General features: G+C 39.2%; 1 protein-coding gene across 1 annotated transcript; it reads right to left on the reverse strand.

The window, feature by feature from the left end:
* Nucleotides 1–13,082: 13,082 nt before the first annotated feature.
* Nucleotides 13,083–47,705, reverse strand: LOC143890031 (PTI1-like tyrosine-protein kinase 3). Its single transcript, XM_077394538.1, has 8 exons — nucleotides 47,547–47,705; nucleotides 46,051–46,225; nucleotides 34,998–35,251; nucleotides 34,369–34,495; nucleotides 33,949–34,222; nucleotides 14,981–15,113; nucleotides 14,781–14,867; nucleotides 13,083–13,611 (listed from the first exon to the last, which is right to left on the reverse strand). The coding sequence occupies exons 2-8, from the start codon at nucleotides 46,136–46,138 to the stop codon at nucleotides 13,516–13,518; spliced, it is 1,059 nt and encodes a 352-aa protein (XP_077250653.1). The 5' UTR covers nucleotides 46,139–46,225; nucleotides 47,547–47,705; the 3' UTR covers nucleotides 13,083–13,515.
* Between the last annotated feature and the right edge of the window lie 24,384 nt (nucleotides 47,706–72,089).

Consider the following 72,089-nt stretch of genomic DNA (forward strand, 5'->3'; position numbering starts at 1 on the left):
CCGCAGAGAGGTCTTGATCGTCATGGATATCATAAAGAATGTACTTTTTTTTTGAAATGGCGTAAAGAATGTACTTATACGGATCCACGATGTATCGAGAACGGATACGCAGTGAAACATCATTTTCTCTCATTCGAACGGTATTACAAATTGCAGATAAAAATCCAGAGTATCAAACTCTGCGGTCTAAGACTACCGCCTTCACAGTACCCCCAATGTAATCAAACGATCCATCCTCCGTCAAACATCCATCATATTATACCATAAAAGTAACTGTACCCCCCTCCATCTTCTTAACCCAGATTGTCAAGATTCAATAAAACATAAGCAAGCAAAAACACAGAAATAACTGACAACAACAAATATGCCAGTGATGTGTAAAGAACTATGTGACTTAAACCCTTAATGTAAATGTTAAAAATAAAAGAGAGCTTAGACCTTCAACAGAGCTTCAAAGAGAACTTAAAATACCTTCTAACTCTCCGATATATCTTGTAACATTAACACCTTTATTTCTTTGCAGGAATGCAGTTTACCTCAGGTTGCAGACTATGTTGCACTTCAAATATCTTCAATGCTTCACCATTAACACCTCCCACATAATCTTCTAACTCTCTAGGATAGAGATTATCTTTGATAGCAGACAAACTTCAAATAGAGCTTCTTCAAATACCACTTTTACATAGTTTTCTCCATTACCACATTGCAAATATCTTGTTGTGGAAGACTTATAACTCTAGGGAGATGTGCTTTTGTTTGCCAGGCTTCACGTCAGTGTAAAAGAAGTCAAATTTGGCGCTCTGTACCCTTTCTAGACATGTTTTTCGTCACAAAACCGCCGGCGTACCGACAAAGACGCCGGCGTATTCAAAGATACGCCGGCGTCTTAGATAGGTACCTGGCGTCTAAGTTGATAACGCCACCGTTTTCAATAATACCGCCGGCGTCTTAAATACGGATGTCGGCGTTCACTTAAGTACGTCGGAGTCTATTCCAGTACGCCGGCGTCTATTTTAGTACGCTGGCGTTTTTCCTACTATTTTTTACTACGTGGATTGTGCAGCACGCCGTCGCGCCATGCATTAATGAGGACGAGATGTGCATTAAATGCAACGCCATTTTCTCCCCAAGAAGTGTGTTTTTTACTGAAAAAGCTACCTCCGAAGAGAATGATTGAGGTGTACCACCTGGCGCTAAATACGAAGACTACCTGATGGTGTCAGAAGGGTATCAGGGTCTTTTCCCCAGCCGATTTTGAAGATTAGCCCGTGTTTCATTCTTGTTTTAAAGGTACCGAAATCCGTAATTCCTCGAAACATGAGCCCGCATTCCGTACTTTCCTCCTGTTAGAATAGGTGTTGTTTAATCATTTATAATTCCTCACATCTTCTCATATGTGGGCCCCATTATTTTGGGCTGACCTTCCATGTGAATTTTACGATTCCTACAGCTCCAGCAACAAGAGTCGGTGTTAGTGATCATTTATACTTCAATACTCCCCTCACACGTGGCCCCACAGCACAATCCGAAAGCTAGAGCTGTAGAAGTGGTGTTATTTAATTATTTATACTTCTTCACTCCAAAAGCTAAAGCTATTAGAGTCGGTGTTGTGTAATCCTTTATAATTCAACACTCCTCACATGAGGGCCCACTTTTGGATTGGCAGTACATGTGGCTTTCAATGCATGGGAAAGCATGAGGTGTTAAGAACTTATGATGACATTAATTAACAACTTATACTTCAACACTCCCTCTCATATTTGGACCCCACTTTTGAGCTAGCCTTACATGTGGATATTTTTTAAGATGGTAAGGTATTAATTGAGGAGAGTGTAATTGTTCCCACTTCGGAAATTCTAAACGAGAGAGAGAGGGAGAGAGAGAGAGAGAGAGAGAGGAAGAGAATTGGAGAATTGGAGAATAAGGAAAAATATCATAGTGTGAAGTGGTCTTTGACTCATGTCTACTAGGGTAAGTGTTATTTAATCATTTTTGCTTCAACACTAGTTTCAAAGCCTAAATGGTTAGAGTTGATGTTATTTAATCATATTTGCTTCAAAGCTTAAACTCTATTAGAAATTTTAGGCTTAATTAACGGGGGTGAATTGGTCAATTAGAAATTTTAAGCTTAATTAAGGGAAGATTGAAAATTAATCCATTTAATTAAGCACTAATTAGTCTAACCGTTATTCAAATAGGTATATCAATAAAAGATAAGGATTAGGCATTCTAATCATGCACATTTGCGAACCCTTGTTTAAATATACATTATAATGCAATTAGGGTTTAAACATTCTAATCAAGTGCATTTACTAACCCTTGTTTAATTAAAGACACAAATACAAGTTAGGGTTAGAGTTTACCAAACACCACACGTGCAAGAGAAGGAGAGGAAGAGAGAAGGAGACAATGAAGATAAAAATTTATAGTAGTTCGGTCTATCACAAGACCTACTCCACTCTTTACGTCTACGCGCGAGTTCCACTATTTCGATCCTCCTTCTAGGCCGGATCAATGAGCCATATACAATGACCAACCTTTTTCTTTCTCAAGGGCCAAAGCGTAAGCCCATCTGCACGAAGCCTTTGACGAGGGGACACACCCTCATATGCCGGATTCACTATTCTTAACGGGCCGAATCGGAGACCCTCATTTTCACAATTATTAACGGGCCGAAGAGAAGTCCCTCAATGAAGAATAAAGAACTTGAAAAAAAATCAATGCCTCTTAATAGGTGGATTACAACATTATAAGCTCACAATCACTCCAAGAAAATATAAATATAAAACCCTGTGGAGTGCCTCTTGAAAGAATGTGGAAATGCAAATTCAAAGAGGTTTTGCTTTTGATTTTCAAGTTGAAGCTCAAAGAGAAATGGGATTTGATCTTTCTTAAATGTTCAAAAACTTGTTTAGATAGGTTTAGATGATGTATAAATAGTGTATTTGAAAATATGACTGTTTGAAGGTAAAACTGTAAAAAACTGGGTTGAAAAAGTCAACCTGTGAAAACCTCAATGGCTAGTTTGCCCCACCGTCGCGGTCGACCGAGCCACCGCGGTTGCCCGCCCTTATCAAGCGCCCTTTTTATTTTCAAATTTCTGACCGTCGAGGTCGACCGGCCCCATGGTGGTCGCCCTTCGAGGGCTACCTGTTTGCTCAAAAATTTGGCTTAAAAACCTATCTCGGTTGACCCTCCCCACAGAGGTCGCCCGCCCAAACTCATGACAGAATGGTTCTGTTGAAACAGAACCCATTCCGCGGTCGCCCAGATTGACCCGATCGATTGGCCCGCTATTTTTCCGCAAGTGCTGGAATTCCAGCAAGCTTGCCGCTGTCGCCCGGGAAACCCCTGGTCGATCGGCCCTGTATGAAATTCCATTTTTACTTTAAAGTTCAGGGGGTTATGGGCCATGGTCTTTGGGCTTAAGTCCTAGGTTTTCAAAACACATATTTGGGTGGGTTGATGGTTTTCAAAGATGTAAAATGTTAAGTATAAAAACCATTTAAAAACCTTTTGAAAGTGCATTTAACATAAAATCAAGAGGACTCCAGATACATTCTAAAAGTGTATACCATGATTCTTCTTGGAATGTCTTTGCTCCTTTGCACTTTCTTGGACTTCTTTGGCTTGAGAGAATATCTTGAACTCTGTCTTGGCTCTTGTGACTTCTCCTCCAATCTTCAATTGCAAGTTGAAAGGTACATGAGGTGTCACCATGGCATGTTCATCTCTAAGCTTCTTCTTGACACTTGATTGGCAACTTGTGGAATCTTCATGTTGAGCTTCTTGACTTGAACATCTTCAAATGAGGATGTCTCCAATGTAGGTGCAAGCTCTTGGTTCCTTTGCTTTCACAAGCCATGTGTTGAGAAGAGTTGTGTAATGGCGATTATGACATGAAAATCTTGTATACAACACAACACCTCAAAGCAACACATTAGTCCATAAATGCTAATCAATTTGGTTTGCTAGCATCAAAACAAGAAGGTAAGGTGAATGATTGACCCATGGAAACCCTTGGGCTTACACATACCTTCCATGTTAAATGACCAATCAATCCAAAAGCTTCGGATCTTAAAATTGGTATTATTTAACTATCTATACTTTAATATAGATTACAAGTAATAAGTGTAATCTCAAAATTTTTGTACTCTCTGCATGTTTTCAAAGAGCTTAAATGAGAGAGAAGGACAAAGAAAGTTGAAAATAATAATAATAAATAAAATAAGTTATTTAGGTTTGTTAATTGTATAATAATCCTACTTTGAATGGGGTTTAGGTGATCGGAAAAGTGGCAAAAAGAAAAGGGAAAAGAAGGGAAAGGAGAAAGTGTATTGAGTAACCTAGTATCTTCCCGTGTTACATTATCTTTTATGCAAACTAAATGCATAAAGACATGTTTGATAATGAATTGATTGAGATATAGTATATATACGTATATACATGTATATATGGGTGTACTTGTATGTGTGTGTGTGTGTGTGTGTGTGTGTGTGTGTGTGTGTGTGTGTATATATATATATATATATATATATATATATATATATATATATATATATATAGACTATTCTAATACTGTTTCCGTTTATGATTATCTATTTATCTAGCATATAAATAATATCAGTACACAAGGAATATATATCTTTCATGTGCATCATACCATTCAGCATCTGCACGCATAACCCTAACCAGTGGGGTACGTTAGTACACTGGACATGATTCCTCGCTCAAGAGTCTATGAGTTCTGTGCATTCTCACATACTTAGCTACACCAGCTAAATTCTGTAAAAGATACTGAAAAGATAAGGATTCTGAAAGCCTACATACGCCAATTCTATAAATGCCTGCGGGCTCTGTAAAACAAGTGTACTCTCCTGACTCTCTTGGGTTGTGAGATGATTTTGATTCTAATTCTGAGTATACATACATACATAAGCATTTGCATTTGCATCTGGTTCTGATTGTATTTCCAATTCTAGTTCAAATTCTGATAGTGCAGTATTATTGGCCCAGTTCTAATTTGATATATAACAATATGATACATATAGTATAGTATATATTAATGAAACTTATAGCATGTAGTGTTACACTGTTAGTATACTTTGATGCTTACAAGCTTTATGCTTATGCAAGATTGTTGCATTCTTTTCAAATACTGAGTAGCTGATCAGCTAGAAGAGTTGATTCCTGGTGTTGTTTCTTTTGAGATCTGTAGAGAGACCATACTATAGAGTGAGTATGGGTTGTATGTATTTTTGTTTTATTTTCTTAGATGTTCTAGACTCAAATGTCTATATGAGAGCATTCCCAAATTATTAGTAGCCAACAAAATATCATCTACATATAGGACTAAAAGATAAATTTACTCTTACTGACTGTAAGATATATGCATTGATCCCCAATGTTTTCAATGAATCCAAAAGAGGATATCACGTTATGAAACTTGAGGTACCACTGACGTGAGGCCTGCTTTAGTCCATTTATAGATATCTTTAATTTGCAAACTTTATAACTGCTAAATCCTTCAAGGTGAGTCATATAAACCTTTTCTTCTAAACTACCGGTGAGAAAAGCCATTTTCGCATCCATTTGATGAAACTCTATATCAAAATTAGCTACAAGGGCCATTATAATCCTTAGTGAGTCTTTTTTTAAAATTGGCAAAAAAGTCATATGATAATCTACGCCCTCCTTTTGAGTGAATCATTTAGCTACAAGTCTTGCTTTATATCTTTCGATATTGACGAGATAGTCTATTTTAATCTTATAGACCCACTTACAGCAAATGGCTTTAGTTCCTTTAGGCAATTCGACAAGATCCCATACTTAGTTCTTAGCCTTAGACTCTAATTCATCCTTCATGGCCTCTTGCCATAAATTAGAATCCTCACCACTCATAGCTTGTGACAACGTCAAAGAGTCTCCATCATTCCCACGCTCTTGGTCAACTTCTTGAAGATACACAATGTAATATGAAGAGATTGATGGTCTCCTTATTCTTAAAGATCTTCTTGATACCATTACATCTTCCACTTCTTGTGGATTCTAGTTGGCATTTTCAATGACAACATCCTCTTAGGTGGCAAACCATCTATTGGTTCGTCCTCCATAACTACATCCTGCAGATGGTCATGAATTCCGACCAATTGATCCTGAGGTGCAGAAATAATAACTGGAGTTCGCTCTTCCTTGAAATCTATGTTTCGAGGTGGTTCACTCCCACTGTTGTCACCTTCCTCAAGAAAGACAACATTCTTTCCTTCAACAAACTTAGTAGTATGATTATGACAGTAAAACTTATAACCTTTAGACCGTTCAGCGTAGCCAATAAGATCGCCACTAACGGTCTTTAGGTCCAATTTCCTCTCATGTGGATTGAACACTTTAACCTCAGTTGGACAGCCCCATATCCTTAACTGTTTTAAACGGGTTTCCAACCTTTCCACAACTCGAATAGAGTTTTAGGAACTGCTTTACTAGGAGCCCTATTTAAAACATATACGACTATCTTTAAGGCTTCACTCCACAAATTCAATGAGAGGGTTGAATGACTAATCATACTTCTAACCATATCCATTAGCGTGCGATTCCTCCTTTCAGCCACACCATTTGTTGTGGTGTTTCCGGCGTGGAATATTGAGCAATAATGTCCTCTTCCTTCAGGAATTCCACAAATAGACCTGGCCTTTGACCAATTTCAGTGTATCTTCCATAATATTCACCTCCTTTATCTGATCTAACGATCTTTATTTTCTTTCCAAATTATCTCTCTACATCTGTTTTGTAAACCTTAAAGGCACTCATTGCCTCACTCTTTTCAAAGAGAAAATAGAGATACATATATCTCGTATGATCGTCGATAAAAGAGATGAAATACTTTTAACCATTCACACAAGGAGTCGGAAACAACCCACAAATATCTGTATGTATGATTTCTAACTTTTTTGAACTCCTCTTGGCACCCTTCTGGGACTTGTTTGTCTGCTTTATCTTTATGCAATCCACACAAGTTCCAAAGTTAGCAAAATCAAGAGTCTCTAGGACTCCATCTTTTACTAACCTTTTAATACGCTTTATGGAGAAATGGCATAATCTCCTGTGCCATAATATAGAGGAATCCACGCTCTCATTATCACGTTTAATGCCAACACCATTTTGAACAACTAGGATATTATTAGAAAAAATGATCCAAATTCAAAAGATATAAACCATCAATCAAGCTACCATTGCCAATAATAACTGAATCTTTAACAATATTAAATGAAGAAGCACTAAAACTGAGGTTCATATCCAAAGTCAAAAGCTTAGAAACTGAAATAAGGTTCCTAGAAAAAGATGGAATATATAAGGTCTTTTCCAAAAGCAAAACATATCCAGTAGGTAGTCTAAGTTGGTAGGTTCCCACAGCCTCCACTCGTAAGCGTATCTTATTTCATGAGAAGATAAAGTGTTCATCGTCCATTGGGATTCGCTGGCTGACCATTCCCTGCAAGGTGTAGGCAACATGGAATGAAGAACTAGAGTCAATCCACCACGTGTCATTTTGAACAATAACCATATTTGATTCATAACGTACAAAAAAAATCAGATTAACTCGCTTTTCAAGCCATTTCTTGTACTTGATGCAGTCTTTCTTTACTTATCCCTTCTTTCTATAGAAGAAGCATTTCACCTGCGTAACTTCCTTAGCACCAGTTTGGTTAACTAACTACTTGCTTTCTTCTTCATAGGAACACTTCTGCCTATTGTTTCCTCGAACGACAAGATTGATTGTTTCCAACCTCTCTTGTCTTAACCTCCCTTCCTCATGTACGCACATGGTCAAAAGTTTGTTGATAGACCATTTGCACTTATGAATGTTGTAGTCAATCATAAATTGACTATATTCAATAGAGAGGGAGTTGAGGATAAAGAATACCAAGAATGACTCGGAGATTTCAACTTTCAGGGCTTGCAATTGCGCAACAATATTGTGCATTTCCATGATGTGCTCTCTCACTCCTTTATCTACAGCGTGCTTCAAAGATAGATGTCCTGATGCTTTCAGCAATGTGACTTTGAATAAGAAGTAAGATCAAGCAGTTTGATCTCTCCTATTCTTTATTACGGTCCCTCTCTTCTTGTGTACTCTCATCTGTAGGAGTGGGTGTTCCATCCACTCTGAGAGCAAGATCAAGGTCCATCCAGCCTATACTGAGCTTAACTCTATCTTTCTGCTCAGAAAAATTATCCCCAATAAGGAAAGGGATCCTAGTAGATTCAGAATTCATAAAAGCTGATTAATTTGCTGCAAAATATAAAACCCAAACACATACTTACTACGTGCTAAATTTCAATTAAGCCATATTATTAGAATGTCAACCCATATTGACATATCTGGTTGCAAATGCATTGCATCACTATAACCATCGTGTGGGCCGAGCTACAACACGCATTAGATTTATCCGAAAGGACTGAGTTTGGGTTTAACATTAACCCTAAGTGATTTAGAGAATAAGAGTGATTAAGTGATTATATGAGATTAGTGTTTATTATTCAATTTATTTAAGTATTTAAGCTAGAGGGGTATTTTGGTAATTTCACTGGTGGCACAACTGTAAATAATAAAAGGCCAAGACTAATAGTCAAGGCCATTTTGGGTATTAAATATTAGCATGGATGGGAGAGGGAGGAGAGTGACACTTAGAAATCGAAGTGCCATTTCTCTCTCATGCAAGATTATAAATCAATTTAAATTCATTTTAATTATCATAAAATCAAGAGATACATTAGAACAATTTAAGAAAAATTCGTGCAAAAATTGGAGAAAAAATATGTTATCTTATTTGTGATTTGGAAGTGTTTGAGAGCAAAGTTTGATTGCAAATAAGTAGAAAAGGAAAAGAAATTTCTGAAAAATTTCAAGTTTAATCTTGTCTTTCTTGTTCTATTGATTCGTAGGTGATTTACACTCATTTTTAGCAATTTAGATCAACTAAAAAGTTGTAGATATTTTTTGTCTAGTATGATTACATATAATGTTTTCCTTATTTGATTTTGATTTGAGAAAGTTATAGAAGTTTTACTAAACTGCAATTTTAAAGACACTAAATGGTGTTTTTTATGTTTTCTGGCCACATCCGGCAAGATTTGGTCAGAGGTGTAAACATGAACGTTATTGGAAATAATTTATAAAACAACTTTTGTGTTTTCTGAAAAGTCCAGTTCTAAGTGGATAAAAAGTTATTTCATCTTGAAGATTTCAGTTTTCATAAAAAAAACCTGAATTTCTATGTCTGATCAGAATTTGAACTTTTCCAACCATCTCTGATTAGATTTGGCCGGAGGTCTGGGCATGAAAGTTTTTGGAAATGATATTTTTAACAACTTTTATGTTTATATAAACTCTTGGTTTTTAGTATTGAAAACGTTATATTAGCTTAAATATTTCAGTTTTAATTGAAACCCTCTTTTAAGATCAGATCGGAAAAGTTACTTTTTCAACTATCTCTGGTGCGATTTGGCTGAAGTAACTAACTAGACAATTGTTCTCCTACTAATAGTGAACAACTTTTATGTTTAACCCTTTTCCTGATTCTAATCTTTTGTGGGAGAAAAATGAGGTGTAAATTTCAATTTTCATGATTTTCCTTAAGGCGATCATCGCCACCATTTAGGAAATGGAATTTCCACTTGATGTGTGTTTGTGTATGATGTAAAGTACATAAAAAGGTATTAATGTGGGTATTTCGGTCTCCAGAGTAGGATCCGCAGCTCAAATTAAAGCCATGAAACAGGTAGCTGGTAAATCAAAATTGGAACTGGCTCAATTCGCAGAGTTAGAAGCCTTTGCACAATTCGCTTCTGATCTCGATAAAGCCACTCAGAATCAGTTGGCAAGAGGTCAACGATTACGCGAGTTGCTCAAACAATCTCAATCAGCCCCTCTCACGGTGGAAGAACAAATACTTACTATTTATACTGGGGCGAATGGGTATCTTGATCCGTTAGATATTGGACAGGTAAAGAAATTTCTCGTTCAGTTACGTACCCACTTAAAAACAAACAAACCTCAGTTCCAAGAAATCATATCTTCTACCAAGACATTCACCGAACAAGCAGAAGCCCTTTTGAAGGAAGCTATTCCGGAACAGATGGAACTGTTTATACTTCAGGAACAAACATAAAGAAATTGATCACTCTGAGTACAAGAGGAAAGGAATCGTTGAGAAGTGTTTCCGGTTCGAATCATTCAAAATATCCCATTTTTCCCTCCACTGTTGCATGGGTTAGGATGATCCTATGGGGCTGATTTTTTGTGGACACCCTATCTAGGTAAGGGGCTTTCAAATGAATGGTTTGGATCACCCCAAAAATGTGAGCCCCCACTGTTTTTAACCCGACCGAGTAGATAAGCTTATCTACTCGACCGAGTACGCACACCTTTCCCAAAAAGGTATTGATTTTATGAACCCAATTTTATTTTTTATTAATTATGGCTTGCGTCAGTGACGCACACAGACGCATGCGGCGTCACTAAGTGTGTCACGAACGCGTCTTCTTCTTCCTCCGAAACCCTCACGAACGTGTCTTCTCCTTCTTCCGAAACCCACTTCATGTTTGTTTTCTGGAAAACTTTGGGATGTGATTAAAATTGATCCAACCGTCGGATCGACACGCCGCTGGTGGCGTTGGACCGGTAGGACAACCCACTATACAACTACACTATCTGATCACATGTTAGACCTGTAGATCGCCAGACTAAAAATTATAGAAACTTTAAACATGAAGATTTTAATGGTGATTTCGCCACGACATCAATTAGAAGGTATTAATTTATCCTGAATCATGTCCTTATTATTCAAATTGTCTTTCAATAGTCTACCCTTTAATTAAATAATAACAGAATACCAATTTTTAAAAAGGGCAGATTTTGAAAACTACATTTGAATGGGCTGTTTAGAATGGATTGATCTTTCCTTGATTAATCGACAAAGCACGCAGGGTGCTCTGATACCAACTATTAATCTTTATTTAATACAAATTAATGGAGAACTTACCTCCAGCCATGTCAATTAGAATAAAAGACAACGAATCCCTCTAGCTTTGGCGAGCGACGAACACGAACTACGATCTGCGCACGAACAAGAGAAGAGAGATCTTCTAATCTTGAGAAGACCTTAGGCTCGATGATGGATCGCAGGCACTCTTTTCGTCTCAGATTAGGGACCCTTTTTAGGATGGGCTTTAACTATACATGTTTGTTTGTTCCCATTAAACGCCCACATATTTACAGAGATTGGGAGTGCATTTGCATCCCACCACAACTCAAATACTCAAATGTTTCACAAATTAAAAACACTTGAGACTTATTTATAAGACTCTCTCTGTGAATAGGATACAAAGTAGAAAAGGAAAACTAAAATGTGGTCCACACATTAAAAACACCAACAGAGGTGACTCTCCACAAAAATTAAGGATGCCCCTTCAGTCACTCTGAGGTTTTTTTTTTTATTTTTATCCGAGGTCGCCCTCTTTGCTGCCAGCTTGAGCAAGGCCAACCTCGGCATTGCCGAGCAGACCAAGACTAATCTCGCCACCAACAAGCCGAGCGAGACTGATCTCGCCACCAATGAGTGAGACTAATCTCGTCATCAAAGGAGAGTCACCTAGCCCCGGTCGAAACTCCCTATGGAAGGCCTGGCCAAATCAGAGCCGCCGAACCTAGGAGAGAACCCCTCCATTACGAGTCGGTCTTGAGGCCGTGCCTGGAAGAACCGAGCAGGCACGTAGCTCGACTAGATCCAGCTGAGATGATCAATTGCAGAATCAAGCTAGACGGTGTCTCGAGAACGAATTCCGAAGACCAGCCTCAAACAAACCCAATCCGCTACGAAAGCGAACATCGACAAAGACCGATCAGCCAAGGTAAGAAATGTAACCTGAGAAATCCAGAGAAACTACTTCCTTGACCCGAAACGGTGATGAAGTTGGAGCATTATGTTAGGGTAGAAATCCAACCTCCATTTATAGCATGACATGTGGCGCCGAATCATTTGGAAACTCTGGGCGTTCAAAATGGTAACAGAGGGCAAGAATATCATTTAGCAATTTTCATGGAGACAAGGATAAGTATGGAAACTGAGCCTTTAGGAAAGAAGGCTAATGAGAAAGTTTCCGATCTAAGTGAGTTGTCTAAACTGCCTAGGTCTCTCAATCTATAAAAAGGACCCAAAACTCCAAGGTACATATAATCTTTCATGAACACTCTAAAACTTGGCTGCTTTTTTGCTCGGATCCTTCTGTTGGGTTGTGATGAGGGTCGGCGGGAGATGTACACATAAGGAAGGGAATTAGTGAGGAGAGGGCAAGAAAAACCCCAAAAACAAAAAAAAACTCCGCTCAAATAGGATCTACTATTTCCTATTTTTTAGCCACTTCTCATCCTCAACTCATTCATGCCTTCTGCAAGACATGGCCTTAAAAACAGGGACCATCCACGTTTGGATCAGAATAGGACAATAGGTGGTATCCTATTCTGATTCCTATTCCGATTACTTTAGAAATGGAATGGGATAGAAATTAAAATAAAAATTTCATTGCAACATGATCGAAATCTGAATTTAACCTCTTGCGGAAACAGATTACAGCAAATTTCCTCTTTTATTTCCGCCCAGGTGTCATTTCAGCCACATGTTGAGCCACTAGCTCAGTTGGTTGAGGATTAATTCTCCAACCTTGAGGCCTGATGTTCAATAAAGCTTACCTACCATAAAAAGGTGTCATTCCAGCCACTTGATTCCGTTCATTTTTTGAACCACACAACAGAATCAGAATAGGATATTTATTCCACCGCTAGATCCCGGCAATCCAAATGCACCTATACTCTTGTTCTCAAGTTCTTCAAGAACTAGAAAGATTTTTGTGATTCACATGAAGATTATATAGGTTTCATGAAGGATAACACAATCCAATGAAATACTTATGTGATTCACAGAAGATTATGTAGATTTCATAAAGGATAACAATCCAATGTCAGCATCTGTGTGTGTGTGTGACCCAGACCATTATTTTAGGAAAAAATATCTCATAAAAAAACCTTGAAAAAACAATGCTTGTCGAGTTTACCATATAGAAAAAAATATTTTCATCTACAAGAATTTTCCATTAAAAACTTCCAGCATAGCCCAAAATGCCACAAGTAGTTATAAGTCAATGCTTGTCAAGATTACCCAATGGAAAAGAATTTTGAGGCAGGGCCCATTTTGTAGAGAGCATGAATGGGCTTTTGCTGCCACTTGGCACCAACATATGGAGGAGAATTTTGGGGCAGAAAATTCAGAAATGAGAATGGCGCCCAACCCAAATCCCACATGTCAAATATCAACAAAGAGGAAATGCAAATCAACAGGCTAATCTGCAGGAAAAACCAAACCAAAACCACTCTGCGATGCGAGTTTTAGCACATAAGAGATTAAACACAGTGCTAATTTCACAGTTTAAACCTCAGCAGGAGCAGGTGCGAGGAGGCTTCTACGTTAAAAGAGTCTGAAGTGCCTTGACGACGATGCTCATGTTCGGCCGGAATTCTGACTCATATTGTACACATAATGCTGCCACAGCAGCCAGCTGCAGGAAAAAATGTCCCAATGTTAGGTTGAACAATGTTTAATTTAGCATAAAAACTCAAGACTTCAAACTCAGTTACATGTGTTTACTCAAAATAATTGAATACTTGATCAAATTGTTTTGGAGTTTTAAGTTGGGGCGCAACTTGGGTCGGGTTAGGTCGAGCTTTTGCTAAAAAATGAATTGGAATCAACCCAAACCTGACCCGATTGTATGGTAAAAGCTCAACCCGAATTCCCAAAAATCAACCAGACTAAAGTTGCAAACATGGTTATTTAAGTTAATGTTACTTGCAAATAGAACATTAATGCCTCTTTAGAAGCAATTAACTATATAAACTAAAAATTAATGCAAATACACTAATAACAGTAATTTCAAATAATTGTGAGGGTATCGAAAGAGGGCAAGTTAACTGTTCAACACGGGAGCTTTTCAAATACTCCAGCAAGAAAAATGTCTGGTAATAAAACTTGGCATGAAAAAGATATTTTTTATTTATATAGGCTGCTAAAGGCTGCGTACATCTAGCCCTCCCCAGACCCCGCAATGGCGGGAGCCTCCAGCAGTGGGCCGCCCGTTTTTTTTAAAGGCTGCATAATGTAGCAATCTATATAGAATTACAATATTATGGTTTATATCCAAAATATTGGCAGGAAATGATATCCACACTAACTCCCTTTGATAATGACACTTCTCTAATTTACTATTGATATTTTTTTGTGAAGGGATATTAGGACACCATTATTTTTTGGCCGCATGTCCCGATCGCTTTAATGAGCAGCTAATTCACATTTCACTCGGCTAGCCGGCTGTCAGTCAGCTGCTCATTAAAGCAACCAGAACACGTGACAGATATATTGCCCATCCACCGAGTGTGTCCTAATTTTGAGTCCCTTTATCAATTTTCTTTTGTAGATGGTAAGAGCCTTTGACTAATTAGAAAAGTGCAATAAAAAAAGTGTCAAAATTAAAACATGGGAGTGCAGATATATTTCCCTTGTCTGCATCTGTGACTTTATTTTAGAACAGGTAAGGTTATCACTAGTCATTTGTCACAATGACGATGGATGGGCTAATTGACCCATTTCCACACTTAACGGCTACTGGAAAGGGTCCATAGCATGTTAAATCACACACACTGTCATTTATGAGGGAGTCTAGATTGTAACCTTAGCGACTCCTTTTGGCGGATACTCTCCCTTTAACTTTGGATCTACACATTGTTTAACCTTATCCTCGGTCAGTCGTGGGGTTGCCTGGACAAAAAAATACACAAAATTACATCAACATTTGCCTTGGCCATAATTTTCACCCCTCTCAAAAATCAAGATAACTATTATAGAGCAAAATTTATGTGGTAGAAACTCACCCAAGTAACAAGACTCTGCTGCCCTCGAGGCATTGTATGATCCACGGGTTTCCTGCCAGTTAGAAGCTCAAGAAGAACGACACCGAAGCTATACACATCGCTTTTCTGTGTCAACTGACCAGTCATAGCATACCTGCATTAAGGTTTTACGTGTCAGATATCTTTTCCTCTCTGAAAAATTTCGTTTAGGCTTTCTTATGAATACAACTAAGAGCATGTTGCTGACAGCTTGACACAAGTTAAACAGGAAAAAATTATGTTTTAAAACTCTAGAATCTGCATATTTAATTATAGTGATTAGACTGGAAGGTTCACATTACAATTTACAGATTTTCCATTTCAAAGCCAAAAATGTTGCATTTACAGTATTCAAGATTCAACCGAGTCCCATAAAGTAAAAAAGTTTCTCAAATACAATAAGAGAAAGTACACCTTGAAAGCACTGATCCGGAGCCCATACATCAAGAAACAACTTGAATCCTGGGGGATTGGAAAAATGGCTTTGGAGATATGGAGAGGCGGCCCTTCGGCACACAATTGTAAGGGAAAAGTACAGTGGGGGATTGGAAAAATGGCTTCGGATATATGGAGAGGAGGAGGCCCTTTGGTACAAAATTGTAGGCGATAAGTATGGTTGGGGATTGGGGAAATTGGGAGAGTAGGAACCACGTCTAAGGTAAAAGGTTCGAATGCATGGTAGTCTCTGTGTGGGTCAAAGAGCTCATACGAGTCGTTGGTTAGATTTATTGTGGGGAGGGGGAAGGAAACCCGCTTTGGCTAAATTTATGGTTAGGGGAGTTCTTGAGGCGCATTTCTGAACCTATACCGTCTAGTGACCGATAGTGGGGCAAGAGTGTATGACTATTTAGAGAGGAAGGGAGGATGGTGGACTGGTATGAGCTGTTAGGCTTAGAAGAAACCTCAAGGAGATAGAGTCTATCCCAGTTGCCCGGCTATCATGAGTCCCAGTATTTTCTCCGTATTGCCCTGATACCCAGTCAGGACCTCTAAGTTCTCTAACCCTACTACTTTTTATGTTTGTTCCTTTTATTCACAGGCTGATTGGAAGTGTTGGGTCGATGACCAACTATTCTAATATATGGGAGTCCCCGGCCGAGGATGGTGGAGTGGTATGAGCTGTTAGCTTAGAAGAAACCATAAGGAGTTAGAGTCTTATCCCAGTTGCTCGGCTATCATGAGTCCCAGTATTTTCTCCGTCTTGCCCTGATACCCGAGTCAGGACCTCTAACCCCTACTACTTTTTCTGTTTGTTCCTTTTATTTACAGGCTGATTGGAAGCGTTGGGTCGATGACCAACTATTCTAATATTTGGCAGTCCCCGGCCAAGGATGGTCGAGTGGTACGAGCTGTTAGGCTTAGAAGAAACCTTTAGGAGTTCTATCCCAGTTGCTCGGCTATCATGAGTCCCAGTATTTTCTCCGTCTTGCCCTGATACCCGAGTCAGGACCTCTAACCCTACTACTTTTTATGTTTGTTCCTTTTTTTCACACGCTGATTGGAAGCGTTGGGTCGATGACTAACTATTCTAATATTTGGCAGTCCCCGGGCCTTCATCGGGTCGCCGCTTTTGCTAAGACGGAGGCGAACAAAAGTATCAATACCTATGATTGCCTCTAAAGAAGGAGAATTCCCCTAGCTAGCGGATGCATTTTTTGCAAGAAGAGCGAAGAGAACCCTTTGCGCTTCGGATGTAGCGCTCCACTAACATCTTCATTGGATCACCGCACCTTTTGGTAAATCTAGGTGGGTCTGTTGGAAACTAGTACCTTTTGCATTGATTTAGCACCTGCGGAAGGAGATGAACAACCATATGCTGGAAGACAAAAAGAGAAGTTTTAGGAGGATTGTAATGAAAATTAGAATTGATATTGTCTCATTGGGGAGAAATACCAATCTATTATTTCACTATAGCATAGAGGAGATTCTAAGAAATTGGAGCACGGTTGCTAATGAGAAATGGAGGAAGAATGTAATTGTATCAAGGTGGTGTCCCACCCCACCCCCGCAATGGGTGAAGTTTAGGGAGCATCGAGTACTAGTAGGCAATGGCGGTCTCTTTCACTATAATAGCAATTACAATATACTTTCCTTTTCTGGGCCAGCAGGGGTGTGCAATTCTACCAAGGTGGAAGCAAAAGCCCTCCTTTGGGGTTTGAGATGATATGCCAATGTGTCGTTGTGTGCATGTAAAAAATCCTGGCCCCTACATATCGAAAATTCCAGATCTATCCTCGAATGTTCGCCTGGACTTCATTCATATGAAGATGGGTCTGCAAATGATCCAGACTACACGCTTGCAAAAGAACAGATGTACAAGGAAAAGGTGGCGATGATCGATTCTAAGTAAAATTGGATTGAATACGACTTGGGTGGGCTGCAGGTGGTATGTAGTGCTGAAAGGGGTTGAGATGTACTCTTTGTGGTGGATGTCTCGCCCCCAATCTTTGTAATTCACTTTTTCTCCTCAATAAACTGTCACTTTTCAAAAAAAAAAAAACACAATAGGAATCCAAACATGAGTACCACACGGAAAGGTGTCCATGATTGTTACAGCATAGGACTCCAAGAAGCTCAAGACACAGCAGTCATATGAACATTTAGCCTTAGAAAGTATCTACGGTCCAGAATCCAGATCGTCCACCAAGCTTGTAAGTCTGAGAGACCATGGGAAAGAAAAATATCTAGATGACACTTCTACTTTAAATACTTTAAATTGATGAATATCAATCTCATAGAAATTCACGCAAGGTTGCCATTTAAAAAAAAAACAGAAATTCACGCAAGGCATCTAGCCATTCTTACGTGTCACGGAGTCCACTATAGCTTGTATGATCAAGGGTGGTGTTAGAAGAGAAATAGAAGACAAAGTGAGTTTGGGTGTTCTCCCCCTCACTAATGCATTTATATAAAAGGAGGAAGTACAATGACAACTATGCCCTTAGGCACATACACACACAAATACACTTCTAAAACTCCCTCTCAAGCTGGAATGTAAACATTGAGCATTCCAAGCTTGGTATAAATATCATTAAGTCTAGCTTTGCTTAGGGGCTTGGTGAGGACATTTGCAAGTTGGTCTGCCGACCTAGTGAAGGTGGTGCATATCTCTCTCTGCTGAATCCTGTGACGTATGAAGTGACAATCAACTTTTATGTGCTTTGTACACTCATGGAAGTCAGGATTGGTAGCAATCTGAATAGCGGCCTTGTTGTCACAGAATAGGTGAGCTGGGGACGATGGGGGAAATCCAATCTCAGACAGAAGTGATTGTAGCCAGATATGCTCACTGCCAGTATGGGACATGGCTCGATACTCGACCTCAGCACTAGACTTGGCTACAACATCTATTTCTTGCTCCGTCAGGACACTAAGGGGCCGTTTGGATTGGCGGATTTTAGAATCCAGGTTTTTAGTTTGAAAACAGTGTAAAAGAGGGTATGAATCAAGCTGATGGATGCTGTCCTAGCAGCGTTTCTTGGATTTTAAGCAAGAAAATCAGGTTTTAAAAATCTCTCCTACATCCTATGATTTCTAAAACCTGGAAATATGGGAGGATCTGCTACTCTATTGCTGATGGAAAGAAGGGAGAGAAGTAAAAAATGAGTCAAAAACGACGGCTGGCCCTCTTCTTCTCTTGTCTCTAACCCTCTTTTACACTGATTTCAAACTAAAAACCTGGATTCCTAAGTTACCTCCCACAAAGGTACAATAGCCAGTGGTAGAACGTCGATCGGCTGGAGAGCTAGCCCAGTCGGCATCACTGTATCCTTCCACCCTCTGGTGGCCATGTCGTTTGAAAAGCAGTCCCCTCCCTGGGGCGCCTTTCAAATAGCGAAGAATCTGAGTCACACCGGCCAAGTGAGATATATGAGGAGCACTCATGAACCGGCTAACAACGTCCATAGCATAAGAGATATCGGGCCTGGTCACCATGAGGTATATGAGCTTCCCCACAAGTCTTCTATATCTACCAGGGTCATGCAACAAGTCACCTTCTTCTGGGTGGAGCTTAGTATTGGGATCCATGGGAGTAGTGGCGGGTTTCACACCCGATGACCCTGTCCTTTCTAGAAGATCCAACACATACTTCCTCCGTGAGAGGGAGAGGCTAGTACCGGAGTAAGCTACCTCAATCCCTAGAAAATGTCGAAGGCGGCCAAGATCTTTTGTGGAGAACTCTTTTTGCAGAAACGTCTTCAACTGCTGAATGCCAACTGTGTCACTCCCTGTAATAATGACGTCATCCACATACACTATCAGAAGAACATGCACTGCACCTGACTGATGGCTGAAAACGGAATGGTCAACTGCACACCGTCTCATGCCATATCTCATGAGAGCCTCACTGAACCGACCAAACCATGCTCGAGGCAACTGTTTGAGGCCATATAATGATTTGCGCAGTCTACATACAGAAGAGGACATTTCCCCCTGAGCAACATAACCAGGAGGTTGCTCCATGTACACCTCAACTAAATCTCCATGAAGGAAGGCATTTTTGACGTCCAACTGGTACAAGGGCCAACCATATTTGACGGTAAGAGAAATAAAAACTCGCACTGATGGGATCTTGGCAACAGGAGAGGTCTCATGGTAGTCAATCCCATAGGTCTGTGTGTATCCTTTGGAAACTAAGCACGCCTTAAGGCGCTCAACCGTCCAATCTGGAAAGTACTTGATAGCATAGACCCATTGACAACCAACAGGGTGCGCACTAGGAGGAGGGGAGACAATATCCCAAGTGTGATTGGCTTGAAGAGCAGCCATCTCGCTGTCCATAGCAGCACGCCACCCAGGGTAATCAAGAGCCTCCTGCACAGACTTAGACAAAGAAAGAGGACAACGAAGAGACAAAAGTACGAAAGGAAGGGGTAAGACGATCATAAGAAACATAAGAAGAAATAGGGTGAGCAGTAGTGCATGAACGAGTGCATGAAGCAAAAGAAGCATCTACCACTAAATCAAGAGAAGAATGAGAAAATACCTGAGAAGTAGAGGCCGGGATCTCCGGCTGAAATAATGATGCCTCGTGAGGAGGTGGAGAAGGCTATGGTCGCGGACGTCGCTGATAAATTTTCTTAGTAGACGGCAGAGGAGGATTTGCCGAAACTGGTGGAAGAGGAGAGTCTGAGACAGGAGACGGAACATACACATCTAAGGAAGGACGGGGATGGGAGACCGGGGCAGGAAGACCCGGAGAAGAGGAAGGAGGGTCGTGTGCAGGAGTAAAAGAAAAGAGGGGAATAGACTCAAAAAGGTAACATTGGCAGAGACAAAGAGGTGACGAAGGCGGGGACTGTAACACTTGTACCCTTTCTGGGTACGAGAGTATCCCAGAAAGACAACATTCAGCTCGAGGGTCTAACTTATCCAAGCCCGAGGTAAGGTTGTGAACAAAGAAGACACAACCAAAGACTAGTGGGATAAGAGGAAAAGGTCGCCCTGGGGGTGGAGAACAGAAAAATGAGAGTGACCATCCAGAACGGAAGAGGGAAGACGGTTGGCTAAAAAGGAAGCTGTAAGGATGGCGTCGCTCCAATACAATTTAGGAACATGAATTTGAAAGAGCATGGTGCGAGCCATATCGAGGAGGTACTGTAACTTCCTCTCAGCTACACCGTTCTGTTGGGAGGTGTAGGCGCAGGAAGTCTGATGGAGAATACCATGAGATCCAAATAAATCCTGAAAGGCATGGGAGAGGTACCCCTGGGCATTATCTGTGCATAAATATTTAAGAGGACAAGAATATTGAGCACCAATCTCAGCATAAAAAGTGCAAAAAACAGTAAAGACTTCAGATCTATCTTTTAAGAAGTACAACCATGTCATTCTGGAATAATCATCCACAAAAACAACAAAGTATCTATAACCAGTAAGAGAGGTGGTCCTCGAGGGATCCCATACATCAGAATGAACTAACTCAAAAAGACTAAACACACGGTTAACAGCCCGAGGGGAAAACGACACATGATGATGTTTCCCGAGTTCACATGACTCGCACTGAAAGGGCTGAAGCGAGGAAGAGATAATGGAGGTTTGCTGAAGCAGCTGCAGAGAAGGATGACCAAGACGGCAATGCCACTGATAGGCATCCACAGAACTGTGCAAAATGATGGGCGGTGGCGTACACTGAAGGAGATAGAGGCCATCCACCTCACATCCCGAGCCAATAGCCCTCCCAGTCGAGAGATCCTGAAACATACAGTAAGAAGGGAAAAATGAGACGGAGCAATTTAGAGCTTCTGTAATTTGACTAACAGACATGAGATTAAAGGGGGACTTCGGAACGAGACTTGGGAACACATAGAACAGACGATAGTGTTAAGCCCTGATTTGGGGCAAAAGTCCCAATACCAAAAATTGGAGCCGTAGTCCCATCAGCAAGAGTAACTAACTTAGAAAAAGAGTGAAAATGACGAAAAGAACTAAGAGATGATGAATTACTAGTGAGGTGATTGGAGGCCCCAGAATCAATAATCCTGGGACTCGACTAAGAAACAAGAGTAGTAGGTGAGCTACCTAGATGTGCATAACCAGCTGTGGTGGACGGTTGCTAAGGCGTAGATGCTGGAGCTCCTCATAGTCTGCCCTGGAAATGGTCAGAGTATCAGGCTGGGTCGGCATTGGGACACTGCCAAGAACGGAGGGAGAAGCCGACGCATCAATAGAATCAGAGGTAGTAAGGTGGGCCTGTCGAGGAGGGCGAAGCTCTGGATGAAGGGTGTAGTAAAAGTCAACATGGTGACCCTGACGTCGACAATGAGTACAGTATGAGCGGCCGTGGCCACCAGAAAATCTACCAATAGCATAATCATGGCCGCCTCCACCACGACTGCCACTGCCTCAACCACGACCAACCTGGCCACCACCACGGCCAGAGCGGAAACCACTGTCATAGGCAGCTAGGGTGGAGCCCTCAGTAGGAAGAGCAGTAAGGGAGCCACGGGGGCACACTGCTGGGCTCGTGAATAGATCTCAGTAAGAGAGGGAAGCGATCCCGAGCCGAGTAACTGCTTGCAAAATGGTAAAAAGTGTCCTGCTCTAAGGAGTGAAGAAAATGAATAGCCCTGAGTTGGCCCCGCTGATGCTTGAGAACCATAAAATCCGAGGTAAGAGGCATAAAAGCATCCAATTGCTGACAAAGAGATGCGAAGTGGCTATAGTGGGTGGAGAGAGAGTCATCCCCACGCTCAAGACGAATCCACTGAGAATAAGTAGAAAAGATCCAGGTAAGGTTATCCATCCCAAAGTAAATGAGAGCCGTGTGATCCCAAATAGCCTTGGCCGAGGGCAAGCTCATCAGTGGCAGGGAAACAGCAGGGATCATACTCTACCATAGGAGCAAGCGGACCATAGCATCATCCTGGCGCCAACGATCATAAATCGGATTTGAAGAGAGAGGAGGATCACGCTCAATAAGGAATAGCCGACCTTTGGCCAGAAGAAAGGTCTCAACAGACTAGCACCAAGTGAGATAATTAGAGCCATCTAATTTCTCAGAGGTCATCTAAGGCATAGATTGCTCCAATAGGGAGACAAACCCTAGGGCTCTGATACCATGTTAGAAGAGAATGGAGAAGAGAAAGTGAGTTAGGGTATTCTCCCCCTCACTAATGAATTTATATAAAAAGAGGATGTACAATGGCAACTATGCCCTTAGGCACATACACACACAAATACACTTCTAACAGGTGGTACTGGCAACCTGTACTTTTGTTGTGCTCTACTGACTCTTATATTGTCTAACACGATTGTTTGATGCAATAATCTTGAAGGCAGACCATACATAGTCACACACTTGTATTTCAACTACAAGCAATTCAAAAAACCATTCCAAATAACTCCGTTGTACACTTCAAAACACATGAATCTACTAGACCATGTTTGTACACCTTGCAGAATCCTCTGCACACCTTAATCCTACATCGACAGAATCACAATTGAGAACGGCTCTGTTTGGTTGCACAAACCCTCGACAATCATTGGAATTTTAAATGCCAATGAATGTCGATTCCTGTTAGGTTGCCAATATTGCTTTGAAACTCAACTTGACTCCCCAACATATTTGGGATATCATCGTTGCTTTTTTTTCCCATGTGGCACTAATGTCCCCCTCTTCTGATCTTCCAATCAAATTCTACCAAAATGGTAAAATTTTGGTAGAAGAATAGTGGAAAAGGTCTGTCTTATTCTCTCTCTCTCTCTCTCTCTCTCTCTCTCTCTCTCTCTCTCTCTCTCTCTCTCTCATATCTCTATCTTCACTCTCTGTATTTGTCACGCCTCAAACCGCCTACCATGGCTTAGAACATAACAGCGCCACATACATGTAAAGTAATCTCCACAAGCATGCAAGGCTAGCACTATATAGAACCATGCTCATTAGATAAATCCATCCATCCACAATAAATTGTTTGATCAATTACATCAAATATCCATCTCCTCTCAACCAATACTAAAGAAATAATATAAGTCCATAGCTACTAATACTTACTAATAAACTAATTAAGGTAAACGATTGAGTCTTCAAGTGATCTCCCTCGCCACTCCAATCTCAAGCTGGAATCACGGCTCGGGATCTGAAATGATAAATAAGGGCGAGCTAACGCTCGTGTGATGTAATAAGCAGCTATGCTAACGGATATAGCATCAAAGGCTGAGGTAATCAATAATCAACAAGGCATTCAATTGGGAAATTAAATGGTAATTCAACATAGATACCAACATCAAAAGTGAGGCAAATATTCCATTTGGTGTTCGTCGTGGGTATCAATATCAATAATTTAGAAGTCTTTGGGTTCAATATTAGCTTTGTTTATTGTTTCGATCGATGTCTATAATCAACAGGTGGTTCAGTACTGGCCAGCAGGTAGATATCAACCAATATATTATGCATTCCCCAATGGTGAAGGGTCTAGAAATAAACTTAGATTTCCAAGAAAGAATTATTCAATAAATTCAAAGAGTACAATATTCAATAACATATGAATCAAAAGATTCAATACTGGGGTTGTAGTCTCAATCAATAGGAATCATCATGGTTTCAATAATCGATAGGGTTGCAATTATCAATAATCTGATATGGCTATAAAGCAATAAAGTATGTGAACAATTAAAAATGTCATAAAAAAGGGTTTGGAAATAACGCATCAGAATAGTCCCTTATTACTCACCTCGATTGAAGTTCAAAATCCTTTTCACAATACACCTTAATTACCTACAATCAATAGTATGAATATTTCTCATGAGTTCCATCATTTATATCAGTCCTATTAGGCATATATATCCTTTCACTGACAAAAGACACCCTTTGGTGCTCAATCGGAAAAGGATCGGTAACCCGTCCTAGAATTCTTTTTAGCATTTTGGAATTATCATCATTATAAAGTTTTCATAATTTTTTGAAACTATTTTTAACAGAAAGTACGCATTTCTGGCATGTTCGTAGAGTAGAGCGTTGAAAACGGATGAGAAATGAAGAAATTATGAATTTCTGAAGTTTAAGCTGCCACGCCGGAAGTCTGGGAACTTTGCCTGACGTCTAGGAACTTTGCAGTTTTCCTGATAGAACTCAGACCAACGGGAACGCCGGTCGACCGCCATTTTTGCCGGTCGTCCGCCCCTGCGCGGACCAAATTTTCCTGAAACACGATTTTTCACCCTTTTTTATACTAAAACGGCCATAACTCATTCGTTTGAACTCCAAATCGCGCATGGTCGGATCCATTGGACTCGTATCAACGAGAGAAATCCATCAAACCTAATTTCACGCCATGAAATACTTAGATTTATTTACAAAAATTAATCTAAACATTCTTGGGCATAATCTCAAGGCCTAAATCTTAGAGTTGTAGACCAACTTCTTAATCTCTTAGGGATCTGTGAATTCTTCCCCTAGATTACCACACAAAGATTCTAACACCTTAATCTTATTCACAACCCACTACTTCCAGGTTTTAAATTTTCTTTAACCACACAAACAGACTATAAATCTAGATCCTACTCGGATTTGCAGCCGAAAATTCTGCGGTCAATTCTCCAAGGTCGTTCGCACGAAAATCTCTTTCTCCCAGAGCTGCAGAAACAATTAGGGCTAGAATTATGTTCTGCAAAACTCTAACTTCATATTTATAGCTTTCAATTAGGCCTCCTAACCCTGATTGAATTCAAGAGACCAAAATACCCTCCCTATTAAGGGCTGAAGAAATTGTATTTTTGGTTAAAATTTCCGGGTATTACAATATTAGTAATGGGTGATAACACTCGTACCTTTTCCACTACCCTCCGAGAGGACTACCGCGCAACCAAACACTACTTACCACTATTCCAGTATTCTCCAAGTGGTAATTCTAGAAATCTTCTATGCTTGTGACCTCCCTTTTAACTTCTTATTCCATTACTTTCCGTGCCACCCCGAGCAACCAAACATAGCCTAAAGAACCTTACCGAACCCCCAAGGGCATGCCAAAGCAAAATAGCAACGAGATTCATAGTTGTAGGCCAATTACGATGAATATGAGCCTATTCATTTGCGAACAACATTGCTTCACTTTACAGCTGCATCAAACAATTAAAGCAAACATGATCCTAATTGGCCGGCCAACCATTGCACGATATTATAGCAAAGTGCAAACCGAAAGGTGGGACAACTCAAGATCAATACTGAATATTGATGTCTCCCTTCCTACAAAAGATGGTTGCTTAGGTGGATGGATGCCTTTGTATTCATACAATCAGCTCTTATGCGGCCTTTGCAAACCATACCGACTAATACTATATTAAGTTGGAACTCAAATCTATTTTATAAGCATCAAGATTACCTGTCAAAAAATGCTTTGATGGCATGCGGTTTGAACCCACTCTCTTCTATTGCTCCAAATCATAATGAAGAAATTAAATATCTAGGTATCATATCAGTACACTATTGAAGAAGTTTCACTCTCAGAGGGCATATCACTATGAAGAGAAGCAAATCATGGCGCTAATATCCTTTGAAATATGGAGTTTCAACTGAAGTAATGTACATAGATCCTTGTGATTTCCTTGGCAATCTTTTAAAAGTTATAGAGGAAGATGCCATAAGAAAGAGGGTACACGAATTCAATGCAAAACTTGTTCTCATTATAAACCAGGGCAGTCCCCAAACCCTAGCTTACATACTGAAAAAAGAGACTCGCACAATCAATATGAAAAAGATAGAAACAAGCATCCCAAAATCATTGACCTGGGGCAAGGTAAACCAGATTCAACTTTGGTCGAGTTCCATTAAACTTCCAGGGAGTTTCTTCCATTCACCTTGCTCGAGCAGGGTTTATTCTGGAACAAGCGTCTCTTGGACCTCCAGAAACCCAAAATGAAGACTCCATTTAAAATTCTAGACTCATTAAGAATCCATAGAACTATGAAACTGGACATCATCAGTTAATTTTGGGATTTTGTTCCTTGTAGAGTAGAGGAACAGCAGTGGCACAATCGACAAAGATTATGACAATAAGGGGGACAGAGGCCATATATATAGTCATTCTCCATTGCATCCAGTTTTTGGAATGTCAGGTATGATTTCTCAAAATCATTGTTAATGAAATAATACAATAAAAGAAAATTGATCTCTAGCAAATCATACCCGAATATTTTTACCAAAAATACCCCTAGTTACAATTTCGTCAGCCCTTAATAGGAAGGGTATTTAGGTCTCATGAATTCAATTAAGGTTAGGAGGCCCAATTGAAAGCTATAAATATGAAGTTAGAGTTCTGCAGAACATATTGCTAGCCCTAATCGTTTCTGCAGCTCTAAGAGAAAGAGATTTTCGTGCGAACGACCTTGGAGAATTGACCGCGGAATCTCCGTCTGCAAATTCAGGTAAGATCTAAATTTATAATCTGTTTGTGTGGTTAAAGAAAATTTAAAACAAGGAAGTGATTGGTTGTGAATAAGATTAAGGTGTCAGAATCTTTGTGTGGTAATCTAAGGGATGAACTCATAGATCCCTAAGAGATTAAGAAGTTGGGTTAGAACTCTAAGATTTGGGCTTTGAGATTATGCCTAAGAATGTTTAGAATAATTTTTGTAAATAAATCTGAGGATCTCAAAGCGTGAAATTGGGTTAGATGGATTCTTCTCGTCAATACGAGTCCAACGGATCTGACCACGCGTGATTTGAAGTTCAAACGAATGAGTTATGGCCGTTTTAGTGTCCAAAAGGGTGAAAAATCAGGTTTCGGAGAAACTGGGTCCGCGCAAGGGCAAACAGCCGGCAAAAATGGCAGTCGACCGATATTCCCGAGGGTCTGACTTCTGTCGGGCAAACTGCATAGTTCCCGGACGTCCGATGCGATAGTTTTTCCCCGGCAGCTTAAACTACTGAAATTCGTAACTTCTTCATTTGTCATCCGTTTTCGACGCTCTTGTACTCTACGGACATGCCCAAAACGTGTACTTTCCGTTAGAAATGGTTTCAAAAAGTTTTGGAAACTTTATAATGACGATAATTCCAAAATACTAAAAAGAACCCTAGGACGGGTTACCGATCCTTTCCCGATTGAGCACCAAAGGGTGTCTTGTGTCACTAGAAGAATATATATGCCTAATAGGACTGATATTAATAAAAGAACTCATGGGGAATATTCATACTATTGATTATAGGTAACAAAGGTGTACTGTGAAAATGATTTTGAACTTCAATCAAGGTGAGTAATAAGGGACTATTCTTATGGGTTATTTCCAAACCCTTTTTTATGACATTCTTACTTGTTCACATACTTTATTGCTTTATAGCCACATCAGAGTAATGATAATTGCAACCCTATCGATTATTGAAACCATGATGATTCCTATTGATTGAGACTACAACCCCAGTATTGAATCTTTTGATTCATACGCTATTGAATATTGAACTCTCTTTGAATTTATTGAATAAGCCTTTCTTGAGAAGCTAAGTTTTTCTGGACCCTTCGCCAATGGGGAATGCATACCACATTGGTTGATAGATACCTACTGGCCAGTACTAAACCACCTACTGATTATAGACAACGATCGAAACAATAAACAAAGCTAATATTGAATCCCAAGACTTTTGAATTATTGATATCGATAACCACATCGAACACCAAATTGAATGTTTGCCTCACTTTTGATTTTGATCTCTGTTGAATTACAATTTAATTTCCCAATTGAATGCCTTATTGATTATTGATCACCTCAGCCTTTGATGCCATATCTGTTAGCATAACTTTTTATTACATCACATGAGCACGTTAGCTCACTCTTATTTACCATTTTAGATCACGAGGCGTGATTCCAGCTTGAGATTGGAGCGGCGAGGGTGATCACTTGAAAACTTAGTCGTTTACCTTAATTAGTTTATTAGTAGCTATGGACTTTTATTATTTTTTAGTATTGGTTGAGAGGGACTTTTATTATTTTTTAGTATTGGTTGAGAGGAGATGGATATTTGATGTAATTGATCAAACAATTTATTGTGGTTGGATGGATTTATTTAGATTTATCTATTGAGCATGGTTCTGTATATTGCTAGTCTTGCATGCTTGTGGAGGTTACTTCACAGGTATGTTGCGCTGTTATGTTCCAAGCCATGGTAGGCAGTTTAGGGCGTGACAGAAAGGTAGTATCATAGCCTAGGCTTTAGGTCCTAGGTGAAATTGATTTAGACTATAAGAGTGAGATTGAGTAGTTATGCAGCAAACTAGGAAGCGCTTGATGAACTCGTGTGTACCAGGGATGCTTGGATAACACATGGGTTTGATGTGCAATGAGAACCCTGTTACGAACTTTGATGCACTTGGGGACTCCTAGGAGGCGTCAAAGTTTGTGACAAGATAAAGAAATAAAAGAATATAATAGAGCTCCACGGGAGGATTAGGTTCGTTTTATATATGCTATGAATTCTCGTCCCTGTTACGAACTTTGATGCGCTTGGGGACGCCTAGGAGGCGTCAGAGTTTGTGACAAGATAAAGAAAAAAAGAATAAAATAGAGCTCCACGAGAGGATTAGGTTTGTTTTATATATGATATGAATTGAACTTATAGGATATTTTTCTGAACAAAATTTGTCACCTTGGATTATAGGATAGCAATTCGAGTTGCTAGTGGATCTCGCAATGGTTCTAGGAGACACAGTGGCAGAGGGACCAGTGCTCGAGCTATGCAGTGGATGGCAGACCAAGTTGATAATGGGGCCCTGAATAACTCAATTCAGGAAGAACCTCAAAACCATCAGGGACATAACCCTCAGCAAAAAGTATTGCAGAATGTTCAGCATCACCAGCTAGAGAGTCGGGATCCAGGAGTTCAAAATCCGCAGTTGAACGTTCAACAAGAACCACAGGTCGAGCTTCAGAATCCAGTAGCTCAAAAATCAGCACGAAGCAGGAAATCAGGCTGCAAACCTTCTGGATGAAATCCTCAACATTGGACAAGGAGAAGTGCGTGATCTTATGCGTGCCGTGGTGGGATTAATAAACCGCCTAGGACAACAACAACAACCTCCTGTTCAACAACCTGTAGTAGAGCGCCCCCATCAATCGCATGGGATTTCTGAGTTCATGAGACTGGCACCTAGAATCTTTACGGGTGCCACTACGGTACAGGATGTTGAGGCTTGGCTTTCTGGAGTAGAGAAAGCCTTTAGAGCTATGAACTGTGTCAGAGATGCTGAGAATATCAGATATGCCGGGTATACATTGGAAGGCAATGCCCTTCATTGGTGGGAGGGGATCAAGCAAATGAATGAGGGGATAACAGAGCCCTATACTTGGCCGGATTTTCGAGTAGACTTCTTGGACAGGTATTTCCCTCACAGCACCCTCTATCAAATGCAGAGGGACTTCATCCAACTGGCACAGGGAGACAGAATAGTGGAAGAATATGAGATTGAGTTCGACAGACTGTCGAGGTATATTCATGAACTTGTCCCTACTGAGGATAGAAAGATAAACAAGTTTGAGCAGGGACTTGCTCTGCACATTCGGAAGGGGATTGCAGGACCCCGCTTTGTTGATTATAACGATTTGGTAAAAAGAGCAAGAAGAATAGAAATAATCAATAGAGAATCGAACGAAAATTATCTACAGAACAAGAACAAGAGAGGAAGAGAAAATGGCAACCAAAATGTTCAGAATGTTGGAACTGAAGCGAAGAATAGACCTTCTGGGAATCAAGTCGTGCCTTTTGGAGTAGGCACTAAGAATAAAACTTAGGGAAATTATGGTGCACGACGGACTAATTCAAAGATAGCTTCAAATGATAGACCGAAGTGCACTCGTTGTGGCGGTTTCCATGCAAATGCCCAATGTAGGTGGGACCTTGGGGCTTGTTTTAGATGTGGCGTGAGAGGCCACAAGATTGTGCAGTGTCCTATAACTGGTGAGGAGGCTCAGAAAGCACCATCTCTGTCAGCTCAAACCATTCAGAGCCGAGTCATGCCTGCACCTTCTACTGGACAATAGAGGACAGGTGGACCGCGAGCTCCAGCCCGTTTATTTGCTCTCACAGAGCAGGGTGCGCAGGCGGCTGGCACCATAGTTGCAAGTATTCTACTTGTTGCTTCTTCTATCGCACGTCTATTTGATTCCGGTGCCACCCATTCTTTTGTCTCATCTAGTTATGTTGATATGCATGATATACTTACTATGCTTATGGAGTCTGAGTTGAATGTGAGTACTCCTGTCGGAGGAAGTATGATGTCAGAAAGAATATGCAAGTTGTGTCCAATCAGAGTAGGAGAAAGAGAGTTATTGGCTGAATTGATAGTCTTTCCTAAGCATGACTTTGATGTCATCTTAGGGATGGATTGGTTGTCTTTCCATTATGCTACTGTGAATTGTCATGAGAAGGTTGTGGTCTTTCAGATTCCTGGGGAAAAGGAATTTAGTTATGAGGGGAGAGGCGCCGGGCCAACCCCTAAGTTTGTGTCTGCCATGCATGCGGGGTATTTGCTAAGGCAAGGGTGTGAAGCTTATTTGGCGACTGTAATTGAAATCTCAAGTAAGGATTTGAGAATCTATAGTTAGAGAGTTGTCTGATGTCTTCCCTGAAGACCTTTCCGATCTACCTCCAGATAGAGAGTTAGAGTTTACTATTGATTTGGCACCTGGTACAGCCCCTACATCTAAATCCCTTACCGTATGGCCCCAACTGAAATGAAAGAATTGAAGGGACAGTTAGAAGAGTTGCTTGAGAAGGGTTTTATTAGACCTAGTGTGTCTCCGTGGGGAGCACCTGTCTTACTCGTAAAGAAGAAGGACGGAAGCATGAGACTTTGTATAGACTATAGAGAATTGAACCGAGTCACTGTGAAGAAAAAATACCTCTTACCTAGGATAGATGACTTGTTTGACCACCTTCAAGGAGCTTGTGTATTTTCTAAAATAGATTTGAGGTCAGGGTAACACCAATTGAAAGTAAAATCTGACAATGGACCAAAAACAGCGTTTCGTTCTCGGTATGGACATTACGAATTCCTCGTGATGCTATTTGGTTTGACTAACGCTCCAACAGCATTCATAGATTTGATGAACCGAGCATTTAGACCCTTCTTGGACAAATTTGTGGTGGTATTCATAGATGATATTTTGGTATATTCCAAGAGTTGGGAAGAGCACGAGCAACACTTCAGGGTTGTGTTGCAAGTGTTGAGGGAAGAGAAATTGTTTGGCAAATTGAGGAAGTGTGAATTATGGTTAGACACTATATCATTTCTAGGTCACGTAGTGTCGAAAGAGCGTAGTACTGTAGATAAGAAGAAAATAGAAGCTGGGGTGCGGTGGAGTAGGCCAAATAATGTACCTAAAGTTAGAAGTTTCCTGGCGTTAGCAGGATATTATAGAAGAGTTGTCGAGGACTTTTCCCGTCTAGCCGCACCTCTAACTCGACTGGCATGGAAAGAGGTACGCTTTTTCGTGGTGAGAAGATTATGAAAAGAGTTTCCAAGAGTTGAAACATCGGTTAGTCTCTCCACCCATTCTTACCTACCAGTCAGTGGCAAGGGATTTACTGTGTATGGTGATGCCTCTAAGAAAGGGTTGGTATGTGTATTGATGCAAGAAGGGAAAGTCATTGCCTATGCTTCGCTACAACTTAAACCTTATGAAGAAAACTATCCCACCCATGACTTGGAACTAGCAGCTGTAGTGTTTGCATTGAAGATTTGGAGACATTATCTTTATGGTGAAACTTGTGAGATCTTCACGGACCACAAGAGTTTGAAATATTTGTTCACTCAGAAGGAATTAAATATGAGACAGCGCAGATGGTTAGAACTTCTGAAGGATTATGACTTGACCATTAGCTACCACCTGGGAAAGCCAATTCGTGGCTGATGCCTTGAGCAGAAAGTCTATTGGGAATGTTGTGGCCATTATCACCTCCCAGCCACACATTCTGGAAGATCAGAGGCGGTCAGAAATTGAAATCTTCTATTATGATAAGTTGGCGTTCATCTCAGCTTTGCAAGTACAACCTACATTACTAGAGAGGATTAGAACAGCTCAGAATGATGACCATTAGTTTCAGAAAATCAGAGATGGTTTCGGGACCGAAGCTTTATATTTTTATGACTCTTTCCCATTCAAGGTTTTAGGTTTCGGTCTTGGTATGTGCTTCTCTTGTGATGACAATGGAAACAAGTCGGTTTCTGATGGAAATTTCGGTGGAAATCTATAAAATTACATATGCAAATGATGGACACTCAATATGAAATTTCATAAAGTGCTAGAATAAGCACAAACACAGACTAAAAGACCATCACACATAAGCAAAAGAAGAGCTAATAACAGTTTAACAACATTGAAAACCTAGTGATGTGTTGTTGTGCTCATATGATAATTCAGTACATATCACATTTCAAATGTCACTCATATAAATATTTATACGTATTACATATGAGAAAACGGTTCCTACACATATGTGTAGAGAGTTCTCTACACACTAGCTTAAAATACAGTGGGGGCCCACATTGTTTGGGTGATCCAAGCCATCCATTTTAAAGGCCCTCACATAGATAGGGTGTCTACAAAAAATCTGATCCATAGGATCATCCCAACCCTACGATTTGTGGAGGTAAAATAGGTGTCTTTAAACCTTCACAAATTAGTCCATTTTTTGCCTCCACAGTTCGAATGGTTAGGATGATCCTATGGATCTGATTTTTTGTGGACACCCTATCTATGTGAGGGCCTTAAAAATGAATGGTTTGGATCACCCAAATAATGTGGCCCCCACTGTATTTTAAGCTAGTGTGTAGATAACTTATCTACACATATGTGTAGGAACCGTTTTCTCATTACATATACCACATTTCACATGCTATTTATATTAATATAATCATGTAACACATATTGGTAAAAATGGAAATTTAAAGTTGTGTTACAAATTTACTTCATGTGTATTCAAAGCCCACTTGATTGCATCACTTTTCTGTACTTTTATCTCTCCATTTTTGCTATGGCATAGAATAGCTTGAACATGTGTATGTAAATAGAAACAAGAAATACAAGAATGATCAATGAAGACTCATAAAATCATAAATGGAAATATAAAGTTATATGCAGTGGCATACAACATCTAGATTAAGATGGGATATGCTAAAACACAAGGATGAAAATGAATGAATAAAGTGACGGCCTCCTGAAAACCATAAATTGGCAGACGTATCAATGCCAAAAGTTTACAGCAAAACCTCATACACCAGAAAAACCTCATAAACTAGCATTTATATTATCAGTTTATGGACAAATTAATATTGTAAACATGACTGGTAATGGAGAACTGGAAATTCGAAACAACCATTTCACAAATTTGATTTGTATTGAAATGAAAAATCACTTAACCACAAAATGAATTGCATGATATAACAATGAACAAAATTAACCAATTTATCAACTACAATTAAATAAAAGCATGAATATTATCCAAGTTCCTTCCGCATTACTCTGGTGCATGATAACCGAAGGTTCCCAAGACCCGGGTTGAATGAAGACGAGCAGCCATGTCAGGAGCCTGATTTGAAAGGTTAAAATCGGCAATTTTAGCTTTGAAGTCTTCAAACAGGAGAATGTTGCTTGATCTGATATCCCTATGTATAGTAGAAGGTTGAACTTTCTCGTGCAAATACTCCAGTCCCTTTGCTGCATCAACTGCTATTCTCACTCTCTGCATCCAGTCAAGAGTGGGACCGGGTTGTGCACCTTGGACTCCTTTCCTGCCTGTGGTTGCAGAAAGAACTTTAAATCAGTGTCATCTCAGATAAAATAAATCCTAATGAACATGTAACACCCTAGTTCTGATCCCACCAAGTAAGAACATGTTATGAGCCCACAAGGGAGGAACTAATTAATCAAAAACACCATACCATGCAAAATGTCATGTAGAGAGCCCATGGTTGCAAACTCATATGTTAATACACGAAGATTTCCTTCGACACAGTAACCCAGCAACTCCACAAAATTTTCATGCTTTAGTCTTGAAACCACTGAAACCTGAAGTCATAAGATGAATATGGTAAGAATTGAAAAGATTAAAGTCAAATAGGAAGAAGACAACACAAACATCAGTGAAGTGTGTGAAACAACCAATTACTCCAAAAGCTTAAGCTGTTAGAGTTGGTAATTATTTTATCATTTATACTTTAACACTCCCCCTCACATGTGGCCCTTCTTTTTAGGGTTGGCCTACACATGGCACATGTGGCCCTTCTTTTGAGTTGACCTAGGGATCAGAACCTATAGCTCTGATACCATGTGAAACAACCAATTACTCAAAAAGCTTAAGCTGTTAGAGTTGGTGTTATTTAATCATTTATACATTAACAAAGTGAATCCTCTTTCTTGCCCAAATAGATCATGTTTGATGGCATGTAAAGAGCTTGGGGAAGTAAAGAGCTTGGGGAAGTAAAGAGCTTTCTCGCCCCCATATAGATCATGTTTGATGGCAATTAAAGAGATTGAGGACTAAGGTTACAGAATGAAAATTTGCACAAACCTGGCTCAAAAATTCAACGTCCGACTCAGCCTCAGATGAAACATCAAGCTTTTTTATTGCCACAGCTTTTCCATTGTTTGAGGTCGCATAATACACTCTTCCATATGATCCCTCGCCGATCAAAGTCTTTGACCCAAAATTGTCGGTCTTTTCTTTCAGTTCATCTAGAGATAATGCAGGCACTTCAATGGGGGGCGGTGCTTTTTCTGGTTCACTCTTGGCTAGGGCAGACAGCTTTGATCCTCTTTGGTTCCCTGAAGTGCAACCATAAGTACGAAACATCCAAAAGTTTATGCCTTTCTAAACAAAATTGAATAACATCAGCATCAAACTCAGTTAGATATTGTAATATTTGAGTTGGTTGATACCCACAAAATGGAAAAGCATATGAGGAAACGAAATCATGTTTCAATATAAAACACACTCAAAATAGACTTTTCACAAAAAGAAAAAAACACGAACCAAAATCCTTCCTCATGTCCTTATGAGACTTATGATAACCATTATGAGGTCATATGATCTCACAAGCAAACCATTGTTAAAGATGATGGTACATAATATACATCTCCAAAAAGGACAAAGGAGAACAAGACAAATGGTATTGAAATGCAGTGCATATCTCTTGAAAGAATGAAAAGGAGTATGAATCCACCTAAGGAATTAAAAGACCCAGTTTTGAGATGGTTTAAGTATAAAAGCACATTTTTTTCCATAGCCTTGTCTCTTATAAAAGTAAAAGGTATTCAACAGTTTCATGGCTGAGTGTAGAAGCGAAGTCTTTGAACTGCTAGACAACAAAAATAAAATGACGCAAGGAAGTCAATATTTTAGGATCTCCCACTTGAAACTCCCTCTTTGCCTGAGGGCGCAAGCACCACTACAATTGAAGTGTTCATTTGGTAATTCCAATTTCTCAGGAGAGGCCACAACAATGAGGTTTAACAATAATGCTATTAACAAAAAAATGTTGTGCAGATGTCTTGCATTCTGGCATTGTGTAGGACCATGACGGACTAGTGTACGCGACACACACACAGTTCGAGCTACGCAGTCAGCTCGTTGGGGGTGTAGGGAACAGCGCACCCCTGCGGGGATTTCGGGGGCTGTGTCCTGGAAGGAAAATTTAATTTTCAGACTTTCATCAAAGGGTATTTAGGTATTTTTCTTCATGTAGTGGAATTGATATATAAGCCACATATTAGGGTTACGGAATTAGATTTTCTTGGGCAAGAAGAAATAGCTGAAAATCTTCTCCCATGGACGTAGTAGGCACACTGCTGAACCACATAACGTAAATCTTGTCTTTCTTGTGTGATTGTGTTCTTTGCTTCGTTTCTTGACGGTTTTTGCTACACATCGTGTTTGATCCTTATTTGAGAAGGTATTTCTCAGTTTTTCTACAAGGAAAAACAATGGTCATGGTTTGACATATTATCAGTACATGAATCCTCATACCAAGCTTATTTATGATAGGTGCTTGGAATTGATGGAATTTGCATCTCCAGTGTTTCTAAAATCCGGTTTTCTTCCATTCTCTTATCATTTTTAAAGATAAGGGCCTGTTTGTTTGGCAGGAAAATGTTGGAAAGGAAAACCTTTTCTAAGTTTTCATCAATTTCCTTTGGTTGCCCAGGGAAGTCTTTCCACCTAGAAGCGTGGTGGAAAGGAATACAATTTCCAAGATTTCATCAAATTCCCCTATTCGGTTACCCAAAGAAGGGCTTTAAGGATGGAAAGATTTTTGCATCAGGAAAGGGGGGGGGGGGGGGGGGGGGGGTAATCCATTATTGGTCCTAAAGTTTTATCACTTAAAACACCGGATGCCGCTTCCGTTTCCATCAGAAAAGAGACGTTAGGCAGCAGGGCATGTGGAGTCCGTTGGTTTTTGCCTTTTTGGTCATCAATATATGACTTATTACAATACACATGATCCCATAGCCATTGTGTTTTTGACGATTGGGCCTCCATCTTAGACTTGCTAGTAGAATATTGATTAATAATTTAATATACATAATGCATGTGGGATCCATTGTTTTTTGCCATTAGGACCTCTATCTATAGGCCCGCTATCTTTTTGGCACATTTGTTTTTGCCTTTTTGGCTGTTGGGCCCTCCATCTTAGTCCTACTAGTTGATTAGTCATTATTATAAGTGTGGGTCCATTACTTCTTTTGGCTATTAGGGCCTCTATGCAGACGCGCCATAGTTTTAAATTTCAATTGAAATGCTTCAATTTTGGTCAAAATGTCTCGGTTTTGACAACCACCTGCACAAAATCCACATGGATTCGTGTCAGTACATGCAAGATTCTGAAAATCCAAATCGAATCGTAAATCGTAACAGGGTTCGGATCGTAAATCGTAAGATTTTTTCAGAGATATCTATCTATCTATCTATCTATAATATATACTAAGCCAGTAGGATTCCAAAATGTCATTCGCTCTCAAAGAATTTTTTTTTGGAAAAGCTTTTCTTTTCATATTAAGTTTGCCGCCTAATTCGAGCTTTAAATTTGATCCTATCAATTTGGGCAACTAATTCCATTTCGCCCCCAAATTAGAATTCGTGCCCGCCTTCTAATCTGAGTGTGTCGTTGTCCCGTGTGAGAAATCTCACGAATATACAACGCACCAAATCTTCAATTTGGGAGGAGACAATAACGCATAGAGTATCTCTCTCTCTCTCTCTCTCTCTCTCTCTCTCTCTCTCTCTCTCTCTCTCTCTCTCTCTCTCTCTCTCGCGTCCAAGTTCTAGGATATGCTCAGAGATCTTTAGTGCAGGGTTCTTTTCCCTCTTCTTCTTATCCACCAAGAACCCAACAAGAAAAAAAAATGATTGTGGTGGGAGCTCAAGCCCACCATCGGCACCTATTTCCGACTATCATTAATATGTAATGGATTCCGGGTTTGTTCTTTTATTTATCTTTTTTGGGTTTTCCATTCTATCTCCCTTCTGATATCCCTTACGTTTTGTGCAGAGGAACTATCGACATCATTTTTATCATATGCTTCTCTTTCGTCTAAGCTTCTTCCTCTTCTTATTATCTGCCTATAATCCATTTCACAGGGTCATTGAAACTCACCATCTGCATCTCTTTTCCACCCAACTGATCATCAATAGGTAATTTCTTCCAGCTTTTATTTACTTTTCTATATCTTTTTTGGGGTTTTCATTTATTTTCTCTTTTCTGAGAAATAAACGCCTTGATTCTCAGTCATGGGATTGTTTTTGAGGCATGTCAAAGAAGGCAAACCTCCTTTCATTTTTCTAAATGTTTCATGTGCATTGAATTGCTCGATGTAATGCCTTAAAGAAAAACTTTTTCTGTACTTCTTAGGGTTTTTTCTATCCTACAAATTTCTTTCCTAAAAGAAAATCCCCTGAAGCACTCATGATTTAAATCTATCAAATAGAACTCCTTTTTCATGCCAAAATTCATAATTATATGAAAAATTGCATGTATATGCTCCTTTTTTGGTTCATGTGGTTCATGGCATCGTAATAGGACTGCTGCTCTGTTTTTGGAATTCAGACTTGCATAGGGTTTTTTTTAAGTGTAGACAAAAAACCCATTTGCTTAAAACTTTTTTTCTCCCTTCTTGACTATTATGCAAAAGATTAAATAAGATGCAATACTTCATTTCAGGATCCTTGCCCTTACTCAAGGGGTTTGGATGCAATGCTTCATTTGTCGTGGGAATGTTGGCGGTATGGACAAATGTTTTTCCCTTTTTTTTGCCTCCTAAACATGGTGTGGTGGTAGTTTCCATTGAGTGATACTAACACTGAAGATGTTTAAAAAAGAATGCCACGGTTTAAAAACCACTAAAGATCTAAAGGTTAGGATTACCCTATCGAGATGGGTTTTGGGGATCAGTATATTTAAGTTGGGGCCTAACAAATGAACCGTTTGGATCAACAAATATAATATGGCCCCAATGATAGTTTTATATACATGCAGGTACCACATAAGGTAAGACCCACCATTTCACGCCACAGGCTTTGATCGGTAGGGCCCACCATCTCTACCCAAAACCAAGCATATGGTGGGACCCACCATTTCACACCTGTTACTAGACCTACCATCTCCTACCAAATCTATGCATGGACTGGGGCCCATCATTTTCATCATGTTTTCACAGGATGTGTTCCCGATCTCTACCAAAGCACTGTGCATAAAATGGGCCCACCATTTTACAGCTCTTGTACTAATGTGACAGGCGCCATTAGTTTACACCTATGCATAGCATGGGTCCGGAATAATAGTATATATAATTGATTAATATATCAAATCTTATCGTATCCTTAATTGGATATTTGATTAGGTGGTAGATTAAGGAAGAGGGCTAGATTAAGTAACTGGATTAGATTAGGATTATCATCCCAAATCATGTCATATGTCTTTCTAAGTTTATCTTCTTGAGTTTTCCATATAAACACTCTTTGGGCTTGACTGTAATGCATCCAAGAATAATAGAAAGTCTTTGATTTTATCAATTTTATCATGGTATCAGAGCAGGTCGATTGGACCTAGCCTTGAGCACAACGTTAGCGATTCCATACTCCGGCGGAAGGCCAGGCCACCCCAACACTATCCCACCACCACTGCAAACCCATCTCCACCCGGGCACTAGTTCTACTCTTTTTTTTTTGTTTTTGTTACCTTCTTTGTTTGACAATTGGTCCTCTTTGATACCTACGCGGCCCATTTTCATCTTGCCTTCATCTAGTTTGTGCTTCCATCTCTTGATTCAAATCCCATTTCTCTGATTAGACTGTAAGGACTATGATTATGTGCTTCTTGCGCTCTTCTCCACATTGCTATGTGACTCTTGTCTTTGGATTTTTCTTTCTCTCCGTCATTTTTTATAAGGTTTTACAAAGCTGCACAGGACTTCGACATTGGCTCTCAATCGCACAAGAAAACGATGTGGAGAACTCCAGTGCTAACCCTTTTTTTCTCGAGTCTGTTTTCAATCCACTTTTGTTTACCAAAGTCATATGCATGTATGACTCATAAATGAGGCCTGTCAGTAATCGACAGATGCAGAGAATTCACATCATGCCCATGGGAAGAGCCAAATATCTTTAGGGTGGAAATTTGCACACCCCTGTCTTAATCTCCAAACATTTGTGTTCTGTCCTTATCACAGTCCCTGCTCCTTGAATTGAAAAGTGCACCCCATTTTATTCAACTTTTTCAAAATCCCCCGATTCATTTAGATACTCATTTTCTTTCACGTACTGCTATCCTCATCTCGGCTTAAATATTATCCACCAGATTTGATATCAACACCTTGTCAAAAAAAAAAACACTTTTCTTGCTGATATTTGTTGCCCCACAACGTGCTATTTGTCGCTTCTCCTTCATATTTTCCCAACTTTTCTCTATTTTTTCAATTTTCATCTCCTATTCAGTTGAGGTGCCTTTCTTAAGGTACGTGCCAAAAATAAGTCCTCTACTCAGTTGAGGTGTCTCGATTTCGAGGTGCGTGCCTAGAGAGTAATTTCCAAATCCATGAGGATCGGAAAGCCGACTCATGATGTCTTGGTCCATCGTGACCCATTCTTACTCCCCCATCAAGGCTTGAGTTATTCTTGCCCATTGTGGCATTGGTCCATAGTGACCCATTCCTGCTTGCCCAACAAGGCTTGAGTCAATGTGTAATGATTCATCTCTTCGCGACACATCAAAAATCGGTGTTTCCATCGCCATTAGACATTCGGTAACAACATCAAATGATCTCCGTCATCAACTTTCGATAGAATGCATCTAATTGGCAGATTTCGAATTGATAGATTTTGATTAAATTTGTAATTTGGGGCATTCCGACTTTGAAGACATTTGTAATTTAAGGAATTCTATTTTATTGGGGAATTTTACTGTAATCAAACGTATATCGATTTTCAATCCATATAAGTTTGAGGGGGCATGTTAGAATATATCAAATCTTATCATATCTTTAATTGTTGATTTGATTAGGTGGTCGATTAAGGAAGAAGGCTAGATTAAGTAACTAGATTAGATTAGGATTATCTTCCCAAATCATGTCACGTCTTTCTAAGTTTATCTTCTTGAGTGTTCTATATAAACACTCTTTGGGCTTGACTGTAATGCATCCAAGAATAATAGAAAGTCTTTGATTTTATCAATTTTATCATGTGTGCGTGTGTATATATATATGAGAAAAGGGTTCCTGCGCTCGAGTGCTGGAAACCGGGGGGGGGGGTCACATTAGGGGGGGTTGATCCTAAGCATTCATTTGACAGTTCCCATCATGGATGGGGGGATGTACCAAAAATCAGCTCCATTGGACCATCTTAGGGTGTCCATTTGTGGGGGAGAAAATGGACAGATACTGTTTGTCCACAAATCTGCCCATTTTCACCCCACAAATGGACACCCTATGGTGATCCAATGGAGCTGATTTTTGGTGGGCATCCTATCCATGAAAGGGCCCATCAACTGAATGCTTTGGATCCCCCTCCCCCAAATGTGGCCCACCCCTGTCAGGAACCCTTCTCTCTCTCTCTCTCTCTCTCTCTCTCTCTCTCTCTCTCTCTCTCTCTCTCTCTCTCTCTATATATATATATATATATATATATATATATATATATATATATAAATGAGAAAATATTAATAATATAAAAAATTCAAAGTAAGAATAAAATGAGTAATTATCTATTTTTCATTCAAACTGTTAAATTAAATATAAAATTTCATTATTAGTAATCCAAATTTCAATTTAAAAAAAAAAGTAATCCAAACTTGTGGCTAGTGTTGGTAGAAGTAGAAAGGAGAAGGAGAAGGAAAGAGGAGAGCAAGAAGGAAAGAGGAGAAGGATAGAATTAGGGTTTTCTTTACTTGTTAGGTTATAAGTTGGGGCGGCGGCCGAGGGTATATACGATTAATTTATAATCGTAAAGGGACTACCACAAAAAAACAAGTGAACAAAAAAGAATCATAAAAAATCATAACAATCGTATGATTCAAAGTCGAATCGTACTTGAATTGTACAATTTTTACGAAAAAACAATTCTTCCTTCCGATTTGTATTGTTCAACTTCAACCCTTAGAAGTAGGAATCTTCCCTCGGGATGCCGCTCACGACTCGGAACCTCGATTCGGCGCTCCTTAGGAAAGAGCTTCCAGGGAGCGCGATCCCAAAAAGATGGAAACCACTCCCATGACGCTCCCAACCTGCTCCTATTACTCCACTAGTACTATCATCACCAACTTACTTGCATTAAACAATAACTGTTCAAAGTACTTTATTGAAGCAACACGGAGGCATCTTCAAAAGGCCATGAGGAAAGAGCGCATTAAAATGAAGAAGGTTAGAAATTGTTACTTTTGATGTACCTGAATTTTGAAAAATATGATGATTTGTACGAAGATAGGTAGAAATTACTATTTTTTGATGTACTTGAATTTTGAAAAACATCATGATGAAAATATTACAGTAACTCCCACGACGCTCCCAATCTTAGACTTTTCTAGACCTCCACGCTCGCCCCCCCCCCCCCGCCCTCCCTGCACCCACTTCGTGCTTCTATGGTTCAACCCTCGATTCGACATGATTTGTACGATTCAAATCATAAATCGTACGATTCCAGCAACATAGAGTACATGGTTTTGGTCAAAAATTCGAACGAACCCTGGACAATTTTAATGTGGGCCCCATGGTAGGTACGCTCAAGTGAGCCGGTTGTGAGATTAGAGTCCTACTTGGAGTAGGAAAGAGGAACGAGATAGAGGTGGACTTCTCCTCTCCCTCTCTCTATCTTATATAGGATTTGATTCTATTAAAACCGTGAAAAAAAAAGAAAGAGAAAACAAGAGAACAAAAGAAGAAAATAAAAAGAGTGTAAAAATATCTCCCCTTTCTCTTCGGATTTTTTTTAATTTTCACTCTTGCATCTCCTTTGAGTTGTGGGGTTTGGCAGCCGGTACCTGAATATTAATGACAAAAAAATTACATGCGTTGGTAGCTTAAACAGGAATCATCCTTAACTACAATATCTAGAAGGGGTTTTGGGATGAGAGTATGGAGATTTTTCTTCCGTTGCATGGGCAGTCCGCTTTGGAGAGAAAATCCACAGCTCCGTTGGCCTCTCTCCACATATGAGATATCTCCATTCTGGAAAGTGGGAGAGGAGGTCTTTGATTTTGTTGAGAATAGGAATCATCTTCCAGGGACAGTTATATGAGCTTTGAATTACTTTGACCGTGATCATGGAATCCGATTCTATCCATATTCTGTCAATCTTATGCTCGAGCGCAAGGATAATGCCTTGGTAGATAAATATGATCTCAAGCTCGTGCATAGGGTCTGAAATTCTACATTAACTGAAAGAAGATCCAGGATGGAGCTGGTACTATCTCTAAGAAGGCTCCCTATGGCTGCTCGGTGGCCTTCGGCTTCGAGAGAGGCCTCAGTGTTGAGTTTTATGACTCCATCATCGGGTTTTAGCCAGTGGCAGTATCTTGGGCTGCGGGTGCTGCTGCATATGAGACAATTTAGATTAATTTCAATCTATTGGTTTTGATCATTCAAGATGTCATCAAGTTGAAGAAATTTTAGCCTTTCTGTGACTGTTATTAGAATATGGTGAAGGACAGTTTGTTTATGAGTGGTCCGGCGCTCATGTATTCTGGATTTCTCTCTAACCAGATATGATAGATAGAGACGTTGAAGGCGAGTTTGATTGCGGTGGTGGTCTAGCCTCTCCCTTTGAAAGCGGATCGAAACCACTCCACCTCATCCTTAAACTGTTTTTTCGGTTTCCTTCTTGTTGCAAAACACCATAAAATCGACCTCCAAATCCAGGAGGAAAATGAGAAGGCGAAAAAGAGATGGTCAGTGTTTTCTGATCCATGGTTGCATAAGGGGCAAATTGTTCCTCGATTGCTACCAAAGAATGTGAGATGGTCATGAGTACTAAGTTTGGTGAGCAGGGCATGCCAGGCAATAAATGAATGTTTCAGAATATGGCCCGGAAACCATATAATCATTTGTGTCCAGTCTACATTTTGATTTTTTGTTTGAATTTGCTCCCAGGCACGTCGAATGGTGAAATATCCATCTGGTGTAGGCTTCCAGATTAGTTGGTTGTGATGTCCAGGGGACAGGAGGGCGGAGGAAAGGATTGGCCAAATGTCTGATAGTGAGTGCTTCTCATATACTGGATCCCTATTGACTTTGTGGAGGAGCTGGTCCAAAGTTGCCTTCTTAGATACTCACAATGCAGATTTGCCTGTTGAGCTTTGGTCAGAAATCGGGCCATTTGAGAAGAAAAACTCTGGTGATTTTTTTCGACAATTATAAATAGGCACTATAAATTGCCTCTGAATTTGTGACGTAGGGCGATGGGCCAATGCATTCGGGTAAAAATTTCTGATCTGATTTAGATCTGGAAATTGGGATCAGATCTAAAATCTACAAGGGAAAATGGGCTGATTTTTAAGATCTAAATCAGTTTTGTGTAGGATTTCTAAGGAAAAATGGGCTGATTTTTCAAGGATTTAGGGACTAGTTTCCCAATCAGTTTTTATTTTTCAACAAACTATCAAGGGAAAACGAGGTCTACGAGCAGAAATTAAAGATTCAAACAGAAATTCATATGATCTAAGAACATGAAAGAAGGATAAAGAAGAGAGAATTGGATAGAATTCTCAAGATAGGAAAAGGAAATTACATACTCGATGTGATCTTGCACTCGACAAGATTTTCTCATGTTGAAGGTGCCGGATCTTGCACTCGACAAGATGAACCGACGATCCGAAGAGGAAATGCACACCAATTCATGACGGTGCAGATCTCTAACGGATGAAACCTCCATCTCCTCTCTTGGAACACCTCAAAGCCCCCCTCCAAACTCCAAAAATTTCAAAACTCCGTTAAACTCTACCCCAGCCCCTATTTATAGACACTTTAACCCCTTAAGTGGATGAAAACACGTCAATATGATGATGTGACACTCCACTTAAGCACACATGCACACTTACACTTTTCACTTGTATATACAATTATACACACTTGCACCACTACCGAGCTGCATCATAGCCTTCTTGCTTTTTAGTCCATCTCTAACCTAACCAAATCTTGGTCGTCGATCCACATTCACACCATGCCAAGGCATGGCTTGATCTACATCAATTTGTGATAATTTTTCTAATAATTGTTTGGCGGTAATCAAAGGCATCATATAACCTATAATAACCTTTAGGCCACGTTTGGATACCCACAAGATTTAGATTTGGATTTCTCACATTTGCAGTTGAGATTTGGAACTTGATCAGATCCTGAGATTTCCAAATCAGCTACAACAGTGAAAAAAAATCCCATTGCCAAATCTGTTCTGCAAAACATTATTTGGACATCAATATTTGTGGCAATTACCTTCACCCTCGCTGCTCCTCGACCTTGCTGCAGCAGCAGCCAGATGTCCCTCCCTCTCTCTCTCTCTCTCTCTCTCTCTCTCTCTCTCTCTCTCTCTCTCTCTCTCTCTCTCTCTCTCTCTCTCTCTCTCTCTCTCTCTCTTGTACAACATGAGCATGAGGAAGATCGATGTGTTTTGTATCCAAAACTCAAATCCAAATCCAAATGCAAAAGCATGAGGTATCCAAACGTGGCCTTACTGCCCACTCCTTATGCTACTATTTGCATTTGCCGTTACCAGTCATGGAGAAACACTTTCTCTCAATTTTGAAAGTATCATCAATTATAGAGATAATTACCACACTCAAAATAGAAAATCATATAAAGCCAGTGTCGAACAAAGCCAACCAATATTCATAATAGGCAATGACATAATAAGTCCGCATCATCATAAATTCTGCACAAGATCGATGACTGAATATAAACAACAAGCATGAAGAGGCACAACAACAAAAAATTATGCTATAGGTCTTGTCTACTTCTAATTCTAAAGTGTACCATTCAAGAGACAACTTTAACACTTAAGATATAATGACTGAGCAGCCCCAGGAAATTGTAAAAGAATAAGTTTGTGTTTGCAAACAAGTATATGGAAAAGATAAATTACTTACCACCTGCAAAGTCCTTTGTGCTTTTAAGTTCATGGTCATTCTGGTAAGAGTCTTCAATGTGACGAGTACAACAGAGCCAACGCTTCATCCTTTCCTTCTTGTTTATAGCTCTTTGTTTGTTACACGGGATCCCCAGACATGCAAAGAAGCGAGTGGAAGTTGCATGTGCCTGTCTCTAACCACAGCCAAATAAGTCGTATAAGTTATAAAAGTATTCAGTAAGCACTTATACAAATTTATGCACTAGCTTCAACTTCAAGCTTTCAATTGGCAAGAGGGACATCTATTAAACAAAATGGCAGACAAAAATCAACACATGTACTCAACGATGCTCCTCAATTACTATTATGAATAACATTTGCGGTATGGTTAATTTTGGGGACTGGGTCTATTGAGAGAAAGCATGATAAACACAACGGAAATAACTTTATGAACTCTGAACAGATTAAGGAAAAGAAACCCATTTCACATATCTGATCCTTAACGCAGTAAACATGTAATTTTGACATGGGCCTACAGAGACACCAAGAATGACTTCCGCAAACATGATGGTAATCACAGAAAGCAAGACATAAAATAAATGAAAATCAGATTAAAAGATAAACCAAGAAGTCTTTAGGCCAACAAGACTTGATCCTTTATAACTACGGATTTGCAAGGCAATTTCACGGAAAGCCATTTTGCAGCTGGCTTTTGCATGTGAGGATGGCCACATCAGATCAAATCAGCCAATAAAGTCAACCTCTGTGGCTGTTCTCACATGCAAAAGCCATCCGCGAAATGGCTTTCCGCGAAATTGAAATTGCCTAGCAAATCCCTAAACTATGACTTATAAATAATTTTTTAAGTGTCACAATTGTGACATTGAGGACCTTCCATATGAGCTACAGGAAACCCCCTTAATGGCTATGATTAATTGAAAAATGAAAAACACCATTAAACCTCACCAATAAACCTCGGTGTTGGATTTCACCCACCATCAATCAATAGAATTTTTTTTTTTTGAAATGGTCAATCAATAGAATTTAAGGAAACAAATTTGGAAAGTATCTCAATCTCGCGCGAACAAAAGTGCATATAGAAAAATATCAGCACGATAGGGTTGCATAAATAAAGAAAAAATGTGTAGTTCTTTCAATAGAAATGATCAATCATCTAGTCCTCATCATAATTCAAAATTCCAAACCAACAGAATCAAGCATCATAGAACATAATAACCAGCATCAAATTCCAATAAAAAACCCTTAAATCATTCAATTTAACGCACAAAGAAACATAAAAAAGAATAAGGGAACATTTTGTAACCCTTAATTTGGAAGAAAGGGACAGATCTGTAATAAAGACGATTTCAAAAATGATTCCACAATTCAACAAGATAACTCGAATACAAGAAAAGAGAAGAACCCTAGGAGAGAGACAAAATAAATAAATAAAGAACAATCAGAAATAGAAACGTGATGAAAATAAGGGAATTTTTTTAAATCTAGTAAAAGTACCTTCTTTGTTGAGCGTATAAGGATCTTCTTTCTGTTCTGTTATAGGATTCGTTTCTTCAGGGGTTTTCGGGATCAGAGAGAGAAAGAGAGAGAGAGAGGAGGATATATCAAAAAAATATATAACGGTTGTAAAGCGATAGGTGGGGTAGAAATGATTTTATTGCCAACGCGGAGCTTCGCATTGAAGTTATCGTCCCTGGTTTACCAATTAAGGTGGTTGAATCAATATTATCCCTGTCCCTTTTGTTGGGGTGCAACTTGGGTTGGGCTCAACCCAAACTCGACGGGTTCAACCCGATTTTGGCTCGGGTTGGGTTAGGGCAAGCGAACCCCATTTAATTTCGAGTTGGGTTAGGGTTGAGGCATTGGCAACTCGACCTGACCCGAACCCGACCTCCATCCTCTAATTTTATCTTAATTTCCTTTTGGGTCATTGTATTTTTCTATCTGGCCCAAGGTGAACATGAACCAACCCGACTCAACCTAACGTGATTTCGGGTTAGATGGGTTGGGTTAGGGTTGACCATCCTCAACCCGAGCCTCAGGGTGGGGTGGGGTGGGGTTGGGGTTAGGGTTAACCATCCGTCATCTAGTTTTTGGCAATTTGCAAATAAAGAGAGAATTTTGCAAATCAGGTCATGCTTTTAATTTATGATCAAAATGCCAACTGTAGATTGATTTTGACACATAAAAAGACCAAAATGTCCTTCTTGGCAAAATGATGAAAATTACGTAGTAAAAGACCAAAATACCGTACATGTTATGCAATGTGTTTTGATAGGGTGGGTCCCACCAACTCAACTCAAACATATACATTGGATGGGGCCCACCATTCTGCCTCATGATTTGATACGGTAGGTGTAACACCTGGCCCCGCACAAACATATTAGGATTTATTTATTTATTTTAGGGATAAATACATTTACACCCCCTCTAGTTTCTGACACATCCACTTCGACCCCGCTTTGGATTCGGGTATGGGTCCCACATTATTTGGATGATCCAAAGCGTTCATTTGATGGGTCCTGACATATACAGGGTGTGCCCAAAAAATCAGCTCCATCGGATCATCCTAACCCTTCAATCTATGGACGAACCTTCAGCTGAGGGGGCAAACCTTAAACAAATTGAAACTACAGGGGTGTATTTGTCACTTTTTAAACTACAGGGGTTGGAGTGGATGTGTCAAAAACTAGAGGGGGTGTAAATGTATTTATCCCTTTATTTTATAGATGGGGTGTCATTATTAAAAATCAAGTATGTGAAATTTTTCCAATAGGGTGCCTTTATCATAAGAGGCCACGATTATATTCTATATGTTTATTCTTGGATCTAATAATCAGATTTAGACACATCATAATTCTCAAAATCAACTCCCCATGAATCTAGTGGACCTTATTAGCAACCCATCGATTTTACATCCTTGTATAAAATGGGCTAGGATCATCCTATGGTAATGTTATTTTGGGAATAACCTAATTGCTATATGACCCATCAAATGGACGGTTGGATCATCATATGGTGCAATACATATAGCTGTTTTGAAAAGTACTGGACTATAAGGGATTTCACCATATACAAATCATTGTAGGTACCTTTGTCCGGTCGTTCAACATGGGCTATTTGTAGGGCTGCAACTCGGGTCGGGCGGGTTGCGTTTTGGAGAACCCAACCCTACCCGAGAAATATCTCGGATTGGGTCGGGTCGGGTTTTTTTTCGGAAAACCCACAATTCCCAAACCCGGCCCTACCCATGATAAATCTCGGGTCGGTTCGGGTCGGGTCGGGTTTTTTCACGTTGACGCAATTTTTTAAGGAAAATTCTTGTTTGGCAAGGCAACTCAACTCATAGAAGCAGAAATTACACTCACATTACACTTGAATCAAACAATGATGTAATTACACTCACATTACACTTGAATCAAACAATGCTGTAATCAAACAATGTTGTAATTACAATCAAACAATGCTGAGTCAAACACTTGAATCAACTCAACTCATAGAAGCAGAAATTACACTCACATACAGTAACAGTGGGTGCGTGGGTTTTCACTTTTAACTTTTAACTAACAATAGAAAAAAATGTACATACTATAACTTATGTAACTCGGGTCGGGTCGGGTCGGGCCCCTTCAAACCCGGCTCGACCCGAAACCCATGAAACCTGAACCCAACCCAGGGTATTTTCGGGTCGGGTCGATGCGGGTCGGGTAAAACCCGGCTCGAGTTGCAGCCCTAGCTATTTGATCCGGTATTCTATTTCAATAGGTAAGTGAAAATAACATTATTTTGAAATGGTACTACAATCCACATGCACAAGAACTAGAGTCCATATAGGAATCGTTACTTCATGAGATTGGGTTATGGTTTTGGCTATTAGACGTGGCACTTAATTACTCTTGCTAGGTGGAAAGTTACAAAGATCTGCTCCTAAACTTTCTCTTGGTGGTGATATAGTAGTTATGCCAGCTTTCTTCCTATTGGCTAGTAAGAATCCACACCTGTTAGGATTCCAAAATTCAAAGGAACCGTTTACTCTTGCAAATGAAATAAGAACATTAAACGAAAAAAAAGGGGCAGGAAGAACTACTGTTGGGTTAAAAAGAAGGCAAGAAGAAGATAAAGAGGTAGGTGAAAATTCCTTTTTTATATCATTTATTAGTACTTTTATAAATTATTAAGTGCAATATTGCTATGTATAATGATCTTGTATAGATATTCCTAAAAAAAAAAACAGAAGAAGAAGAAGATTCCCAAGATAATATGAAAAATACAAATTCAATGTCTATCATGTTGCTTCTGGATCATTCATATACTTGGTGTTCGGTGGGGGAAAATTTCTTGGCACCCTTGACGGGTATAAGACAAACACTTGATAGAGTATGCAATATAAGACATCCTTTTTAAATTGCTAAATTACTAAAATACATGTAAAATTTTAAGGATAACCTTCACAAAACCTAGTAATCGGCACTACTAACGCTCATTCTGGGGTTCGATTTCATCCAAACCTATTAATTTTAGGATACAATTCGGATTGGACATGCCCTTAGACAAATGCCCTCCATGTCAGTTCTACAAAGGATGAATAATTATCTTCTAAATCTTAGTTAGAGGTAGTAAGCTATTATTTTGAATCTATTCTTGCTGCTTAAAACATGAAGTGATTACGAAAAATATAGAATCTGTGAAGAATGCAGATTCTCAGGGACAATTGTCGATTAAAGAAGCCCATGTGCCATCTAGGACCTATTCAAAGAACCTCTATAGTTATGTAACTTATGGGACAAACAACTGATTTCTAATGCTATGTTCCTTACATGTGTGGCTTGCATTTGGCTTAATTTAAATCATGTTATTCTAAAGATAATTTCATTTTTAAAGGTTTGTGAAAATTGGTTCTTTTTTGCACATCTACTGTTGGCTGAATGTTCACTAAGATAATGCCTTGATGCCAATAAATTGATGCTATTTAAACGCTCACGATACATGCTTGGCCTTTAACTCCCTGGACACGAGATGAAACAACAAGTTGCTTGGTATAAATGCCTATGTTATAATAGATCTTAACGTTGCATGCCTCATTAGAAGGATTTTAATGTACTTAATATGTTAATGTACTTCAATTGTTTTCATGATTCCTAAGTGTTTAACATGTTTGCATATTTTTGCAACATAAGAAAGAAATGATTTAAGGGCCATTAGCACTATGTGATGCAGCCCACACCCATGAGGTTGACAAGTTTGAAGCTCAGATGAACCATCCTAAGCAAGTGAGAAGGTCAGCCCGCTTCCAAGCCCAACACAAGGCCCATATCCAACTTGAATCCATTAAGCATAAAGACCACCATGGACACGCTGATCGAGCTGGAGTCCTGCATTAATGAGTCTGACCACTTTTTGGAGTCCATTATTGGACCTCTAGATGAACGAATCAGAGAAAATGCTTAAGTAGGAAGTTGTAGGTCTTTGAATTATCTTTCCAACAGATATTCATGGTCCTAATTTGGCTCAGTGGTTGAAGAGTTATGGCTATTTTAGTAGACTGTATTTGCTAGCTTTGACTAGTTAATGTGTTTAGAGTTCTTAAACTATTAATGATGTATGTGAGTCCCTAAACTAGTTAGTGGACTAGTTTGAACGAATTTTCTCATGTATTTCTCTATTTCAAGAGTATCAAACATATGTAATTGAGTTAGTTGAATATTTGAATGAAAATTTGCTTAGTGCATTTTCCCTTGAACCATGAAGAGTTCTTCCTTGAAACCTAGAAGAGTTTCACTCATTCCTTGAAGAGTAGAAGCTTTCCCCTATTGTTTGCATCCTTGAAGAGTTGCAACCATCAATCTAGAAGAATTGATGTTACCTATCTTCCTTGGCAACCTAAAAGAGTAGCCATTGAAGTTATCTTTCTCTATTTTGCCCCGCTCTATTTCTAGAAACATGTCCATTCGCATTCATCCACTTCCATCACCATTGCAAGCCCTTTCCAGTATTTTTCTGAGCAAACTTTTGTTAGGAAAGTTGTAGATCTTTGAGTCCTTAAAATTTTGGCTTTTGAATCAAGTCATTCCGACTTATATCGAGGGAGATACGCTCATTTTACCGAACTTGCGCAAATCTGTTTTTCTTGAATCTGAATTCTTGAGCATTTGAGTGTGTGTCTGTCACTCTCCCGATCCTTAGTCCAAGAAGCCTAGGAGAGGCTTGCATCACTATGGAATGCTGTATAGCTATGAAAAGGGTGGGTTCATTCCGCGTCCTTAGGGTGGCACCCTTAAACCAAGGATATGAGGGCCTGCGCAGTGACCTCCTAAGTCGCTTCCAGTAAATCGGTTGGAGTAGGCACCCCTTTCGCATACCGGTAAATCGGGTGGATTGGGTTATGTTATGATGATGATATGTTATGACCTTCTTGTACCACTGTCATGATGGGCTTTAGGCATGGATAATACAAGACGTGGGTATTGGCATTCATACCTTTCTCGACTTAGCCCATCTAGTCTTTGTGCTATTGTTGGAGTGGGAAGAGATATTCATATGATGCATTTTGCATAAGTTTCATTATAAAGAAAAAAAAATGTCATTGCACACATGAATCATGAAATTCTATGAGTAATGTTTCAATATTGTTCTTTATTTTATAAGTGGTAGCATATGTTAATGGAATTTTATTATTTTTATGCTTTTAAATGATATATAAAAGTTTCTTTTTCCTTCTGAGTTTCTATGGTTGAAACTCATACAAAAAAAATATTCAGATGTGGATGCTGGTTACATTCAAGAGGATCACGCTAAAGATGGGAATTAGTGGTGGAGCGACGCTCTAGAGATTTAATAATTAGCGTCCTTTTATGCATTTATTTTAGACTGCTAGCTTAGTGTTTGGCTAGACTTGATGATGATCTATTTCATGTTTATTGATGAGATGTTGAGACATTAGTTATTCTAATTTATGGCTGTGTTCGCTTTAATGTTATTTTTATTCCTCATAATTAATGTAATTCTAGTTAATGGGCCGGGCTGCAAGCTTCTGAAATCCGGGCCGTTACAGTAGGTCCCACGATCTCCACCCGAGCCCATATATAGGGTCGGATCCACCATTTTAAACCTCTTGTTTTGATGTGGTGGGCTCATTTTTTTACACCCATTCATAACATGGGCCAAGAATGCATGTAGAAATGATATTCCTATACCCTTGATTCAAAACGTATGTATTTTGGCCTTTTACAAGGCAAATCTTGTCTTTTTACATATATGGAAACTTTCGTCTTTTAGGAGTAAAAAATAATCGACTGGATATTCTGGTCACAAATTGATTGCATGATCTGATTTGCAGAATTCACTCAAATGCAATGACTCTATTTGCAAATTGTTAAACTGGAAGACTCTTTCTACAAATAAAGAAAACTTATTTTTCTAAAGCCCTCTTGTTTTAGGGAAATGATAAATGCGCCCCTGTCAATCACTTGGGAGTTGGGACACCCACTGGCAGCGTATCATTTCCTTTTCTTTAGTGTCTTACCATTCCTCCGTGAAAACACCATTTGATCAATAGTGCGGCACACTACTTAGGCCATGTGTTGGTATTTTAATACAAAAGTGGTCGTTGTTGGTATTTTACAAAGTTGTTTTGTTTACAAAAAGAAATCACTTTGGTTTTGGAATATGAGTTTGCTCACTTCCTTCACAAAAGCGAATAGTCCCGTATTGGAAAGTGGAGAAAAGCTTCATGTGTTTATATAGCTTTTCACTTCTTTAGTTTTGTGAATGACAAGAGGAGAAAGGGGGCCTACGCGCATGAGCCACCAAGTGGACCCGGTGGGCTTTTGGCTATACCACACGCCCGCCGCCCGGCCCGGCCGCCCGTGTGAGTCAAGGTTTTTCCTTCCCCTGTATTTTAATTTTGTTTCTATCTGTTTAACTTCCCTTTACCTTCACCGTTATTGATTAGGTAAGCCGGCTTACTAGAACGTCAATTAACTGGGTAAATAATGCCGCTGTTATATTTTGAGTAATTGCGATGTTCTTGAACGTTGGGATGCGACCTTTGGCATCTGTAACGTCTTTTGCACGACTCTTTTATTAAATGACGTATTTACTCCATTAAAGGGTGTGTTGAACGGACATGTTAGGTTTATAAAAAGATGAAGTTCTCTGTATTTTCTTCAATAACAGAACAACGAAAACTACTGTTTCCTCTTGTTTTCTCTACTTTACTGTAAACAGAGTTTTATCTCTTCCTCTTTTTATTTTACGTATTCTGTTGGGCTATTGGAGTGTTTGGGTGGTTCGAATCTTCTTGATCCTGCAATTCTTGAAGATCGACGGTGCGTCGGGCTGTTGTATCCTAAGGGTGATTGCAGCCAGTAATCTGCTGCATCGGAATTAGTTTCCACAGAGGTGAAATTCACCTTAAAGAGAGTGACATAGTCCATGCCTCATCTCGCCGCATCGGAAAAGGTTTCACTAACATCGTTTGTTTGTTTTTTCTGTTCCTCGACAGAAATCTTGTAAGCTGTATTATTCCCTAAATCCACAACAATTTTAAGGAGAATTTAATTGTCTCTTTATAATATGGCATCACGCGATGAAGTTTTATCGGATTCCTCCAATCCGAATAAGCATTTTCTTTTTAAAGGTGCGAACTTTAACAGATGGGAGAAGAAGATGTTCTTTTATCTGTCCACGAAAAAGGTAGTCCATGTTCTAACCGATCCTAAGACATGGAGATCAGAACTTGAACCGACTCGTTCTGTCTTGAAAAAATAATGGAAAGAATTTGATTTCTTGTGTCAAAATTTTATTTTGAATAGCCTATCCGATGAACTGTATGATTTCTACAGTGACTCTCAAGATTCCAAGTCACTTTGGGAAGCATTACATAAAAATATGATACAGAAAAGGTGGGTTCAAAGAAGTATGTTGTTAGTAAATACTTTAGATTGTACATGGTTGATGAGAAAACTGTCATATCACAAACCCATGAATTGCAGAAATTGGTCCATGACATTTTTGCTGAAGGAATGGTCATTAGTGAACAGTTTCAAGTCGTTGCTATAATTGACAAGTTGCCTCCTTCGTGGAAAGATTTTAGAAACTCTCTTTTACATAAATCTAAAGAACTTTCAATTGAAAATCTTCTTGTCCATTTGAGGATTAAAGAAGGGAATCGTAACTAGGATAAGAAAGATGAAAATGTTAGTAATGTAAATGCTATTACGGTTGTCCAAAGCTCAAACCAGAAACCGCAAGTGAATCTGAAGCCTAAGAAGAAGTCGATGAAGGGGAAACAGAACCAAAACCAAGGTAACAATAAGAGTAAGAACCAGAACCCCAAAAAGAATAATGATTATTCTAAGGTTGTGTGCTATAACTGTGGTTTGAAAGGGCACATTGCGCGGATGTGTCGGCAAAATAAAGGTGCACAAGTCCTTCAGGACAATGTGACTGAAGAGCCACTTATGGCTATGATCACTGAGGTGAATGCTGTTGGCAGGTCTGATGGGTGGTGGGCTGACACAGGGGCTTCTCGTTATGTTTGTTATGACAACAGTTGGTTCAAGACTTATGCACCTGTTGAAAGTGATAAGAAAGTGTTGTTGCGAGACTCTCACACCACTAAGGTACTCGGAACTTGGGATATTGAACTCCGATTTACTTCTGGGCGGAAAGTGCTACTGAAGGTGTTCTTCATACTCCTGAAATGAGGAAGAACTTAGTCTCTGGTTTTCTATTAAATAAGGCTAGATTTAAACAAACCATTGAATCTAATCAGTACATTGTAACTAAGCATGGATCCTTTGTTGGGAAAGGATATGCTTGTGCTGGGGTGATGTTGAAATGAATGAAATTTTTTTTTTCTGCTTATATGCTTGATTGTGTGAATTCATGGCATGCTAGGTTCTGTCACATAAATAAGAAGTATGTGCATGGTATGAGTACACTTGGTTTAATCCCCAAAATAAAGTTAGAAGATTTTCAAACGTGTGAAACATGTAGTATGGCAAAAATAACTAGAAAACCTTTCCAAAGTGTTGAAAGAAAATCAAAGTTATTAGAGTTAGTCCATACTGATATATGTGAGTTAGATGGTATCTTAACCCGTAGTGGTAAAAGATATTTCATAACTTTCATAGATAATTTTTCTAAATATTCAATCATTTATTTGATAAGACAAAAGAGTGAAGCCGTGAAAATGTTTAAGGAATATTTGTTAGAAGTTGAAAACCAGTTTCACATGAAAATCAAGAGACTTAGAAGTGGTAGAGGTGGTGAGTATGAATCACTAGAGTTTACTGATTTTGTTAAATCTCTAGGAATTATACATGAAACCACTGCACCTTACTCTCCCGCCTCAAATGGGGTTGTAGAAAGGAAAAGTAGAACATTAGTTGAACTTACAAATGCTTTACTCCTAAGTTCAGGAGCCCCTTCTGACCTATGGGGTGAAGCAATTCTAACTTCAAACTATGTTCTTAATAGAATCTCAAACTATAAAACTAAAGTGCCACCACTTGAGTTGTGGAAAAACAGGAAATCTAATGTGAGTTACTTTAGAGTGTGGGGCAGTTTAGCCTATGTGAGACGTCCTGATCTTAAAAGACCCAAACAAACAAGTTGAGCCATAGAGTGTGCCTTTATGGGTTATTCATTGACAAGTAAAACATATAGGTTTCTTGACCTCAAAAATAATGTCATTGTTGAATCAGTAGATGCTGAATTTTTTGAGGACAAATTTTCTTTTATAACTAGACATAGTGGGGGTACTAAAACTATTGTAAATAGTGGGGGTACTAAACATAGTTTAGATGGACACACTGAAACTAAAATTGAACCAAGGCGAAGTAAGAAGGCTAGAATAGCCAAAGATTTTGGCCCTGACTTTTATGCTTTTACCTTAGAGGGAGATCCATCTTCCTTAGAGGAAGCTTTATCCTCTTCGGATGTTGATTCTCGGAGAGAAGGCATCAATGATGAGATGGAATCTTTGATGTCTAACCAAACATGAAAATTGGTAGACTTCCCTCTAGGATATAAAACTATTGGTTGTAAATGGGTTCTTAGAAGACAACTAAAACCAGATGGAACAGTAGATAAGTTTAAAGCAAGGCTTGTGGCTAAAGGCTTTAAACAGAAGGAGAACATAGATTTCTTTAACACTCACTCTCCAGTTACTAGAATCACATCTTTCAGAGTCTTGATTGCAGTAGCAGTCATCCATAACCTCAAATGGATGTAAAGACTGCATTTTTAGATGGTAGTTTAGAAGAGGAGATCTATATGGATCAACCTGATGGTTTTGTTGCCTTTGGTCAAGAAAACAAAGTGTGTAATGTTAAAATCACTTTATGGTCTTAAACAAGCACCTAAACAATGGCATGAGAAATTTGGATGATGTTGTTATATCAAATGGGTTTAAGATAAATGAAAGTGATAAATGCATTTACTATAAGTATTTTGATTCATGTTGCATTATCATTTGCTTGTATGTTAATGATATTTTGATTTTTGGTTCTAACTTAGAAGTAGTTAATAAAATCAAAAGCTTGCTTATGCAAAACTTTGATATGAAAGATCTTGGTGAAGCAAATATAATTTTGAGAATCAAAATAACTAGATTTGGAAATGGTATTTCACTTGATCAATCCCATTATATTGAGAAAATACTTAAAAAGTACAAGTATTTTGACTGTAAACCTGTTTGTACTCCTTTTGATCCAACTATTAGATTGTATTCTAATGATGGTGATAGTGTAAATCAAATAGAGTATGCTAGTATCATTGGTAGTTTAAGATATGCTACAGATTGCACTAGACCTGACATTACATATGCTGTTGGTTTGCTATGTAGATATACTAGTTGTCCTAGTACAGAACATTGGAATGCTATAAACGTACCATTACTAATGTGATTCATTTTCAGAGATTTCCTGTTATCTTGGAAGGATTCAGCGATGCGGATTGGAATACTTGGTCAGAAGATTTCAAAGCTACCACAGGTTATATATTTACTATTGGTGGTGGTGCAGTCTCTTGGAGATCCAAGAAACAAACTATAATCACTCAATCTACTATGAAATCAGAACTAATTGCTCTAATCTCTACTTGTGAAGAAGCTACATGGTTAAAGAATTTTCTATCTGACATACCTGTTTGGGATAGACCTATTTTTACAGTTGTAAGCCCAATGGTTCCCACCTTGGCATTCCCATCTTCTTTTGATGATTCCAATACACAAGTGATTTAAGATCACTAATGTGTTTGCATGTCTAAATTGTAGATCATAATTGTGCTAAGACAAGATTGCTTGGATTGAGGCCAAGAAGCTCTCATTGGACCACATTCGGAAGGCCAAAGACATCGAAAATCCAAGACGCATGAAGACTTGAAGAATCGCATTGAAGATCGAAGTGTTTTAGAATGTAAAGATCAAATCCTAGTTTAGGTGTTTAGAGGCATAAATTAAGTAAATAAATACACACTCCTAAATGTTTAAGTGATTGTCTTTGTGGAGTTCTAACAATTTGGAACCCTCATAACAATCCCAACTTGGTGTAGAGTTGGAAGCCCAAATAAATAAAGAAATAGAATTGAAAATCTACTGAAAATAGGCTTCTCGGAACTCCGAGATTTGGTCCAGTAGCTTTTTTCCAACTTCTGTTTGTATTCCCGAAACTCCGAGATAAATTCTCGGAACTCTGAGGAATTTCTCGGAACTCTGAGAATTTTCTCGGAACTCCGAGAACACTATAACGGGAAGAAATTTGTGACCGTTGGGAACTTTGCCAGAATTATGACTATGCCCCTCAAACGATCATATTTGGTTTTTCTATATATATGGGCATTCTCTACTTCCTAATTATCAATCCTAACACTCTAAAACTCTATTTGAATATCCCAAGAGTGAATCAAACTTGTTTATGCCTCTCATCCTCTAGAATTAGGATTTGGATCATTAGGCTCAAATTTGTACATCTTCTACAAATCTTGTAAACCCTTGTGAGGGATTTTTTAGTTCTTTCTTTCTTATTCAAACGATTGTATTCGGGCGAGTGTTCGGAGAAGCGAGCCCATTCTCCGTGGTGAGGATTGCCACCAAGGTTAAAGCAATTGGAATTGTAATCGGCAGCGATCTTCGCCGAAGTTAAGAAGATCAAATAGTGAAGCCATCAACGGGTTTTGTTGGTGGAGTGGAGTAGGCCTCGCGTTGGAGGACTGAACCACTTTAAATCTCGGGTGCACTCTCTTGTCTCTTGCTTTGCATTTGCACTGCACTTAGGATTTAACTTGTGAGCTTAAATTTCATCTTTGATATCTTAATCTTCAAAATTGGGTTGGAAGTTTTCAAAAGGTTAAAACTTGTTAGAAACCTAATTTTACCTCCTCATTTGTTGCCATTAAGAGTAAGTACTCGGGTCTACCCTTAGAATTTCACTTCGTATCAAAGTCTTGGCTCTTAAAAGATTTTCTTTTCTTAAAATCTTTGGTAAATTTTTTAAAATTTTAACAAGGGAAAGATCATAAGATCATTGGCAACTTTTCTATTTGTGAAATGGCAAACATAAATGGAACCGGACTTCCGGAAGGCCATTCCACAACTAGACCTCCTTTCTTTGATGGGTCCAACTATGGACATTGGAAGACAAGGATGCGCATCTATCTTCTTTCGATAGATGTGGAGCTTTGGCATATTGTAGAAAATGGATACACTTTGCCTTCCAAGCCATTTGAAGAATGGAATGTTGTAGAGAAAAGGCATGCAAATTTAAATTACAAAGCTATAAACTCTTTGTTTTGCGCCTTATTTACGGAGGAGTTTAATAGAGTAACTCTTTTTTATTCCGCCAAGGTTATTTGGGATACACTTGCCGTTACCCGTGAGGGAACATCACAAGTCAAGGATTCCAAAATAAACTTGTTAAAGAGCAAATATGAAATATTTAGAATGGGTCAAAATGAAAGTATTTCCGATATGTATACCCGATTTTCTAAAATTTCTAATGAATTAGCTAATCTTGGTAAATCTTATCCTACTGATGAGCTTGTGAGTAAGTTGCTTAGGTCACTTCCTCCTTATTGGGATCCAAAGGTCACCGCAATCCAAGAATCAAAAGACCTCAAGACGCTAACTATGGAGGAGCTTGTAGGATCTCTTATCACTCATGAAATGCTCCTCACTGGCCGTCAAGAAGAGAAGAAGCCGAAAGAGAAAGAAAGAGAAAGTCAATCTCTAGCTCTAAAGGCCTCCAAGACGGACTCATCATCAAGTGAAGCGGATAATGATGAGAAAGAAGCGTTAAGAAAATTTAAAAGCTTATAGAGAAAGAAACACAAAAAGGATAAAAAGAAGAAGAAAGAAGAAAATGAAGTAGAAGGAGGATTAAGGTGTTATAATTGCAAGAAGACATGACACAAGAGACCGGAGTGTCCACTTCTCAAGTCATCCTCCTCGAAGTATAAGGGAAAGAAGGATTGGAAGAAGAACAAAGGTCTTGTAGCCTCTTGGGATGCTTCTAGCACCTCGGGAAAAAGCTCAAGCGAAGGAGAAGATAAAAAAGATGATCTTTGCTTCATGGCACTCACCCATGAAGATGAGGTAAATTCTAACCCCTCTTGTAATTCATCAAGTAGTGATAGTGGAAACATATCTTATGATGAATTATGCATAACCTTGCATTCTCAAATTTCAAAAAATAAAGTTCTTAAAAAATTTATTTCAAAATTAGAAAATGAACTTGATGTTTTGAGAAATGAATCTTCTTCTTCCAAATCTCAAGCTAAAGCAAAAATTAAAAATTTTCTACTTAAGATTAAAACCCTTAAGGGTAGTTTGGATGAGAAAACTTGCCAAATTGTTAAACTTCAAGATGTGGCAAGCTCTTCCAAATCTTATGAAGATGACACTAATGATTTTCTAAATCAAATAATCCATCTTCATAATGAAAATAAAAGGTTAAGATTATGTCTCCATGGATTCTTAAATGGTGATAAAATTATTGACATAATCTTGAAGAAGGCTAGTCATAGACCTAATCATGCATTTTATGATAGGACTAGTCTATTAAACCCTCATGTTAGATGTCATTATTGTGGAATTAATGGTCATTACCAATTCCAATGTGCATCTAAGATTAGGGATTGTGGTGGAACCAAGAAATCTTGGATTCCCAAAGCCCCCATATGATTCTCTTCATATGTATTAGATTAGGGGCTTGCTCTTAAAATTGAATATCTTTTTATTATTATTTAAATATCCCCTCTTATGTTGAATAAAAATTCTAAATAGGGGGAGTTTTATGATTGTCTTTTTCCTTGAAAAAAGGGGAGCTTAAAATTAAAAAAATTTCCCTTTGATTTTCTGTTACCCCATCTTTTTGATTGATGCCAAAGGGGGAGAGAAATCTAGTGTAAGGAAATATAGTGTGCTTTTATTGGAAAATCTCTTGTGCTTGTCATTATAAAAAAGGGGGAGATTGTAAGCCCAATGGTTCCCACCTTGGCATTCCCATCTTCTTTTGATGATTTCAATACATAAGTGATTTAAGATCACTAATGTGTTTGCATGTCTAAGTTGTAGATCATAATTGTGCTAAGACAAGATTGCTTGGATTGAGGCCAAGAAGCTCTCATTGGACCACATTCGGAAGGCCAAAGACATCGAAAATCCAAGACGCATGAAGACTTGAAGAACCGCATTGAAGATCGAAGTCATTTTAGAATGTAAAGATCCAATCCTAGTTTAGGTGTTTAGAGGCATAAATTAAGTAAATAAACACACACCCCTAAATGTTTAAGAGATTGTCTTTGTGGTGTTCCAACACATGGAACCCTCATAACAATCCCAACTTAGTGTAGAGTTGGAAGCTCAAATAAATAAAGAAACAGAATTGAAAATCTGCTGAAAATAGGTTTCTCGGAACTTTGAGAGAATTCTCAGAGCTCCGAGCTCGGAACTCCGAGAAAATCCTTGGAGCGCCGAGATTTGGTCCAGTAGCTTTTTTCTAACTTCTGTTTGTATTCCCGGAACTCCGAGATAAATTCTCGGAACTCGGAGAACACTATAACGGGAAGAAATTTGTGACCGTTGGGAACTTTGCCAGAATTACGACTATGCCCCTCAAACGGTCATATTTGGTTTTTCTATATATATGGGCATTCTCTACTTCCCAATTATCAATCCTAACACTCTAAAACTCTATTTGAATATCCCAAGAGTGAATCAAACTTGTTTATGCCTCTCATCCTTTAGAATTAGGATTTGGATCATTAGGCTCAAATTTGTACATCTTCTACAAATCTTGTAAACCCTTGTGAGGGATTTTTTAGTTCTTTCTTTCTTATTCAAACGATTGTATTCGGGCGAGTGTTCGGAGAAGCGGAGCCCACTCTCTGTGGTAAGGATTGCCACCAAGGTTAAAGCAATTGGAATTGTAATCGGCATCGATCTTCGCCGAAGTTAAGAAGATCAAATAGTGAAGCCATCAACGGGTTTTGTTGGTGGAGTGGAGTAGGCCTCACGTTGGAGGACCGAACCACTTTAAATCTCGGGTGCACTCTATCTTGTCTCTTGCTTTACATTTGCACTGCACTTAGGATTTAACTTGTGAGCTTAAATTTCATCTTTGATCTCTTAATCTTCAAAATTGGGTTGGAAGTTTTAAAAAGGTTAAAACTTGTTAGGAACCTAATTTTACCTCCTCATTTGTTGCCATTAAGAGTAAGTACTCGGGCCTACCCTTGGAATTTCAACAGTTTTGATTCATTGTGACAGCATGACAGCCATTGGAAAAGTACAGGACAAGTACAATAATGGAAAGTCTCTACAGATACGAAGAAAGCACATTACTGTGAGAGAGTTGATATTCAATGGCTCAGTCACCGTTGATTTTGTAAGATCAGGTGACAACTTAGTAGATCCCTTAACTAAGACCTTATCAAGGGAGAAAATCTGCATTACATTAAGGGCGATGAGACTCAAGCCCATTAATGAGTAATTACCTATGATGGATACTCAATCTAGGGACTGGAGATCCCAAGAACTAGATTTTTAATGGGAAAAACGAGTCATACTATAATTGGTGGACAATCATGCTAAATATGAGTTTATCTCGAAGTTCATCCCTATGGTGTAACCCAGCATAATATCCTGAAGCTTTGTAAGGTTGAGTATTTTACTCTTAGTGAGATCTATAACTCATATGAGTGGGATGTCAAGGCTACAGGAGCATCCTTGATAGACTCACCTACATATTTGCTAGGAAGTGAGTCGCTTCCAAAGAGAATGTGGGTTTAATTCATTTTTGCTTACATGGACACTGGGATTGGCACAGGGCCGTAATATGCAAGCATGGAAGAACTAATAGAACACTTTAGCTTCATGCGTGTGGTGAATTCTTTCTGTCCCCAAGGGTTGTAGTTCAAGACATAGTCACTTCAATTCCTGGCAGTTAGAATACACTTACACTAAGTAAAGGTCCAAGACATAGTCACCTTTACTATTAAAATAAGTGAGGGATTATTGGTATTTTAATACAAAAGTGGCCATTGTTGGTATTTTACAAAGTTGTTTTGTTTACAAAAAGAAGCCACTTTGGTTTTAGAAAATGAGTTTGCTCACTTCCTTCACTAAAGCAAATAGTCTCGTATTGGAAAGTGGAGAAAAGCATTATGTGTTTATATAGCTTTTCACTTCTTTAGCTTTGTGAATAAGAAGAGGAGTAGGGGGCCGGCCTACGCACATGAGCCACCAAGTGGACCCGGTGGGCTTTTGGCTATACCACACTCGTGCCACCCGGCCTGGCCCGGCCCGGCTCGACCGTGCGTGTGACTCAAGATTTTTCCTTCCCTTGTATTTTAATTTTGTTTCTGTCCATTTAACTTCCCTTTACTTTCGCCGTTATTGATTAGGTAACCCGGCGCACCTGAGTAAGCGGCTTACTGGAACGTCAATTAACTGGGTAAATAACGCTGCCGTTATTTTTTGAATAACTGCGCCGTTCCTGAACGTTGGGATGTGACTTTTGACATCTGTAACGTCTTTTGAACGACTCTTTTCTTAAATGACGTATTTACTCCATTAAAGGGTGTGTTGAAAGGACATGTTAGGTTTATAAAAAGAGGAAGTTCTCTGTGTTTTCTTTAACAACAGAACAATGAAAACTATTGTTTCTTCTTGTTTTCTCTACTTTATTGTAAACAGAGTTTTATCTCTTCCTCTTTTTATTTTACGTATTTTGTTGGGCTATTGGAGTGTTCGGGTGGTTCAAATCTTCTTGATCGTGCAGTTCTTGAAGATCGACGGTGCGTCGGGTTGTTGTATCCTGGGGGTGATTGCGGCCAGTAATCTGCTGCATCGGAATTAGGCAGAGGCGCAAATTCACCTTAAAGAGAACGACATAGTCCGTGCCTCATCTCGCTGCATTGGAGAAGGTTTCACTAACATCGTTTGTTTGTTTTTTCTGTTCCTCAACAGAAATCTGGTAAGCCGTATTATTCCCTAAATCCACAATACCATGTTCGTTTTAGATTTTGACAACCGATTGTATGTCCAAGACTGATTATTGGACTCAAAATTAAATGCGATTTCAAGTCCAATGATCTGTTTTGGACTTACAATCAATTGTCAAAATCTAAAACGAACATGACCTTAATGTGATTTTCTGAATTTTAGTCTTTCTTAGTAGGCTTTATATGGTGATTTCAAAATCTAATTTATAGGGCTTTGTTTGGATTATTATTTTGACTTCCCCCCAAACAGAATGAAAAAATTAAAATGAAATATTTACTTAAAATTTTGATAAAATTTTTTATTTCCAGGGGGCAAAATCAGAATACTACTGTCTGGGAAGGAACATTTTTCCCTTTAGGAAAAATTATCAATGGGTGACAGCAATATTATAAAATTGTGGATGGGTGACACCTTTTTGAAAAGCTTGTGAACGGAGGTCAAAACACCTTTTTCTGACATGGCCTTTTACCTAAATACCCCTCAGTGCAAAAGAACAAGTAAGAGTAGAAATTCTTCTCTTACTTTTCACCTACCAAATTTTACCGCATATCTTTTGCAGATTTCCCCATTAACGCCTGAAACCCACCAACTGTAAGTAAATGTTATTAGCTTATCTACTCTCTTAGGGTTTGTGCTTCCACTAATGTGTTTGATAAGCGTCATTGTGTCTGAACCCTTTCTTTATTGCGTGTGATAACCCTGTTTTTATTGTGTTTGATTTTATAACCCTTTTAAAATGGTGACTTAGGGCTTGTGCTTCTATTAGCTCTGTAACAGTTCTTATAGAGTTGCTACAAGCTCTAGAGTTGGTACCCTGCTAATAGAGTTGCTACTAGTGTTTGATGACCCAAATATAGATGGTTTATGTAAACCCTTTTGTACATGAATCACAATTTTTTGGACTTGATAATCCCTTATCTGTTGTTGCTATACCCCATTTATTACCTGATAAAACTGTTTTGACACTTGATACACCCCCGGAGAGACTTGGTAACCCCCTTGGAGACGGTTGAAAGGCCCATGTACATTCTTGCTAATTCCCCTTTTATGTATTTGGTAATCCTTTTAGGTACTTGAAAAACCCCTTGTGTAGAGAGTTGAAAACTCCTAATTTACTACTTGATAATCCTTTACAGAACCCTCGTACGGACTTGAAACCCCCATTAGGTACTTGATAATCCCTTAGAACACCTTGTGTACTGACTTGCAAACCCCCATTGAGGTAGTGAAACCCCCCTTTAGAGTCCATAACCCCATTTATGAACTTGATAAGCCATTGTGTACACTTGAATACCCCTCAAGGAGTGACGGAAAGTCTCTTTTAGCAACAACTTGATAACTCCTTTCAGAGACTAGATAAACTCTGTTTAGAACCCATTTGTACAATTTTAGAAAAATGTCTGAAACAATGGTTTTTCTTCTTTTACACTATGATGGAGATTTGAAGGATGATGTTTCTTGGGAATATGTCGAGGGGAAGAAGGTATTGTTATCTGTTAGCCGTGGAATCAATTTCGACGAATTTCAAGCTGTAATCCAAAGAAGAATTGGTGTTATAGAAAGACAGGTTTTACTATCGATAAAATGTCGATATGTTGTCGATCCATATATAGTCACTTTAATCAACGTCGATGATGATGATGTCCTCCAAACAATGTTGAGGATGTTTGACAGATACATGTTCAATTCTGTGATGATATACATAACGAAGAGCATAATTGACAATGGTATTAATTCTTTGAATTCGTCAATGCTTCCCTCAAACAATCTTTCTACTAGTAGACCCTCTCTTAATCGTAGCATTCCTTCTACTTCGATTCCTTACCAAAAACGTCCGCGTTTTGAAGTGGACTTGCAAAAAGACTACGAAAGTGAATTTGATGGGAGATACGTAAATGAAGAGATCGGGGTGCTCTAGCAGAACCCGACGTAAGGTAATGTAGTTCTTTGGCAATCTTTCAAGACTTCCATATTTCAATTTATGAATTAATCATATGGATCAAACTTGATTATATATTGCCGAACTATGCAGGTTTCAAATTGACTTAAATGAAACATTGGCAAGTGATTTGCACGCCAACCATGTTACTAGAGGTATTGATGACTTCCAAAATGTGGGAGATGTTGAAGTGGACTTCAGTAATGTTTTTGAAGATGGTTTCTGTGTGAGGGGTTTAGATTTAGAAGAAGAAAGAAATGATGATGATAATGACGATGGTAGTGATGATGATTACGATGATGATGATGAGGAGGAGGAGGAGGAGGAGGATGATGACGATCATGGAAAGATCGGTGTTAGTCCATGAGCTCAGCCTATCATTGTGGATTCTCCTATCAGAGGGGGTTCTCCTATCAGAGAGGGTTGTCAATCGAGGAAATCTGTGCAGCGGAAGACCGACTGACAGTAGTCGGCCAATGGAAGCAGATGGGATATTTGTTGGGGCCCATGATGTAGATGATAATAATCTTCAGTTTGAGCAGTTAACGGTTGGGGCAATGATTTGTAATATGCAACACTTCAAGAAGGTTGTCAAAGAGTATGCTATTCGACAGAGGTTTATGTTTGTGAGGTCAAAGTCAACACTGAAGAAGTATGCCGTTCGATGCAAGGTGGAGGGTTGCAAATGGCATATAACGGGTACTAATCATATGGCTTGTGTGTTAGTGAAGTCGTTTGTCCCGGACCATACGTGTACAACTGAATTAAGGGGCAATGATCACCCTCTTGTCACAGCAGCTTAGGTTGCTTAAACATGTTTACGCTTATTTGCTTGCTCAGATGATGTGAGGACGATGATCATACGTGAATATATCAAGATGTATTGGGGTATAACTATAAGCTATTGGAAAGCGTACAACGCGATGAACATCATACTTGAGATTAAGTGTGGGAATGTGGAGGACTCTTATCGAATATTGCCTGCACTTGCAGTTCAGATGATGAGAAGAAATCACGGCACCTATATGCCTGTTTTTAGAGCCAGAGATTTACGACCAAGGGGAGATGATAGATTTGTGCACTTATTTTGGGCATTTGGTCCCAGCATACGGTCTTTTCATCGAACACCCAGACCTATAATTTTGGTTGATTGGACACATCTGCGAGGGAAGTAACTAGAAATCTTATTGATTGCAATCGGAGTCGATGGTAATAACAGTTTATATCCATTAGCATTTGGGGTTGTTGAGACGGAGAACGAAGATAGTTGAGGGGTGGTTTTTTATGTTGTCGAGGTAGTACGTATTGGCAGTGGAGATGAACGTATTCACCATATGCTCCGATCAACAGAAGGGGCTATTGCAAGCAGTGCCTAATATATTTTCCAATTCTCATCATAGTTATTGCATGCGTCACCTTGCAACTAATTTGCAATCCGAGTCCAAAGATGTTCTCCTTGAGTGATTGTTTTGGAAAGCCAGACGGACTTTGAGAGAGAGTGTGTTCAGAGAAACAATGGAGAAGATTAAGGTGAGGAATGAACGTGTACATAAGTGGATAAGTGACATTGTGAAGGAACATTGGGCTAGTTTTTATTTCAAAGGGGATATGTATGATGTATTGACTACCAATAGATCGAAGTGTTTCAATGTTGTCCTGAAGGATGCGAGAAGATTGCCGATTGCATAATTGGTAGAGCACACTAGACATCAGACTACTGACTTCATTCAAAAGCGTCAGAAATTGGGTCGTAGTTGGCAAACAAAGTTGACTCATTACACAGAATAACGTATGGCATTAGTGAGGGAAGAGAGCTGCCAGTATACAGCTTATTGAGTTGGGGTTCATGAATTTGAAGTATGGTCCCTTGAACATACAGATGACGTAAACTTGCAACTTCGCACGTGTAGTTGTCGTGCATTCCAAACATTTTGACTTCCGCGTGGACATGCCATGGCAGCCATTGGCATCACAGAATTCGATGCGTACGATTACTGCAAGAAACGATTTTATGTAGAGAGATATCGGGATACGTACGCTGAGCTTTTGCACCTGACACTAGATAAGACCCAATGAGAATTAAATCCCGAATCCTTGATGACAATATTACCACCGATTGCAAAGCGACCACCCGGAAGGCCGCGTACGAGAAGAATGGATCGCGAATTGAAAGGTGGATTACATTACAAATGCACCAAATGTCGACAACTTTGCCACAATAGAAGAAGTTACAAGGAACCACCCGTGGTAAGACAACAAGTTGACCAAACTACTATTGGGCCTTCTGCACCCATATCAGTAGGTCGAGCGTACCTTGCCAAGCTCCCTTCTTCGTGTAAGGGTGTGTTCCGGGCATACTAAAGTGGGGGCTGCTTCTGTCGAGGGGAAGTTGTAATTGAATTTTTTGAGTGTACTCATATATTGTGATGACTTTTTTTGTTATTTTGTAAAGAATGGTTGTAATTGGAACATAAATACATAAACAATTTTTTTGGATATAGACATACTCTTTCTTTTCGATTTAGTTATTGCTCTCCTGCAAAGGCTTATCTACACCCTGAGAATGGAGTTATCAACATTCAGAATTGGGTTACCACCACACAAAATTGGATTATCAACCCATCCCTTACGTTGATAAAGCTACTGGATGTTCGATTTTAGGTTATCAAATCCCTCAAAATAGGTTATCAACCAACTGAAAATGGGGTTACCAACACACAAAATGGGATCACCAACCCATTCCCTTGGTTGATAAAGCTACTGGAATTCAGACTTAGGGTTATCAACTCCTTGAAAATAGGTTATCAACCATTCAGAAGTGGGGTTACCAACAGACAAAATGGGATCATCAACCCATTCCCTAGGTTGATAAAGCTACTGGAATTCAGAATCTAGGTTATCTACTCCCTAAAAATGAGGTTACCAACATTCAGAAATGGGTTACCAACGCACAATTTGGATTATCAACGCACACCCTGAGTTCATAAAGCTACCGGAATTCACAATCCGGGTTATCGACTACCTAAAAATGAGGTTACCAACCAACAACAATGGGTTACTGTGGACCCCGATCCCGAGGACGGTGGCGAGGACATGAGATCCCCGTCAATCCTCTGAGATCTCCACACGTGAAGGAGAGCTCTACCAAGGAACTCTCGAAAGAGTGCCTCTCACAGCATGAGTGGCGATGTACAAATGAGATACCTCTCGATTCGGGGACTAGCCCGGAACCGAGACGTACCTGAAACAAAGAAGAGTCGCCATCCAAGGAAGTAGGCCCTGGATCGCATACTCTACTTTGACGCAACGGATAACCAGAGATACAAAAGTCCGTGCCTGATGACGAATAGGGAAGGTGTTAGGCACCCCCAATTCGCCCGAGTGTAAACACCCAGTCTGTTATGCCATTTTTATTAACTATGAAAAATTTTGGGTGAAAATCACGTGAAATGGGAATATATATCTCTGAGAAGACGTTTACCTAATCATGCATTTCTCGGAGATAATAATAAGCACACACAAAAGAAATGAAAGAAGTGTTTCATAAGTATAACTAGGTTATGAGTGTCATGCCTAATTGATGTCTAAGTTCTGGTGGACGAGCACAAGTATGCAACAGCTAAAGGTATAAGATCCGTACATAAAGTAAGAAAATACAACAACACATAACACAACTCGACTCCACATACGACTCAACACGACAAACCCTAGACTCCAATGTGAAATTTGACTCGGATCAGGATGACCATCCCGGTTGCTCTACGTATCCCGGCCTTGGAAAGAATCAGAGTCAACGTAGTTCGGTGACCTATTCTAAACTACAATGCCTAACCATCTAGAACCGATATCCTAGACTCGATCAACTAGACTCGACTAGTTTTTAAAGCTTCTTGTGCGATTGCTTAAGTTCAAGAGAATTGTGAATTTTTAGGACTCCCTATATGCCTTAACTAATGCAAGTTAGTCCTAAACTAATGCAGGTGAGCCCTATATCTTTTGTGTAACTAGGCTGTATGACTTAAGAAAAATAATGGGCTAACTAGGTGTTTCCTAGTCTAGCCATCGGCTCGACTAAGTATCTAACCGACCACGACTCGAGGCCTCCTGAATCTAGGGACACTCACACACAAAATATCAACATAACTAGGACAGACTCCTAACTCTAAGACATCCCAGACATCTAGGACAGATTCCTAACTCTAGGGGAATATTTTTTCAAAAATCGGGTGTAAAAGCTTTGTTTAAAGAATTTTTATATTTTTGAATGATTTAAATGATTTGTTTTTAAAGGTTTGACTGTACCTGGGATAAAGATCCCAAGCTGCCTACGTACCCCGTGGAAGGAGATCAAGCTAACGTAGTTTGAAAACAGACTCTCCTAACTATTCTCTTAATGACTCTTGACTTTTGAGAATAATTTTTTATTTCTGTAATTTTTGAATTTTTATGTTTTCAACTGTTTTTGTTCTTTAAAGTTTTTCAATATTTTTGAATTTTAAAAGTGTTTTCACCCTTTTAGCCAAAAGGAACCCATATGACCACACCCCGTGATCCACAGCATGGCGGAGTGTCAACACTAAGGATAAAATACCTAGAGCCTAAAGGGGAACTCCTATCTAAATGACAGACTCACAAAAGGAAAGGACAGACTCTTATACATCTATAAGGGCAGGACAGACTCCTAAGATTTGCAAAGGTTGGATAGAATCCTATACTTTGCAAGGGTTCGACAGAATTCCATGACTTGATGAAAGGTTGGACGGAATCCTAGCTCCCTATGACGATAGGATAGACTCCTGAAAGACTGACTCTCTGGCTAAGGACAGACTCTTATGCTAATGGATTGACTCTCTCACTAAGGACATACTCCTATGCTAATGGACGGGCTCTCTGACTAAGGACAGACTCCTATGGCTTTATGAAGGTAGGACAGACTCCCAACTCTTTATGACGGTTCGACAGAATCCTATGACTAATGGACAGACTCCTTAAACTCTATGACGCTAGGACAAACTGAAATCCCACTAGGCAACCCAAGAGGGCGGTGAATTGGGTGTCTTTAAAAAAATTTATCCTCTTTAAAAACTTTTGTAAGATTAGTTTCAAAATCTTAAATGAATATCCTATCTTAGACCTTTTGTCAAACACTTGTTAGATGGCTTTTGAAAATCCTAGTTGATTATTCCCTTTTTAATCTTTCTATGAAAATACTTGGCGGTTGATTAAATATTGTAAATCCCACAACAAGATAAAGGAATTAGATGAATGGTTTCTTTTAGGCCTTTTATCAAACACTTGGTGGAAGGTTCATACAAACTTAATTAACAATATTAAATGGGCTAATTAGCAAGGTACTAGATAAATAAGTTAATTACCAATGCTAAGTACTCACTCAATTCTAACTGTATAAATGCAAGCACAAATAAGAGTGAGGGTGAGAGAGATAAATACCACACAAGAGACACAAAGATTTATAGTGGTTCGGTCTTAACTCCAGGACCTACTCCACTCTTCTCAAGTTTTGTCTCCTTGAAGAATCCACTATCTTCCAAGGAACTTAAATACGGCGTTCCTTTCGCCTTGTACAATCCCA

Source organism: Tasmannia lanceolata, unplaced genomic scaffold, assembly GCF_043159265.1.
Source record: "Tasmannia lanceolata isolate RefF3 unplaced genomic scaffold, GAP_Taslan_0.1 ptg000013l, whole genome shotgun sequence".
Taxonomy (NCBI): domain Eukaryota; kingdom Viridiplantae; phylum Streptophyta; class Magnoliopsida; order Canellales; family Winteraceae; genus Tasmannia; species Tasmannia lanceolata.

Coding starts and splice junctions, on each gene's coding strand:
- LOC143890031 (XM_077394538.1), bottom strand. CDS start 46,138: ATGAAGCGTTGGCTCTGTTGTACTCGTCACATTGAAGACTCTTACCAG. Junction 34,223..34,368: donor TCTACATGACATTTTGCATG/GTATGGTGTTTT, acceptor CTGCAACCACAG/GCAGGAAAGGAGTCCAAGGT. Junction 15,114..33,948: donor TTCGGTTATCATGCACCAGA/GTAATGCGGAAG, acceptor ACCTTAATGCAG/GTATGCTATGACTGGTCAGT.